The following is a 72,089-nucleotide window of genomic DNA, read 5'->3' as shown; positions in this document are numbered from 1 at the left end:
TCCAGCTTGGGTGCCACGCATGCGGAAAGAATATTAGAGACTTGTCGAGAGATCAAATTTCGCTATTTCGTGTGTCATATATACACGACATATGTATCTTATATAAACGACATAGTTTGCAGGTTCTGATATTGTACGTCGATATCGACGAGAGAAAATGATGAAACAACAGCTACACGAAAAATTACGCACGTATTTACAGGGAGAAACCACAAACAAAATCGTTTGTTAGTACGAGTACGACGTACCAAAAACAGTATTTATAAATAGCTGAAAAAAATATGCATTTGCTTAGTGATTATTACGTCATGATTATTACGTCTTACATATTGTTAACTTTGTAAGAATATATTTTTTGCGGTTTGTAGCCAAATCTGCCTACTTTTCTAGCAACACTTGTTTCCGATCTTCGCATCTTTCCAAACAAACTGAAGTCAAATAAACAATTTTCACGTCTAAGCACTGTGGTCAAACGTTGAGTCGATATAATAATGTTGCACTTTTGCCGGTTGGATAATTACAGAATAAATAGATTCTCGGCAGTTGATGAGCCGTTGTGGTTGTTAGTGTGAGAGACAGAGCGCAAAGTGTGATTACCGTGGGAATACCGTGACGTCATTATCTCAAGCAGAGCAAGTTAAAGCCTTGTTTCTTTATTATAATTTACATCTAACTTTAGCGATTTGACTGCTGTCTAATAAATCTATCATAGCTATAGATATACACATGATTCGAAGACACGTTTGAATTTTTTGGAAAGTCAGATAAATTTTCTTTCAATTGGTAAAATATCTAACTGACAGCATGCATATCAAAGGCTTAATAAACGTTCAAAAACCGTGGGCACTTTATGCCCCTCCCCCAATCAGGGAATCCCTTGAGAGCCCAGTCTGAATACGGTTAAAGGAAAGCACCTTCTCGTGTTGGCGTTTTAGCATAAGCGCAAATGAATTTTGAACCCAATCGTATGGTTCCGAGTGAATGGTGAAAACTCTGTCCGGATAGTGACAAACATTCCACTTTTTTACGAAGAAACTGCAAATTTAGAAGTTCTGCTTTAGTTTTCAGGGTGTGCGTTGGAGCCACGTAGACTACTAGGACAAGTTTCCCGTTATTAAAGGCATACTAAATGAAATTTTCAAACGGGAATTAAGCATTAAAATGCGAAAACTGAACACTCAAGAATACATTTCATAAAAAATTACTGAAAAAAAATTGTTTTCAATGGCGCTGGCAAGACGCAAAGTCCAATGTTTCATTTATTTTTTTATTTTTTTCAAAATGACCAAGAAGTGGAAAAACTGCTCGAGAATTATGTCACCAGCGACTAGCAGTAGCATTATCAAAAGTCTTTTCGTGCGTTGGGTTGGAAAGTTCAGATGTGTTGCGTTCCAAGAATTTTCACATTGATTCAAAGCCTGGACACGTTGAATCCATGTAAAAAATGCTGATTACTCCACGCCTTCTGAATTGCCTAGCTGAAATCGTTTCACATCCGTTTGTGGAATTTGCCTTCAAAAACTTGTTTTTTTATATTTTCATTTTTCATTGATTGAAGGCCTGAATACGTGGAATCTATGTAAAAGAAACTGATTTACTGTTTGAAGAACAAGATCTGCCATTTGAAACTCGCGCAGTAAAAACTCTTGCCCGATCAGCTAATTGCTAGTCGCTAGTGACGTACATTGTATAATTGCACGCTTCGCTGCTCAAGTCCATTCCGGTTTTGAAAGCTCTGACAAAAGCACGCGCGCAATGGTGGTCAGACCGCAATGGGGACATTTTTTTTTCAAAATCGTTTTATGGTAGCATGTTAAACACAAAGAACGTGGAAAATCGCCAAGTCAGCTTTTTGATTTAGTATGACTTTAAGTTGAAAAAGTAAAAAAAATATGAAGAAATTCATTTTGTACTTTCGACTGCTTCCTGTTACGTCTGAAGACACATTAAGCAGTCCTTATAAATTATATCATATCACAATATCATAATTTCAAATATAGGGGAAGCTCGGGTTAGTTGAGCCACTGGGTTAGTTGATCCACCCCCTTTAATTCTTAACCGTATCTGTTACTGGCGTAGACCTTATGGTCTCGCCCTCTGCTAATTCAGCAATTTCACATAGAAGCAGTGACGCTAGAAACCTGAGATGTCTTGACTTTTACTTTTTTTTCTTGCCCCAACTTTTAATCCCGATTATGTTGGTATCGGATAATTGTGAAGTTCACAATAAACCTTTTGTCACAACCAGTTATAAAATGCAAGAAATTTCCTGATATTCAATAGCTTAATTGACAGTTTACTAATAGCGTGCGGTTTCATTTTGTGTCTGTCAGTCATAACACGACGGCGCTAAAATTCTATTCTCTACCCAGGCAGCAAAATCCGTCATTTTTACATTGATTCAACGTCGATTTTGCTGTCTGGATAGGGAGCTGGTCTTTGACGCGATATGAGTCATTCTTTGCTGGCAGACATCAATTAGGAAGGTAATTTATTATTTGCGCAAATTGCTTTGTAGTGCAAAAAGTGCATGGAATACTGTTTGCACAGAAATGGAAAAACAAAATTGATGAAATTCTGTGTTCTATGCAAGAGGACTTTCAAAATAAAATGTCAACTGAGAAATTTGACCAAGAAATCGCGAAAATAGGTCAAAAACCGAGTCTTTATCACCTTTTCTACCTAAAATACACAATCACGAATATATTTTGCGAAATAAATTGATTGAAGTGATAGATAAGGCTTTTGACCAACGGCATACTTTTTCCCGTTGTTATTTCATATAAGCCGACGGAGTAGTTAGCAATAAGAGAGACGTAGACCTGATGGCCTCGGCCAGTAACTCTTGACGCCAAAAGGAAACAGTGACAGATACGGTTAAATGTGGTGAGGTAACCACATTCTATCATCACGTGATCAGTTTGTCATCGCGTGGTCTCCCGTTTGGTTTGAGTTGACGATTGATATTATATGTGGTGCTGAAGTTAAAAAGTTGAGTTTTGACCTTGGAAAGTAGATTTTGAAAATAGAGGTATGTCCAATAATATTTATTTTACTTGGTTAATGAGACAGTTTCATTTAATTTATATGGTAGCTTACCAAACAAGCTACGTTCTAAATAAAAAGCGGCATAGTGTGCCATGAAGTTTTGCTGTAGTTTTAACATTTTCATGGCGGCATAGTTAAGGTGTTAGTTGAGCCACTGCCTTCGGTGTTAGTTGAGCCAGTGTATAAAGGGCATTATAATGCTTACGATACCTCCACACACCTTATATAGATTGCAGCCGTTGGATAAACCTGTTTACGGTGCAATAAATCTCTTTGAACTACATAAAACTCAACAAAAGGTCATAAACGTGGTCAAACTATAATGAAATAGTGTTATTTGGATGCCGTAGCACTATCTTCATTATTTTATCTGCACATTGAGTTACGAGCGACTCTTAGAGCAATTGTTAACCTGTTTTCATACATTGATATTATTACTTTAAATATAAACTAAGGCTTGGAAAAGAAACGTGGTTAAATTTGTGTTTTCAAAAATAATAAATGATGGCTCAACTAACCCTTTCCGTGGTGTTAGTTGAGCCATTTGACTACTAGTTTTTAAACACCTGTGGACCGGGCTGTCGTCGTTCGATAAGGCTTGTACTTCCTACAAATACTGTTTAATATACGCAGAAGGTGAAGCATTGTGAATGAAGAAATAAAATCGACTCATATAAAAAAAATTGCAAAAATGCAAAAAGTGGCTCAACTAACCCGACCTCCTCCTTCCCCTATCATAGAGAGTTTTTTTTTATCAATTTCGTACATAAAAATATATTTATATTTGTGATAACAAATACCTTAAAAGTTTTTGGTTAAAAACACAGGTATGAAAATAATCCTTTCCTGCCGTTGGCTAAAAGAGAAGACATGGAAAGCTTTATAACCAGACTGTGGACGTTGCAAGGCAATGGCAATAATTCTTTTGCTTGGACTTCTGACAGGTAAATCTAGTTCTTAAACAGACCATTAAACCTATTAAAAAAGCAGCGCAACTAACTTATAACATTCAAATAACAAAAGGAAGATTACTGTTCTGCACGTGTTTGTGATAAACTCCAATTAAGTTCATAATTTCAGACTTATAAGCTAGACCAGTAACTTCAGGTGTTTTAGGCAAATTTTTATTCAATGAAAAAATATAAAGATTTTCGAACACTTTAGATTTCCATGAAGCTTTCAGCGAAATTCGAAACAAACAATGCAAATCAACATTACAGTTGAAAACTTCAGTAAATGCACAAAACGGGTAAACAATGGATGCTGGAAAAGATATGTAAATCACCACAAATGTTTCTTATACTTACCCCATCGAGTAAAGTGATGAATAACATTTGCAAACAGAATAGTTATTAGAGGGAAGCCTACGTAATCTATTGTATTTTCTAATTCTTATTTTTTTAATCACCGACTTAAGGGGAAAGAGAGACAAAACGAACGTAAGGCAAGAACGAACATTGTTAGATTTTTAAGAATATTTCAGCTAAAAACAATATTTTTTCCATTTTCTAAAACGATCACCATTTACATTCTACAACACGATGATTTGGTATTATTTGGACTTTGTCGTGCATGAATGACTATTTTAAACCATTAGTTATAAGAGTTGCTGTATAGTTTCTAAATTGCTGCACTTGGCGGCAATGGTTTATGCACGATTGGAGCAAAAGAGATATACAGATATACCATGACATTGACAATAACCTAGTTACCCCATATGGCCAACATAATATACGGTGGTTATGCCACCTTCGTGTGAAGTTTATTGTCATAGTAGGGCTAGTCATTGGCACTTTTCCTGCGTTTTAAAAGTTAGATGATAAACGGGTGTTACCAGAGGCATATTCAACTGGGTGTTACTGTGTTGGGTTATTGAGTTTTGGCATAGGCCCATTGACTTGAAAATGCGATAATTAACTGCGTAAATATTATCCAATAGAATTATATCTTGCTATCTAGCTTTTGTTTTGAAAATACAAGTTTTATGACTTATATAATCTCTTTATAATACCAATTGTGCACATACAGTATTTCAATCAAAATTATAAGCTACAGAAAGCTATTATAAGCTATACACTGTTCGAAGTTTTTGTTTCATCATTAGACTGAACAGATCCATTTTCAACACCAGACTATATTTCTAAAATAGCTTTAATAAATGACTCAATAATGTATAATATCTAAGGCAAACAAAGGAACAAAAACACTTAATTTTGCACCCAAATAAAAAATAAAGTGCACGGAAAAAGGGTGTACATTATGTTTATACCATGTTTGTTTCATCTCAAGCCTGGAGTACAACGGACATCAAAGATAAAAACATTTTTTTTATGAATGAGCAAACAAAAATAATGACATCAGGCTTTTTACTATGGACAAGTATTGTTAGGTACCTAATGTATAGGCTACAGTAAAATTAAACGACGGGATTAACCCGTGATACCTTCTTTATCTGTTCAAGTAGATCACATTGAATTCATATGTCTGACTGCTCCCCTCTTCCCTCCCACCAACTGCTTCGAAATGTACTGATATAGCCCTTTTAAAAATCGACAATTTTAACTCCACTTACTGCGAGATAAAAATATTTTTACCAGCGATACATACTGTATATTGTTTTGTAGTAGGCCCAGCGGCCCATACATTAAGTTAATTTGTAAAGTGGGCTGCTGCATATTGATGGCGGGAATAACAAAGTCGTCTTCACTAGATCTCTAACATGGGAGAACATGATCAAAATAGTGTCTCAATTCAGCGAGGATTTCAAACCAAGTCTCTACCTCGGATATTATTCTGCACATGGAGTCTGCCTTCCTCGAATATTTCCGGATTCTTCTACTGAGCATTCTCGGGGCTTTTCTTTGCTTCTTATAGCATTAAATCTTGTCCTATTTATCTACATGCTTTGTATGTACATTGCAATTTACAGGTGAGAAGTGTACGTGACTTACTGTGCAGTTATTATTTCATTTTTAATCTACTTTTAGTGACGTTCTTTATTACCCGTCATTGAATAAGCTGTTGGTTAGAATAGACCATGCCTAAAAAGGTACCTAGCTAATTGTATTTGACGACGATTAATACAAGAGGCAAAGCTGCTGAACCTTGCTTGTGAAAGTCATGAATATCATTTTTAATTGACCAGATAGAGTGTTCTTGAAAGGGCATTGTCAGGATTTGCAGTATATGCTTTTGATATGCTTGGCAATGTAAAAATATACAGTCCATATTCTCTTACCTGCTTGCATTTAAGCAACACGACATCAGTTGAGAATTAGCTAAGTCATGCCAAAATTCATGCATTAAAATTAAAACAACCTTGCACTAAAGAAAAGCAAAAATAGTTATGAGCTCACTGCATCCAAATTTTCTCTGAAAGGATGATATGAAACAACTGAAAAAAGTAATAGATTTACTGTTCAGCTTAGCACACAACATTGGTTGATAGAGAATTGATTTCTCATGGACAGACAAAGTGCATTAATAATAAAATTTGTATACAGTAATTGTAGGTGTTGAGGCTTTAGACCATCAACACAAGCAGGGTTATTAAAAGGTTCGTTTATGAAGCCAAACGAACTGAAATACCATGACAAAACTGTGGCAGAATTGCTGGTGGTGCGACACTGACGAGTCCAGCCTCATGGGCGAAATAGCGATGTCTATTGGTTGCTTAAAATTAATTGCACTTTAGCATCACCATCAAAAGTAGACGGAGAGCAGGCGTCGCTGCAATTGGCAAACGAGATTCCGCTTTACAACGCAAGATCACCAGAATCATTCTCACGAACTTCTGCTGTTGGATTCCAATTTGCATCATGGCTTTTGTGAGCGCAGGAGGTAAAACCATTTTCTCTATCCTTAAAAGCAACAGCTTTGAAAACGATGCATTGAGATCAGTGAGCTTTCAACACATATTTGAGTGCTCACAGCAGCAAGTATAGGGTTGTTTGAAACAAACATGTAGGCCTAGTGTGTTGATGTGTAATGCTTTGGGTTGGTTTCGTTTTGAAACGAAAAAAAAAACACAAGAAATTTCGCTGTTATCCAATTCGAAACGAAACCGAGAGACTGCAACAGCGCCATAAATCCAATGAATGGCCTAATAGAATTTAAGCTTACAAATTTTCAAACCGAAAATGTTTTTTGCTTAAGGAACAAGCTTTCCTTGCAAGCGCCAAAAGTTCAACCCTGTTAGCAGCAGGCGTCACGTAGCACTCACCATTAAGTAGGTCTAATAACTTGTACTGCAATGGCCATACAAAACGGTCTGCTGCTATTTGGAGAATCCGATTATGAGAAATCACAATTCGAAAACAGCCTTTTCGGAGAAAGCCTTTCACGGAGATTTCTAAAATCTCACATCGGCATCTGCTTATCCAATTAGCTTATCATAGGAATTAGCAGGAATTAGCAGAATTAGCTTATCACAGGAATATCACAGGAATTAGCTTATCGTAGAGGTTAATCTAATAAAGTCTCAGCAAAAAAGTCTCAACTAAGTTTTCAGCGAAAAAATGAAAGTTTTCAAACGGCGTTTCATGATTAACAATGGTGGTGAATCAAATGAAGTCTCAGCGAAAATGCTTTGACTAAAGTTGCTAAATATGCTAGATATTGTTGCTGGATATTGCTATAGCCTATATCCACAAGATATCAGCTACTTTACATCTACCTCACTGAAACAATAAGTTTCTCGTTTGCATGGTTATGAGAAGGTAAACACAAACACCGCTTACCCAAAAGATCCCTACAAATTCTCTAAATAAACAGAAACCGTCGATGGATTTAAGTAATCACCAAATCGATTTTCTCCGAAAAAGGCTCGAATTGGGATTCCTCAAAATCGGCCACTCCGAATCGGATTCTCCGAATTCGATTCTCCAAAACGGGCCATTCCGCCATACAAAACGTTTCATTCAGCCAATGCGTTTACAAAAAAAACAAACATAAAGTTTTATAGCGTCACCAGAAGCTAGTCACTTTGTTTATTTATTTCCAGGTGGCAAATTGACTGAAGAGGCTTATGCTATTGCAGCCATTGTTTTGCTGCCAATAAACAGCGCCTTCAATCCCTTTCTTTACTCTGACTTACCGGAAATAATCTGGAAGAAAGTTTTTGCTGAGACGTGGTGTGGAAAGTGTGTGAAATCAAAATAGTTTAGCATGAAGAAAAGCCTCCCTGCAAACTGTTTAAGAAAGTATGTAAGGCATTAACTTTTTGATCAGCATAACAGTAAGGCAGCATTTAACAAGAATAAAAAAGTTTTGTTCAGAATTGTGTATATTTAGTTTTACCTGAAGGCACTTACACTCGCCAGTTGTATATGCATGGGGAGGGTTTCGGTTTCAAAACCTTCTATTACCCTAGATATCTTAAATTTTATACTTTGTTTTTTGTTTATTTAGGCTGTTTTGAATAAGTTACCTTCTCATTATCTTTGTCACCGCAAGTAGTTCGATTTTTTGTCTAAACTGACGTCATGGAAATTGTAGCCTATTCGTGCAATGATATGCTCAAACAGTAATTTGTAAAAGTGAAATGAGATCTAGTATGGCTGGCATAGCAATTTTTAAATGTTTTATCTTCTTGTTTTCATACGTTTTATTAGGCTACATTAGCATATAGCTGAGTTATTTGAAGTATATGGGCTATCATCAACAAAAATATTCATTTTACTCCTTCAAAAGCATGTGCTTCTCAAAGTCTTTGTTGCAAATATGCAACAAAGGCTTGCATATATGCAATAGTGCGCATATTATATATCTCCATGGCCATACCAGTGTACCTACTGCACTGAGGCTGGAAGGCCGAAACGGTGGGAACTGTCTGCAGTTATGCAATAGTGCATATATGTAGCAAAGGGCTCTGCTGGGGTAAATTGCCGTCTGTTAAGTCGAAATTTTACTGATTCATTTTAATGTCGTGTATGATTATTATATAATGCTCATAATTGTTTCATATGCAGCAAAGAACACAGATGACAACCTTGCAATCCGTCCGTCTACGCATTCGTCACAAGAATTTAGCAGCAGACTTTAAAATGGAAGTGTATGTTTTGCGAAGGCTATCTTTTCTTTAAAACTACAGCACAATGAACTAAATAAGATTGGAATATTTCAGTGAACGTTCTTGTAAAGTAAATTTTTTCGTAATATTTATCCTAAGATTGTTATTGAAGAAATTGTTTTGTGTTTTAAGATGTCGAGCATTTGCAAATGCGAAGCTGCGTTTCCAAGTGAACTAAAGCAATAAACGAATCGAAGGAAAAATACATTGAAATGAACATTCGCGTTATATGTTGTTGTGGATATTTACAGTTGTATCGGTTAAAAGTAAGCATCAAACAAAAAACTATTTTTCTAAAAGTAGCGTTCGTCAATTTGCAAAAAAAAAAACATTCTGTTTGAGTAATATTTTTAAAATTTCATTAGTATTTACAGCTTTTTCTTCAGAGTTGGGTGATCGATTTACTTTCGATACTCAAGAGTATACCTTTTCTATTTCTAAACATTGTCATGATTTTTTAAAGATTATTTGTGAGAAAGGTAAAGGTCAAATCACATCATCTCTTCATCAATGCATAGTAGGCCTACGTTTGCTTGATAAACTCTCTTATGCGTGAAATAAAAAGAAGAAACTTTACGTTTAATTTCGCGAAAATACGGCTATGAAATATGTTTTTGTCTACACGTAACAACATAGCCTTTTTGGAATACTAACACATTTTCACAATTTGTCTTATTTGGAAATTTTTTCATAACTATGATTATGTATGATAGCTCCTGAAACAGCTTGCTGTCAGAGTTTTATTGATTATTTGGTCGTATTTTCTGTCAACCGACACCCTTTGTTGTAAGGACCTGTTGTAATATTGCGTACTTTGATTCAATGTATTTACTGAAGCTAAGTCTTTTTGCTGTCAATTTATCACATCAATCAGTTGTACCCATAGCGTACTCATACTCAACAGATGGTTGGGTACGCCGTGGTTGTACCATATCAGATTTTCATAAACATTTTTTGTAAAACCACTTGCATGATTTAATTTAATGTATCTGTTCATGTCGCTGTTGAACTATCGACTTTATTGCATTCATCATTCAAGCAATATCAACTCTTCACAAACTATCTTTAGCACAATCTCTGAGAAACTTTTGTTCCTCAATGACCAATAGGCAAACTTTCTAATTTTGAAATTGCAATGTGCTGCAAACAACCGAATCTAATTTTAACCCATTTCTTGTCATGCTCTTAAAATGGAACCACATTTCAAAAGCGTATTTGCATCACATTCTTAAAATTCATGAAGTAAAGCAAGTAGGCATAGCAATATACATTTATACAATGAAGTTAAAGCATCTACAGAGAAGGAGCATAGATCCTTTGACAATGGGCAGCCCATGTACTGTAATTCGGGTGTAACTAAGCAAAAGTAATAACGATTGAATAATAAGCAATACAAAAAGAAACCAAAGCAACTATATAATAAAGACATAGCATGATGAACAAAACCATATGTTCTATTTGTTGAGAAAACTAAACTAGGCCTAACTCCTGTTTTGTTTAAGTAGTCATGTTGAGGTCAACAAATTGGTATAAGTGGTTATTGCCTTGCTAGGATTGTAGTTAACAATGAACAAAAAGACAGTAATAAGATCATAACAGAGTGCTCAGTCCATTTTACTTAATGTTTTATTGCGGCCTTGAGAACTTGTTCACTTTTTATCTTTTCCGCTTATTTATAGAGCCCTGTTTCTTGTTCAACCTCTTGAGACTTAGAAAAAGGATAAACCATCTCCTCTGGAGAACATCACAGAAGTCTTCCGAGTTTTTATACATAAACAAAAAATATTTTGAGTCATGATGGGATCCGATTTGCTTATACACGCATGAGTGTTCTGCATGTCATGATAGCGTTTTTCAAGAACATTAGGCTATTTTCATTACAAAGAATGAGAGTTTTTATTTTCTCATTATAGTTTTCTCGAGTTAATTTCAAGATTTTTCGGAGTGTTATTTTCTAGCTTTATTGATCAAGAAAATTATCTGCATTTTTTTGTTATGTTTCAAGTTTCCAAGACTTTTACTCTGTCTTACGATTCTGCTTTTGTAGCAGTTTTGCAATTCTTTCCATCTGTTACTTGGGGTAGCAGCTAAAGAGTTAGACCCTCGACACCAAAGGCTCAATAACAGAGAAAGAATTGCGTCGATAAGTTATAGAACTCTTCTAACTTTATTAACCATATACGGGACGGAAATATATGAAAACACAAAAAACTGCAGTTGGCCTTCAACGTACTAACTCAGGGGTCACCAACCTTTTTTGCATGCGGGCCACTTTGGCACTAAGGAGAGCTGTGGTGGGCCGCACTAATAAAATTTTAGGTAGGTTGATTCTTATGCCAGAAAAGAACGTATTTCGTACCCAGTATGCAGAGTTATATATTGTTAATATTTATCTTAGAATACCGCAGCAACAAATTTAGTCGAACAACGCTACTGCCAGGCCAAGCTACTTTAACAACACTTTTGACTTCTTTAACAATACCGTACCTAATAAATGAGGCCACTTGTTTTGCGCACTTATAGCAAGGCGAGCGGTTTCATCATAATATTCATCGCCAAGCAAGAGTGGTGTCACATCGCTTTACAAAAGATATCTTACAAAACATATCTTGCATTAACAGTTTCAGTAAAAAAGGAATTGTTTGACACATCGCAGTACAGGCAAGAATAGTGACCTGCAAACATATCAGCGAAAAATAGGCTCCAATAACAGGAAAAAAGAAGCCAGGCATCATGAAATAGACGCTTGTGGAAATCACCGAAAAAACGTTTCTATCGTAACTCATGAACAGCGTTCCCTCTGAAAAAGCACTGATTTGTTTTTTCATTCTTTTTGTGAGAGTCTATAAAACCGTCTTTCTTAGATTATTATGAGACAACTGTCACTTGCGGTGCTTATCAGCATTGCAAGAATTGTTGATTAACAACATTTTGCAGTACTGAGATAAATATTTTCATAATACAACCAGAAAAAGTCTTTAAATTTATATACTGTATAATATTTTGCCAGTTTATTATAAATTGAGTTGGCACACCGGCCTATTTTGCCAACAAAAACTTGCATAACGGGAACAGTGCTCGTGAAACACAATAACGGTGAAACGCACACTAATGTTTACATGACATTTACAAACTTAAAATAAGCAACCCTATGCTCACAGACAATTTCGAAAACAGACGTTTGTATCAACCACTGGGACAGTGTGGCTGAACACCGCTTTGGAATAACTTTAAGCAACCCTCACTTAGAACTAAAACAAACGTTTGTATCAACCACTGGGACAGTGTGGCTGGACACCGCTTTGGAATAACTTTAAGCAACCCTCACTTAGAACTAAAACAGACGTTTGTATCAACCACTGGGACAGTGTGGCTGAACACCGCTTTGGAATAACTTTATGCAACCCTCACTTAGAACTAAAACAGACGTTTGTATCAACCACTGGGACAGTGTGGCTGGACACCGCTTTGGAATAACTTTAGGCAACCCTCACTTAGAACTACCATATGATTGGTCGGTCGGTGGAATCGTATGCAAAGCGAAAATAATTATGCTTCCCAGAAGGTATTTTTTGCCTTCATGCTCTTTAACTCCAAAAAAGTATTTTTGGTTATACTTGTACGCTGATACCTTCCGCGGGCCGCACATAACAGCGTGGCGGGCCGCCAGTTGGTGACCCCTGTAGTAACTGATGTGTCGTGTCCTGAAATCGTTTTCAGGCTTTTTGATGACCGTGTGCCCTGTTTAAAAAACATTTAGTAGTGTCTCTATCGTATGTAATTATTTTGGTAATTTGTGCGCATAATATCCGTAACCTGCTTTTGTTGAACCGCTTGTTGGAGTTCAAAAGGGACTTCTACCTTGCAACATAATCTTTATCAAATAAAATTCTAATTGTCTTGATAAAATCAAATTGTAAAAAATCATCGGTGAATAATTCAATTTTTGTTACTGAAACGTGTAGCTTAATCAATTACATTTTGAAGCAGGTGTAATTTGAAAATTTCCGAACAGTGTAATTAACAATTTTAATGGTGTGATATTGTAATGTAATTGAACTGAAAACTATGTCATTGATTCAGCTCTGGCATTCATTGTTGTATTTGTACTACTGAGAGTGTTTGAACCTTTTTTTCGGTCAAAGTCTTGAAGAATTTCGTTCCGTTTTTTATGAAAAGATTTTTATTTCGAACAGCCTTGGTTAGGCTGTAAATCAAGAGCCTAGTGGCCAATTTATGTTGTTTTAGTCAACTGGAAGCCACTTTGGCACAAAAACTAAAAGTAGAGCTGGACAAGACAAAAATATTTCAAAATACAATGAACTTTTGTTTTGTTTCGCATCAAGTCATTTGGTAAAAATTTCTGTTTTAATTAAAGAATCTTTTCTAACAACCAGACACTACCACGGGTAAAACTATGCTGCTGTTATTTCCGTATCATTAGAAAGTACACTCCAAAAACTTTTTTTGATATGTTATAGACTGCAGAGCGTTCAAGAAAATTTGAAAAGCTTGCTCATGGCGGTCTATTAATTTTGCTTATTTTCTACTTATTCTCTCGTGCATGCTGATTCCACAGATATTATGGTTTTAGCAAACTTGTTTGACTGGCGAAAGTAGTATGTGCTGATTATCATGATGAACGAAAATTGAATCAAATGTAAATAAAACTTGATGAGAGTAAAGTGAATTTGTGATCAATATGTTTCTCAAGAAACGCAACGTAGTATTTTTCTAGCTGTAAAAACTGGAAGAACAATGAGAAAGAAGAGGTGTAGGGCCTATTTAACTTTTTTAACATTGATTTTAGTGTATTTCAACATAGTTGTAATTTAACATTATAAATGTAGGCCTAATCCAAAAAGTATTAATGCAGCCTTCAAACAGGTTATAGCCTACTCTGTAATATAAATGTAAAAATCGTCATTAGTTTTGAAGACAGCTTTCCATTTAACACCTGGTGGAGAAAGCAACACTTCACGACAACCTGCGAAAACATTTCTTTGTCTCGAGCCTGCCTCAAAAGTTGGAAGCCTCGGTAAGCATGCATAAAATTGCAGAATGAAGCTTCCGATGAAGCTTTCTCGGTCAAAGGATAAAAATAATCACAATCAAAAGATAGACTTTATGCTGTAACAGAAAGCGAACACTTCAAGAGAACGAAGTAAACGTTGCAAATTGTTGTTATTCCACAACAATTGATGTGTTGTAACACCTTTCATATTTTAATATGCTACCTACTGGCCTACGATTTAAACGGTGTCCGACGTTTTTTTTCGTAAACAGTTGTTCGTAAAACAATTGTTCGTAAAATTAATTCTTCGTAAAACAATTCTTCATAAAGCATTTCTTCGTGCATGCAATTGAGAATTGATGTATACCAAGAAGTGCTTTACGAAGAATTGTTTTAGGGATTTGATTTTACGAACAACTGCTTACGAACAATTGTTTTACGAACAATTTACCTATAACCGATTTAAACTTGTCATGATTTTGACTTATTTTTATTCGTGTTACAAGACGAAGCACAAATCGAACCACTCTTAATCTTTAATGTGACTTGACCAAGAATCGAACCAAGAAACACATTCGAGCAGTTGCGCATGTAGAAAAGTTTCATAGCGAAAGGGGTTTAAAAAAATTGCATGAGACCATATAAAACTATGGTAACCTACATTTAGCCTACTTCACTGCAGAAAATAGTTAGGCCTATGGCAGGTCACATAATATAGGCCTATGATTGCGCTGATGATGAGGGTTACAAGATGAAAAAGTAACATTCATCAAAATTACCCTTTTTCGTTCAGAATTTGTCGGTTAAGAGGACAAGAACAATGCAATCCACTGTTCACAAAGATTGCACGCGACATTTGCTGAATCTTTCCTGTAAAGTGCGACGTTTTTCATGTAAGTTGGCCTACGTTAAGATTGTATCTTGTGGCAATAGGTTATTTTAAATACTCCTCGTAATGGGTTGATTTTACTCTGCAAAAAATTGGGCAAAGGTGATGAAAATCTCTGCAAAGCCTGCGATTATGAAACAAAATTTGAAATTCGCTGAGATTTGTTTAAAACACCTATCTATCTTCGTCGTCGGCGTATGAGCAGGTCTTTCCAGGCTAGATTGGAGGGCAGGAAGGCATCAGCCACTCGACAGTCTCGTCGTCCAGGGTCCTTAGTCCATGTGCACTGTGTGGATGCCGGTGGGTTAGGCAGTGATGAATGACATGGTCTGCGGTCTGTTTTGTGGAACCACACTCGCATTTTGATGGAGGAGTCAAGCCCCACTTTCTGCATGTCCAAACGAAAGCGGCCGACGTCAGTTCGCAGACGGTTAAGCCTGACCCACGCAATTCTTGCGAAAGACATCCCCGGTGGACGGAGATCGGCAATGTAAAGTCACGGAGCGTGGAGGTGTCTTTTTGCCATTCTGTGTTGTGCATGTGGTTCGTCCAGTGTTCTGCACTTAAACCAAGTTCTTCTGCGTTCTTAAGTAGTTGTTGTGCGGCAAGGTGGTCGGGGTCCAGGGCGCGGCGAGCGAGAGAAGTCGTGGCCTCTTTACGATGTAACTCAGCAGGTTAAAAACACCCAAAGTAAAACGCTAATCCTTTAACTGCCAGAGGCTCTTTAAAAAACCAAAGCCCTAAAAAAATACACACTGTTTGCAATCACCATAATACTGGTTTTTGTTTGCCAAACTGTATGGGTCTTACTTTTTTAGAAAGAGGAAGACTTGTATTGTTTAAAAGTTGAAAAAAATTACTAGGTTTGTTTTTGAATTTTTTCTGCAATTGTCAATCATTTACAGAGAATTTTTATTTTTTGTAGGCTACAAAGTGAAGTTTATGTGGTTCTTTCTTCGCACAACGCTTAAACATTGCCCTCACAGCGTTGCGTGGTAAGCTTGACACTTGCCTGACGTCTAGCGGTGACGTTTACCACAGTTTGAAGGTTTTTTTTTTCACATATCTAAACGTAACAAAAAAGTCAAAAAAACACAAAATTTTTGCAGTTTGTTAGAAATTTTAGTCATTTAAGGCATTTAAAAAAAATACACAAAATTTGTAAACATATTGTAAAAGACTGTTGAAAATGCAACAACTTTTATGTTTAATACAGCAGTTCAAAATCAAAGCCTTGCTCAAGCCATGGCCATGCTCAAGCTAAATTCTGAAAAATGCATCGAAAAAGCGTGGCAGTTAAAGGGTTTTAAAGCACTTAACGTATTTACCTCTTTCAGTTGGTTATGCGCATTAATAATATTTTCAAACACAAAGAAACACAAAGTAAAAAGAAAACAAGACTACAAAGCATTTAATATTTGTATAAGATAATATACAACATTTGTAAAAGTTGGTCATTGACTGCAAAACATAATACAGGGTGACCCAAAAAGATGCGTACCCATGTTTTATTCGATAAAAAAATCCATTTTTTAACAAATGTCTTTTCTGTTGCAGGACGTGATAGGTAAACCTATGGCTGATAGTTTGCAACTATAGTTGCCCCAAAAATGTCTTGGACAAATCAGCAGAAGATATTCTCCCTGGAGACCTATTTTGCGATGAAATCATACCTGAGTGTACAGATTCAGTTCCGAAAACGTTTCCATTGTCGCATCTTTCCATCAAAATCAACGATTGTTAGTTGGGTTACGAAGTTCAGAAAGCATGGGACTGTAGCGGACTCTTCTAAAATCACTGCAATGGACGAGTAAGTTTAATCATGTTTACTTGTTTAGACAAGTTGATTTTAACAATATTGCAAAACATGTAATCGAGTCCTCTACGACTCTACATATATCAAATTTTGTAGTGTGTTTTCTTTTTTGTAAGAAGATACTTTTGTCTCAGTGGGGTGGCGCCGCAGCAGATAAGGCACTGGCTTTCCAAAAATACATTTTTTGGCTCCGGCTTAAGCAAGTTGTTGATAAACAATGCTCACCTTTATCCTGGGTGTAATAAATTAGGTGGGCATCGTTGCTTAAGAGAAAGCGGACGAGAGAAAGGAATTGGCCACCCTACTCCTGTTAGTACAGAAGGCCTATAGTGATGAGAACCTTATCATCTCATTCTCCAAAGCTCAATAACTGAGTACGGGACCTTTACTCTTTCTTTTTAATTAAGAACAAAGATTTCACTAGCTGACGAACCATCTACAGTACTGTACCTTCATCTTGAAACATTCCCATACTTATAAAACATTTTAACTACTTGCATTGGTGAAACCTCACAGGTCGCATTAATCAAGCTACCTCTTGTGCGTTAAATCTTTTTCCCGACAAAATATTGCATGTACTATGTGCCATTGAATGAGAACTGACATGAGTCACTTGGGCATGAAGTGCTTCAAGTGCCTCAAGCGCCTCGTTGCTCAAGCGCACGCGTCGAGACCTGAACCATTGCTACTTGTTCTTGTTTTTCGTTTTATTTTATATGCAGAGCGAGTTTTTTTGATGGAGCTATCGAAGCGATTTTTCTTCCATATTACCTTAAAATAAACCGTAGACTACCGTAGTTTGTGCTTTGGCATATCTTTAATTTTTCTTTGTTATATTACAGATAAATCTACCAAGTCTACGAAGTTGGGCACTATGCACATTGCACACATTAACTCCAACTAACTCACTCGGGCTGCATATGGAAACGAAAATATAAATTAACCGAACACAGCTATAAATTAAATTTTTTAAACGTACTTGTTCCATTTGCTTGGTTTGGTCAGAGGAGGAAGAGGAAAGGGCGCCCCAAAACGAGATGGCTCGATACATATATGACACCTGGATGGGAGTGGAAGAGCTGAAGGAGGTTGTGAGAAGTCAAGAGCTGTGGAGGTGGACGACTTATGAAGTGGCCGAGAGTCGAAATCGGTTGAATGGATGATGATGATGACGACACGATGAATCCATTTTTAAGATTTTTTAGGATTTGAAAGTTATAGGCTATAGCCTAGTTTCATTGGCAGATTTGAAAGATACATTACGTTTTTAACCAAAAGTTGCAAATGGTATCGAAGCATTTGAAGCATATTGTTTCCGCACCATGAAAGTATTTTTTTAACCAATCGGTTGCAACTTGCAATGTGTTTCTGCTGCATTGGCAAGTAGCCTAATTAGCCGCTTTTGCGTCACTGGACCCGCGTCAGTGGTTCAAAGCCTCTACAAATATGCGAAACTGAAAGAGATTACCTATCAAATGCTTTTGCAGTCCGAGAATAAATGTTCAAAACCAACCATCCAAGAAAGTGTGCAGTTTTGAAAAGAACTGATAAAATGCACATGTTTAGAGTTTAGGCTATAGTCAAAAGTAGAAATCTCTAAAAACTATAGCCTACATTTTCAGCAACATACTAAATTCAGTTCAGTTTATTTGTTTTGTTGGCAAAATAAACCTTTAACCTGACATGAAAATTAAGGCTTAGGCAATTTTTAGTTTACGAAATTCAAAATTTTATCTTTTGTCCACTAAAGACTAAACGCTTTTTGACAATACATGTTCATTGTCACCGATCTACTTATATTTGCACATTTATGAGTTAGGTTATACACGCACACGAAAAAGGTTTACAACAAATAAAGACCTGCGTCATTCAGCAAGTAAGTCCTACTGTATAGTCACAAAAATGAAAAAAATGGCAAGTTAGGATTTTTATATTACCGATAATGTTATTCCTGAGCATTCATCATGCCAGCATAAGCTTTATAAGGGACGTAAATCTTGTGAGCCAACCAACTTGTTGCATATCGTCCGAGACAGAAGACTGAATTTTTAGTAGATACAAGATTATGAAATAATTCTCTCGTAGAAATAATGAACAACAAAGTATAGCCTACAGGAGGGTCGAGGGCGTCCTTACATTTATTAAATTATTTCTTCAATTTACTGTTTTATTTGAATTACACGAACTCTTTTGAAGACATTCAGTATTTTGCAGCTATAAAATAACAGTCTACTACAAATCTGCAGTTGTGAATTGAGCACATTTTTATTACATTCGCTTAAAATTGTGTAAAAAAAGCATCACAACTAACTATTTTTCGTCTTGCTTTCGATAATTTCACGTTTTAATATGCTGCTAACTCAGTTCTTAATTTTCTGTGATCGTTGGGTTATATAAAACACGGCTGGTTACTGACACAACTCTTAAAAAACGCAAAGTAGCAAAAATTTCCCCTCGCTTATTACGCCCAACCCGCTTAATCCAAAATCGTCTGGTCTCGAAGTGGATTTAAAAAGTGCGGACTACTGTACTGGATTTATGAAGGCATGCAATTCAGCAACATAAATATCATATGGGCGCAAATAGGCTACCACTAACAACAACTTATTTGTACCGCTACTGTTGCCTACTGTACAGTAGGGTGGAGTGAAAATAACTTTTTCGCGAAATTCAAAAACATAGCCCCCTAAAAAGTTGCTTTTGTTCATGAAAAACGCATTTGTGAAAAAAAATTTTTAAAAAAATAATGTCTTGGTGAATCTCAATCCACAAATCAAAGATGGCCGCCAACTTTGCTTGAAAATACAGTAAATTCACCATAACTTTGCCAATACTTGCCCAATTTTTATCATATTTCAACAAGGTTTCCTCGTTTATGTCATAAAACACTAGAAATAGATATGATGACAGGGTGAGCAAATTATGACGTCACCAAATCCAATATGGCCGCCAAATTCAGTTTTTCACATTTCCTTTCCAAGTTACACACTTCTTTTTCGATTTGCTCCAACGTTTGATAGTTATATGGTGTTATCTTGTCTTCTGTCTTGGGTACGATTGTTCCTCTTGATAATAGTAAATACAGATGGAAGCTTTATTTAGTATAGTATTCATCTAGAAATTAAAAATACCTTCAACAATTGCAATAGAGTAGGATAGGACGTTTAGCTGTTAAGCCCGTAGAATTAACGTTTCCAGTTCACGCCACGTGGAGGCAGTCCTACATGTAAACTTTTTAGGGGACAAACCGGGGATGGAAGACGTTTGTCGCCCAAGGGCATTCTGGGAAGTCCAAGGGATATGAATTTCACCCCAGAATGACCTGTTCAATGTAACCTTCACTGAAATTCTAAACTTTGAAATCAGCCTTGCTGTCAAACTTTGGCATTTTGCGCCTGCTCTCTAATCGAGCCCTGATGAAACCATCTCTGTTATTTTTTCCACAAACGGAGCCTGAAGCCTCTGTCACAAGCTTAACATGACGTTCCACAGCCTGGTTATGACAGGGGAACTTTCAACTGTGAGAGGACTCATCGTGAATGGATTTGTTTTGATCATATTAATCAAATCTTCATTGCGAAAGTTCTTGGTGTGGGGAGGTTCAATGATATCTTCGGTCTGCCAGTCAATTATTTCTATATAATTCCTAGCGTGAAGGTTCAAGGTTGGCACTCTAAAAACTTGCACTGTACTGCTGCTTTTGCGTTCTCTGGACTTCAGTATTCGCCTGAGAACCAGTTCTCTGATACTGATGTTGTCGTCTGCCAACATTGCCAGCAGAACGTTTTCAGGATGCGCAAAAAAGGCATTTCTCTGGATAGCATTCATAACAACTTCCTTAAGCTCATCCTCAAGATACCTGGCCTTGTCTACCATGTTGTAGACATGTTTTGCTCCATCTGTACACAAAGATTCCTTTTTAATAGAGAACCACATCGGTGCATACACTTTCAAAATAAAAGTGACAACAGTCTTCAATTGTAAGGACGGTGCTTCTGTTGAAATATACAACCGCAATATGCGATTTGCTAAAGTCAGCCATCTTGCTTGATTAATTGTACCAGGGCATTTGAGTGAAAGGTCCAAGGAGCAACAACCTTTGCTAATAGCCAGACAGATTTCAAACCGATACTTCTGATCGGTGCTTAAGTCTTTGGGCTGCAGTATGTGCTCTAAATCACAAGGTATTTTGTCAAAATTTACCAGTGGTTGACGGTCACAGGTATGAACGGCTTTGCCGATTGGTCCTGCAAATCCATGGGGGCCCGTAGTTGGACCATCTATCTTCTGAAAAAGATACCTGAGAGGAATCTCATTTGCATGCAACAGGCAGATACACCATTGTAATGGTCTACCTAGTGACTCTTCAATTAATCGAATGACTCCCTTCTTTACACCAGTATTGACGACTGTTCCATCAGTACCAATTACAGTGAGTTCATTTGTATCTACTCCCCTTTTTTCTAAATAATCTAACAACTTTGAAGCTATTTCAGCCCCTGTCCCGTTACTTGCACAAACATGCCCGAAGTAAAATGATCCTGGTTCTGCTATAATTGTTATGTGTTCCTCTGATATTATTTTACGGTGAAATTTGCCATCAATCTCTTTTGCATTAAACATTGTCTTATCTTTTCGGCCATCAAAATATAAACCTGTAATCTTTGTGCTGGCTTCACCTGACAAAGCTGTGCGTTTCTTCATCCTTTCCCTGCGAACTTTGCTTCTGTCGATCACCAAGGAGTTGCCGCCTTGAACATCAGCAAGAACAGAACTCGCCATGGCTGCCGCTGTCCTATCTGAGACTCCATATCTGTCACAAGTGGTTGCATTTGTTTGCAAAGATTTGAGGAAGACCTTTCTCTTCTTTGGACAGAAAGCATCTATATATGTACCACTATTGTTAGGACATTCTGTGTCACTGCTACTGTCACTATGATAAACCTGAGATGATGCAGACAACTGAGTTGCACAACTTCTTGGGGTAATTTCACAATGCTTTAACATTATTGTTCTCCTTTTGTTTCTTCGTTCTAGCTTTTGTGTTTCTGCTTTATCAACACTACCAATAATCATTTGCCTAGCATTTCGTTGATCTATCAGAAATTCTTTTTCGACATTAGGCAATTTACACTCTTTCTCACACTTGCAGTTATACTAGGGTTACCATATTTGAAAAAGCAAAATTCCGTACAGTGCATGATTATTTTTATGAGACCATATATATGCGCTACCAGGCGCGGATCCATGGGGGGGGGGGCCCAAGGGGCCCGGGAAAATTTTGTAAAATTTTGTGAAATTTTGTTGTCAACAAATTTTGTGAAAAATTGTGAAATAATTTTGTGAAAAATTGTTGAATGGTTTGATATACTTCTAAACTGCTGATATTAGTCCCACAACAGACTTAACTTATCCCGGGGGGGGAGGAGAATTATTTTTTGTTATTATTAAGGTTGAAATTATCCATCGATTATACAGTTTAATAGCAACATTTGTTCGAGCTGGCTCAGCTGAAACCAACGCTGAGCCAAATGACGTCAGTTGAAACAATCTGAAACCTGAATTGTTTTATAGTTTTTAGTCTTCATCATAATTTCAATCAATTACCGTAAGCTATATGTCTGCAAACATACAAATATCCAATTGGACATGGACACTGCGTAGGCTACAGGGTTGTAAACCAGATTTCAAGTTTACTTTGCATGCTTAGCAATTTTTATTCCAGCAAAATTTATTGATGAACATGGCTGTTTTAATGTCTATTTTTATAGAATATCGTATATGTCGAAGTATCATTGTTCACAGTGGTGTAGCCAGGGGGGGGGGGGGGGGGGGGGGGTTACAAAACCCCTTTGGCACGCGTGTAACGTCACGATATTGAGAATGATGCTTTCAGTCTCTATGTCTCTAAAACAAAGTTTGCCTAATTTTAAGCGAAACTGCATTAAAAGAGCGAGTTTTGCCAATACCAAACATTCAAACATCTCAGCCAGGAATTAGCAATAAGAAAACATAGAGACTTAGCTTTATTACCGAAAAAATGCCGAAGAAAACATAATCTTATCCTTTTGCTATGCCACCGGACAGCACCATTCTACAGGAATATTTATACCCACATTTTTGTTGAAAATGCTCTCAGAATGCACCAAATTCAAAGTAATTTTTCAAAATTTTCTGGGGGAGGACCCCCCAGACCTCCGCCGCTGGGTGTCGCCTTTGGCGAACACGCCGGCGGGCGAAGCCCGCCGGCCGTCAAAACCCCCAAAATTTCTGGCTACGCCACTGATTGTTCATATCTGTTTTATCTTTTTCTTTTTTTTTAATTCATTTTCAAATTTTCTGGCCTGCCCCAAAAAAACACTCCTAGATCCGCGCCTGTGCGCTACCGAAATGCTAAAACTGCAAAAGTTGTACGATACTCATGCTAAAGCGCCAGCTACCGAAATGAAAAGTATTGTCTTCTGTCACGAGCAGAATCTCACACCAGGCAGGGTAAGCACTCTTTAAATATAGCTACGGACCGTCACTGAAAAAAATTTCAAGTTCAAAGTGAAAAATAATAATGAGAATTAGGTTGTGCCGAAAAATTAAGAACAGCAATTACATGCTTAAAACAAATTAAAGACACGCTTGTAAGTCAAGTCACTACAAATTTTCTCTTCCGACGATGCATATTTTTCTGAAGATCTAATTCTCTTCAATAGGGCCTTGTGTGATTTCAAAAATGAGAAAAATTCACTACAGCACATATCTTTGAAATTATATTGAAGAGTCAATATGCCTTTCATAGTCGCAACGCTCAACTTGTTTCTTTCTTTAGTCCACTGACTTTGCATCAATGAAAAGACTCTCTCTACATTGGCATTGTGGGATGTAACAGCAAAGAAAAACTGTACAATCCTTAAAATTTCTGAGTGGCATGTGATGTTCGCAGACTGATCGAAATATTTGCACCATTTCTTATGCGTTTGCAATTTAATAAATTCTTCGTCCTGTAGGTAACTTTCCACAAACAGCTTCAAGTAACAGATTTAGTCAAAGTACTTTGCATCGTCCACATCAACCCCTTTACCAATCAGATATCCAAGGCAAGGCTCTACATCCTTCCAACCTGGTATCTCTTTCAAGGTCATCCATTTGAAACAAGCAAACTCTTCCATTGGTTTCATCCATTTGCACAGGTACTCCAAGCATCTCTCATAGAGGTTTGCAACTTCGGAAAGAAAATTGTTACATTCATCTTCATATCCCTCTTTTCTTTTTTCAACTAAAAGCCTTTTAACTTTCAAGGACATAAAGTTTTCATTCTTCCTTTCCACAAACACCTTATGAACCAGCTCCAAATTTTCTAGCACTTCTGCAATGGAATTGCTTTCTCTCTCAACTACTTGAATACGTCCATGAAACACGGACATTAGTGAGTGCATACGCCAAAGGTATAACTCGCTCATTTCATTTTCAAAGAACCGTTTAATAACTATTGGTGGATGATCCCCCAAAACGCCCATCATAAAATTCCGGACATTTGAGCATTTTTTAAATTCCTCCCGGACGCAAAATTTAACCCTAAATTCCGGACATGTCCGGAATTTTCCGGACGGTATGGCAACCCTAAGTTATACAAGTTAGCACACTTGCAAGACGAAACGTCAAATAGATGGTCAGCTTTCTCCTTGAACTTGCAAAGTCTTTCTTTGTAACTATCTTTGTCTTTATCTCGCTTATAGTTCTTCAGAATAAGCCTGTATTCCTTGTAGATTGAGTCCATCATTTGTTCCATCCTAAGATACGCCACAATAGGGATTGATGCCTTGTGCCACAAGTCTGCTACCTTGTTTAGTACTACTCCTGATATTTCTTTATGTGGGCGATTCGTCCTCAATTCATTCTTCATTCTCTGCTGAGTGAAACTGTAGAATTTTATTACATCTTGATACGTCGGAAGCATATTCTCTGGCACCTCAGCTGATGCACCAAGGATAACACAGAATGCATTTTTCCTTAATACTGCCATATTAACTGACTAAACCTAAACCGTAAGCAACTCAATCTTAAACAGAATAACGTGCACTTGAATTAGTAAAGCATATTCTGGAAAAAAAAACTTTGTGACGTCATAATATCACATTATGTTGCAATAATAATATATTCTGGAATTGGAGCAAATTGAAAAAGAAGTGTGTACCTTGGATAGGAAATGTGAAAAACTGAATTTGGCGGCCATATTGGATTTGGTGACGTCATAATTTGCTCACCCTGTCATCATATGTATTTCTAGTGTTTTATGACAGAAACGAGGAAACCTTGTTGAAATATGATGAAAATTGGGCAAGTATTGGCAAAGTTATGGTGAATTTACTGTATTTTCAAGCAAAGTTGGCGGCCATCTTTGATTTGTGGATTGAGATTCACCAAGACATTATTTTTTTTTTTTTTTCCACAAATGCGTTTTTCATGAACAAAAGCAACTTTTTAGGGGGCTATGTTTTTGAATTTCGCGAAAAAATTATTTTCACTCCACCCTACTGTACAGTACGTAGCTTACAAGGACATCCTAAGAAAATTACAGTTGTCTGAAATAAAACTTAGCAGTTCCCATATACTCACCTTTAACACTGCCTATTATTTCAAATTAAGTCGCTTGTAATTAATTCTCACCTAGCATATAGCTTGATGTTACTTTAAAATACAATCACATTAATGGGAACTAGACTCATTTGTTACTTAGTAACTCCTTACAAATGCCTTGGTGGCCGTTGTGCAAAATTATATGTAATTTGTAAATTACATGAATTGCTGTACTACCTATTACACCATCTCAGTGGCCGAGGGGTTTCGCTTTCGGTTGTAATGCAGGTAGGTCTGAGATCAATTCCAGGTCGGCTCATATCAAAGACTTTAAAAATAGAACCAATTGTGTTCTTTCTTTACATAATGCAGTGTGGATAGGTCGGGTAGTAATGTGATGATGTCATAAATCTTATATAAAATAAAATAAAATGAGCTCTGTCGCTAAAAGACCTTGGTTTTGGTTGGTTTGGTTGATTTTGGTTTTTCAATCTTTATCCTCAGACTGACAAAGCTTTGACACGTTATTCCTGGTAGCACTGCATACTGGCAGAGGCTTTTGATGCAGGGCCAGTTACCGAGATTAGCAGTGAAGTTTCCGATTGTTGAAATGTTGTTGCCAGAAAATTATTTCATCCACTAGGTGCTGCTAAATTCATAGCTGAAATTAATATACTGTACTGTATTTGTTTTGATGCAAAATTATTTTTGTTTGCGTTTTTTTTCGAATTCAATTTTTTTCACGAATTCTGTTTCGACAAACAAAAAAAATGTTTTAAGCAGCCCTCCATTGAATGATTGATATGGTTGCGGTTTGAGATTTTCGCTTGTTGCTTAATTCACTTTACTCTCATCAAATTTTATTTACATTTGATTCCATTTTTTTTCATCATGTTGATTAATACATGCTACTTTCGGTAGTCATACAAGTTTGCTAAAATCATGGTATCCATGAAAACAAGGATGCACGAGAGAATAGGTAAAAACCAAGCATGACACATGAAGAAAAGCAAAATACATGAACTTCCAATCATTAATCTTTTCAATGTAATCATTCTCTTAAAAACTCTTCGGTCTGTAGCATATCAAAGCGTTTTGGTAGAATGAAATTCTTTACAACTTTTTTCTAAAAGGAAAGTTCGAACACATATAGTCGTAACAAAATTGATTTGGTCACTCTTCAGTTATGTCGTCATATAATACAAACACAACATTGAAAACACATCAGCATTTCACATGATTATTTAGGGAATCGCACAGTCTAATTAAATTAGTAGTACGCTGAAGTTGAAGAAAATGACTGCTGGAGTGAGATTTTTTTCAATATTGTTTTAGTGTACCATGGCCACCTGGAGATGCGGCTTGATTTGTCACATTTTGCAGATTTTGATTACAGCTACTGCTAGTGCTTGACTGACATTTTTTCAGATGTTTTTACTTTTTGCGGTTTCCGAATGACAAAAAACTTTTTTGTTGCCTTGGGGAAGCAGTAGCAAATGAGAAAAAGTAAGTTGAAAAACGCAAAATCAGACTGTTATTGAAAATTAACAGTCTGACTAAAATTTACAAAATCAAATTTTCTTTGTTTTTCAACATGTGAGGATGTTAAAACCTATTGTGTCATCTGGGGAAAAGAATAAAGAAAGCGTAAAAATCTAAATTTTAGAAAAATTTATTTAAACGTTTGCCCAAAGTTAGAAAAACCTGGAAATTTCTGCAAAATGTGACAAATCAGGCCGTATCTTTAGGTGGCTATGAGTGTACGTAGATACCATAAGCTACTGTAGGCTACAAAATGTTAAGACAAAGTACACTATCATCAGAAAATCTGAAAACATTTTCATTACCCAGCACATCAGGTGGTATTTTGTAGGATAACTGGATAACTGTATAGTCTATGTCTTTTTTGCAGATATCTTCCAGTATACGGTTTATTACATAAGAAGAAGAGTTAACATCAAAAACGATTAAGGCAATAAAATCGAACTTAAGTAAAGACATAGCACGAGAAAATAGTCTACAATGAGTCAAAGAATGCAACATTGCAACAAGCCCTCGCAAGAAAAGGTGTCACTTGTCGAAAATTAAATCAACTGACAATATGAAAACCAAAGATCAAAGTTAATAAAACATCTGACAAAAAACAGTTATTTTACATTAGAATCGTTGCTCCGCATTGTGAAAATATTTTTCGATATAGAACAATATTGAAATGCATCGTGTATCCAAAGGATAATAGCCTACTGTTGTAGCCTACTATTAAAGGCAACTTGAATTTCTTGGTCACGTCATCAGAAACGAAGAGATTGAAGATCTGTGTCTACAAGCGGTCGCCTTCTCGGGAGATGTGCTCGTGGCACACAACGAATGACATTTTTACCTAATTTTCAACGACATAAATCAATCAGCCAACCAATACACTTTGGGGTACTGCACGACATAGGGAACGCTGGAACAAATTACAACCTGAGCATGTGGTTCATCGGCTATGATATTATAGTAGTAGTATGTAGGCAGTAAAATATTTCACAACTCTTCTCTCGTCCACATTCCGGAGAAAATAACGTTAATTTTTTTTATTTTCACCCCCAAAAGAAGTTATTAAGTATAGAAAAAAAATATTAGCCTAAATCACTCAACAAAATAATGAAGTGATGAGTTGAGCGTATGCATTTCATCTAAACTACCTTCAACAAAACGCAATTTCACAGCAGCTTTACAAATGAAAAAGGTGCCTGCATGCAGCAATAGTCCATTCATCATTTCACTCTTACAACAAAAAGCTTTAAGTTCTAAAAACGGTACAAACAACTAATGCTTTTTTTCATTGACGTACGGTAAGCAAGGACGGTTAGCAAGGACGCATTGAACAGACGTCTACTTACACCCAATCATAGCTGCAAGTTTTTGTTTTGATTTCAGTTCAACTAGAAACGGATCTTTGCATTTGTCAATGCTCAGCATCTCAAAACACAAGACGCTTCCTCAATAACCTACACAGTTTGAACATTACGACAACAATAAATTGTCAATATCGTTTACTGGATTCTTCTAATCACTGATGTAAGTAGTTCTGAAAAGGACAGTTTTTACAAAAGGTACTGCTTCGATTTTAGAGCCTGCTGAATTCTTGTGTCGAAGGTGTAGATGGACGGGTTGCAAGGTTATCATCTGTGACTTTTGCTGTAAATAAACACGTTTATCAGATTCATGACATATTGCTCGGGTAGCGCATTAAATTAAATCAGTAGCATTTAAATTTAACGCGCATTAACTCAAAGATTAAACCACAATTTTTGTAATTCAAGGTATAATATCGTCACTGGAGTATAGCTATCCCAGATATATACTACTATATACCCAGATATACAGATATATACCAGATGTATATACTGGAGTATAGTTATCAACATCTGCGGCATGCAACTGTGGTGCAGAGGAACAGACAGCAGATCACATCCTCTACCACTGCCCGACGTTTACTCCTCCAAGGGAAGTTGGCCTGTCAACGCTGGAGGACTCTACAATCAAGTGGCTGCTTGAAGAATGCCCGCCGACATTTGACCCCAATGAAATGTAGTCCAAAAAACAACCTCTCATACGAAAGAAGAAGCTATCCCAGAAAGCAAAATCCGTCATTTTTACATTGATTCAACGCCAGCAGACGTCCAATCAATTTTAAAATGACAAATTTTTCTGTGTGGATAAGGTTTCCTGCCCTCACAAACCATGCCAAGTTGCATTCCCTAGATCAGTGCTACTCAAACTGTGGAACGCGTAACGGTGCTGGTACGTAAGCACTCCTGGAACGCAATTAATTTGAAAATAGTATATTGAGTAAGTTATTGCTTTGATCCGAATGTGTGTTTCACCATGCTCATATTGCTCAAGTTGTGTTTCTCGGCATAATTTCAGTACTTTCTTATGCTGTTAAAGTGATATAGACTATAACAGGGATGGCAAACCACTCGCCCGCGAATCACAAAAATTGTGTTATCCCTATGAAATTGCTTCATCCCTATGAAACGCTGCTATACTGCTATGCTCATCAAAACAAAAATACTTTGCGTACTTCTGTGTGCAGTTTGCATGGACACATGTCGTCTTGTTGAGCCAGTGAACTGTCTTGATTCAACCCACCTTCCACACGACGACTCAGCAAAAACTTTTTTCCAAATCAAATCAGGCAAGTCAGAGTAAAGAAAAGGATTAAAGGCGCTGTTTATTGGCAACAAAATGATAGCTGAAACAGCATAAGCCTCTTCAGACAATGTGCCACCTGAAAATAAAAAAATGGCTTTGTTGTTAAGCAAAACAAGTGTGTTATTTTGTATATTTTTTCAGAACACATTGTAAAAATAAAACTTTTTGTATGGCTATTATTTTGTACCGATGTGAGCGATGCCGGATTGAAAATTTAGAAACGAGAAAACAATAAAGCCAATCTGTGTGCAATCTTCGTGTCCACCTTCAGGCATGCCTTAAGTATCTTCAAAAAACACAGGCTGTGTGTCCTTGAGCGGTGTCGAAACAGTGTCTTTTCGAGTGCGTATTGAAGCTTTTCCCACTCGGCCATGCATTGCAGCCGACTTTCGCTATTCTAAAATCGTCGTACCAAAAACGTTTTCAAAGCTGCTGCTTTTAGAAATAGAAATAATGTTTTTACCTCCTGCGCTCACAAAACCCATGATGCAAATTGGAATCCAACAGCAAAAGTTCGTGAGAATGATTCTGGTGATCTTGCGTTGAAAAGCGGAATCGCTTTTGCTAGTTACAGTCGCTCCTGCTCTTTGGCTATTTCGGATGGTGATGCTAAAGTGTATATTTATAAATAATTTCGAGAATAACAATGTTTCAGTTTTGTCATGGTTTTTCATTTCCTTAAGTTTTATAGAAATAACTTGGGAACTTTGATGACCGACTTGTGTTACTGGTAGCCTCTACATATAGAAGCACGCAAAAATGCCTGAAATCCGCCCCGATAGCTCACTTGGTTAGCCCGTGACTTCTGGAACGTAAAAGCTTCAAGATCAAGCGGCGCTGGTTCGACTCTCGGGGTATGCGCTTGAGTAACGCACGTTAAGGATTGCTCTCCATTCAGCGGCATCTAATGGATGAAATAATTTCCCAGCAACAAGACTTCAACAATCGGAAACTCCAGTCTGTCAATCTCTGTGACCGGGTCTGCGTCAGTAATTCAAAGCCTCTACAAGTGTGCGAAACTGCCAGGATTAAGCTCTGCAAGAAGCTTTCCCAGTCCGAGAATAAAGATTCAATCAATCAAATAAGTTTCCAAAGTACCTTTCTATGTCCTTGAAGAAACATTCTTCTGACACTCAATGTAGTGTGAGACAATAGAGAGCTTGTACCTCTAAAGCAGGGGTTTTTAAACTGGGGTCCATGAACCCCCAAGGAGTACGCAGACTAGTTTTAGGTGGTCCATGAAGGCCCAATGGAAATATTAGGGTATAATTTCAAAAATGAAATAAATTTTTCAAAAGAAAAGATATTAAGTTCAAACAACGCTGATGATTTCTAGTTTGGCATTTCCAGATAATTGTTATGTTATTGTACTGTTTTTTTGTTACGTACGATTATTACGTCTCTTTCCACATTGTTATTTTTGCCGCTATTTGAACATTGCAAAATTTTATCAGTTGCTGCTAGGCTAGACGTGCTCTACCACTTTCTCTGCACACAGACATGTGCAGACATTTGGAAGCATTGCAAAACTCTTTCAGAGGTTAGGCTACTGCTTAGCCGCAGAAGATGTTAAAAATACAGCATAGATGTTTTACCCTTTCCTCGTTGAACTGGAATCTATCAGTGGTGAGGACCTAACAAAAGAGTTCATTAAACTATAAGGGCAGTGAAATCATTGAGAATGTCTTTCAATTCGAAAAGTATTGGCGATTTTTGGAGTTCGTTGACGCAAGCACATCCTCTTTTGGTAAAGAGAGCAATGGCTGGTATAATCCTTTTTGCGACTCCATATTTATATATTTATGTGAGTCAGGATCATCTTTATGGTAACTATCAAAACAAACAGTCGAAACCGATTGAATGCAAAGGATGACATGCGTGTTGCCCTATCAAAGACGACGATCGCCAAGTATTCAGATCGCCAAGTATTCAGATCCCCATCCGAAAACCAGTTGGGACATGGCCTCTCTAGACTTGCCTCATCAAGGCGTAACCGTTTGCTCACTGGTGTTGGACGCTATATGGTGCAGACATGTTGCGCTGGGGCTTGGCAGAGAGTGCTGCTTGTGAGTGTGGCGAAATGCAGACGGCAGCCCACATTATCAAGGATTGCCTGCTATATAGACCACCCCATGGTATGGAAAGCCTAATTTCCATCGATGACACCAGGCAGTGGCTAACCAACGGATGCCCTGACATATAGCGACAATACGAGAGAAGACGAAGAAACAATGTCATGTTCTTGTTGAAGACAATCAGCAGCATCCTTCACATTAATGAAATTAAATCAAAGATATTGAAGAACAATCTGCATTCGATATTTCTTAAATTTAATAAAACATAAATTTGTTACCAATTCATTTTAATTTTATTGCGTTATGTCCAATTCATGCTGAGCAAAAAAGTTTCTCTGACTAGGCCACAAAGGGGCTCCACGCAAACGAAGTTTTTTAAGGGGTCCGCGTTAAAAAAAGTTTAAGAACCCCTGCTCTGAAGAAACCCCATTAGTCAATCTTAATTGTTCTCCAGATGCTTTGTATTCTTCAATTTGTCAAGAATTTGATGAGTTAAGGTTATTTATGGTTTCGGCTCTTCTTTACAGAACTATTGTTTTTGTCCAATAAGTAGCCTAAATTTGGCTTTGTGAGATTTTTCGCTCAAATGCAAGGTCGGAAAGAGAGCAAGGGCTGTTTACGATATTTTTATTGTAGGATACATTGATAATAATTTCGATTTGAAACACATTGCAAGTCAACTTACTGCGTTTGACTTCATACCGCAGTATGGCAACACAAAATTTTAATAGCCCCAACAGCCAACACATTAATACCCCTACAAGGTTATCACTGGGCAACATGAAAATGTTATTGAAAAGCTTATTCTTTGGATTTCGACAATTTACATTTTAGAAACACTCCCGAGCTGGTCAATAAAAGTTCATGATATGTGGTTGACCACAAGCAACAGCGCTACTTCCTTCATTGATCTTTGTTAAAGCATAAGTTTTGAGGTATACGATTTTTAGGTGTAATCCAGAAACTTAATAATGGGAAGTTGGTTATACAGTATAGTCTACAAGGCCATGAATAGGCTAAATGCTATTTGGACTGTAAAGTTAGCTAAGCTTCTTACCTGTAAATTGCAGTGTAAGCGCATAACATGTAGATAAATGCCAGAAAGTTTATTATGATAAGAAACAAAGAAAATCCCCATGAACGATCAGTTGAAGAATCCGGAAATATTCGAGGAAGACAGACTCCGTGTGCGGAATAATATCCGAAGTAAAGGCTTGGTTTGGAATTTTCGTTCAATTGAGAAACCGTATCGATCATGTTCTTCCATGTTAGAGATCTGGTGAAGATTACTTTGTTATTACCTGACTATGAACTTCCGCAGCCTACTTTACAGGTTGCCTGGCTGGTCAAAAACTTCTTCTGTCTCCAAGCAGTTAGGGCTTAGATTATCGAAGAAATCATTACATCTCAAAACAGTTGGGTAAAAAACATTAGAAACAAAAACCAAAACATTTCTTGTTTTGAATTGCTTTAAATATTTGTTCAAGATCAAGTGATAATTAGACACCCTTGTTGCTAAAACTGTATACATCGATGATATGGCACAATTTAAGATATTTTGAGATATTTTCTGTAACTGTAAGCAAGTCTATTCAGTCGAACTTTAAAATAGTAACACCAAACACTGCACAGTATCTTACACTTGGCTCCATCATATTCATGATTAATTTTATTTGCAAAGTGACAAAGCGCTATCATACCGTAGTAGGCGAGCCTGTCACAGACCTTCTATTTTTAGTCAACAAAACTATTAATAACAAAATATAGGTTTAAACTATTTTAAAATCAATATAGGCTACTTAGAACATAATTATGCCAAACCGAGTAAATTTACAGCTGCTTAATCTATAGGTCTGGAATTGTAAACTTAGTAGGAGTTAGGTATAAACATGGCAACCTAAAGTATATCGACCGTTATGGGTGTAAAATATTACAAGTATGTAGATAACGGTGACCTACATTTGCGCTGCATTGATGTTAAAGTTATGCCTTTTTTCAATAGTTTTCATTGTCTGCTTGATTCACCTGTCAGTATTCCAAGCAAAGAAATCGTTGTTGCCATTGCCTTGCAACGCCCACAGTCTGGTTGTAAAGTCTTCCATTTCTTTCCTTTCAACTAACGCCAGGAAAGGATTGTCTTCATACCTGTTTTCCAACAAGACACTTTGTGAGTAAAGTTGTCCTTTGTCGCAAATACGGTATAAGCATATTTCTATGCTATAGGTTTTCTGAACGACTTAACATTAGGGCAGCCTGAGCTTACTTTACAAAAAAGTCGTTCATAGTATGAACGACTTTTTTGGCAACTTTCATACTGGCAAGAAACGTCAACATAAGCTCTTTAACCTTTTTCTCGTCGAGGAACCTCTAGTTCACTTTCGCGTTTGTCGGGGAACCGCACTAATAAAACTTCAAATTAAAACAATAACGTTCTTGTTAAAAGCATAACAAAGAACAAGTGACGCAACAACTATCGATGTTTCTGCACGGTAATCTAAAAATTTAGCATGACGCAGCAATATACTGAAGCAAAAAAATGATATTCCTAGAAAAATTAGGAACCGTCATGGAACCATATGGAACCCTTTAAACCAGGAGTTCTTCAACTGGGGTACGTGAACCCCCAAGGGGTACGCGGACTAGTTCTATGGGGTCCATGAAGGCCCAATGGAAATCTTAGTGTGTAATTTGAAAAATGGAATAAATTTTTCAAAAGTAAAAAGATTAAGATCAAATAACTATCCTATCTGCCCTATCAAACACGAATCCACAATTTCATGTTCTTGTTGAAGACAAATAGCAGCATTTTTCACATTAATGAAATTAAATCAAAGATATTGAAAAACAATCTGCATTCGATATTTTTTAAATTTAATAAAACATAAATTTTGTTACCAATTCATTTAAATTTTATTGCGTTATGTCCAATTCATGCTGATCAAAAAAGTTTCTCGAACTAGGCCACAAAGGCGGTCCACGCAAACCAATTTTTTTAAGGGGTCCGCGTTAAAAAATGTTTAAGAACCCCTGCTTTAAACTCATTGAACCTCACTGCATGGGTTCCGCTGAACCCTTGTTGAAGAGTACTGATATAGACTAATTACTGTAAGTCATAGGTACTTCAGCCTTCCGTAAGAAAACAACCCAACCAGACGTCGCCAAGTATGTACACATGGATACCTAGACATAGAGCTACAGCTACCATGTTCAGGTAGCCATAATATGTGCATTATGTAGAACAACCAGTTAGCTTGCTCATTCTGGATAGTTATCAGAAGGTGGCTTCAACAATGAAGATTCTTTTTGAAACGAACAAAACCAAAAAGTGGATTTCATCACTTGTCTCGGGCTGACATTTTGCAAGACAGCTTACTGATCGAAATATGTCACGTAGGCACTGCCACATCCTTCAAAGGTAAGGTAACGAAATCGCGTCAGTAAATCTATGTTTTGGTGAGGCCTATGTCAAAGTGAGTCAATATCAACGAAACAAAACAGGAAGCACGTTTCATTGGTCATGCACGCTTCAAGCAGGAAGACCATTAAAAATAGGATTACCGTAGACTCATCTTGAAACGGTTAGGAGATATTAGCTTATTGTCAAAAGCACACCAACGTTCAGTGTACTGTTGGTTCAAGATGTTATGCAGTTTCAAACTTTTTGCCGTTTTGTTTTACATGAATTAGTTTTTGCGTTCGAATTCTAAATTCCACCGCTTTGTTGGTCTACTGTTTGCAATAGCTGTGAGTGTGACAACTTTCCCGTCAAGATTATATGTGTTGAACTTACCAGACTTCAGAGACAAAGTAGTTGGTCTGAGATTCTGACAATGGTGCCAATGCAAGTATGAAGGCAGCAAACCAAGCAAAAAATATGGCTGCAAAGATATATCGTCTTTGCGAAACCGTGTTCATTGGCCTAAAAGTATGAAAAAATTAAACTTATATCATTTCCAAAATACAAAAGAAAATATATTGCAGGCCATGGATGATGCTGTTATAAAATTAGAAACTACGAAAAATTTAAAGGTTAAACCTACCTTGCAACAAGAAACAAACGCATAGTAGCCATGATGGTCAGCAAAAATACTGAACATTGTACGCTTATCAGAGCAATGGCCCCTATTCCTGAACAAGTCCTGCTGGCTCTCCACTGAATATCCCTTCGGCAATATATTTCACTGTAGGCGCTGTTGGCTACCCCAAGGCTAATCAGATAAATCTAAGAAAATCGGTTGATTGAATGAATAAAGAAAAAGAGAATAATACTTTCTACAAACAAATAGGCTAAGCTGCAAACATGATAGCCATAAAAAACTACTGAACTTAAAACTTTATGATCTAAAATAAAAATTAATCAAGCCACAGATTTGAATAACATTTCTATCCAAGCGCAAAAGCTTTACAACTAGAATTTCATTTATTCTTGAAATTTTACTTTTATGAACATGTAGGTGCATCCAAGTGAAATCTTACCCCAAGAAATAAATCCGCCAGAGCCAAGTTCGTGACCAAAATTCGATGGTTGTAAGCAATAGGAGATAAGGAATCTTTATTTGAGTAGAGTTGGCGAGTATTGTGAAGTATGACTCCGATATTTCCAAACGTAGCAAATATGCCTGTGCGAATGCAATCAAAGTGTGAAAGATACTTTTGTATTAACCAGATAAAAAAATGATACGTAGAAACATTCAACAAAGCATCAGCGTAAAATCACATTATCGGAAAGCTTAGTAGCCTATAGCGTTAACTGGGTTGCTAGCAATAATTGTTACTTGCTCAATTAAAACTTGCTTAATCGTGGTTGTTTTGGGTAATGTCGGCTTGTGAGATACAGATGCTGCGTCCAACAACCATTTGTTTGACTGCTTTGGCTCTATGCCGCTCAATCAAAAACTATGCGAACCCTATGTGGAGTTTTCAAGACACAAAAAAGGTCAATCTCATATGCTGGACTGGCTCCCTAGTGAGTTGGACAAAAGTTCACGCTATAAGACATGGTGTTATAAACCCAATATATCAACATCAACTTACTCAATACTGATATCATATCATTATAGATTTGGTCGCGCCCGGGACGATAAAGATACTACTGGCTATAATAGTCAATACGCCAGTACGTCAACGAACGGCTAAAGTGGCAATCAACTATACTGTATACATTTCGTCTAGAACAGGGTTTTTAAACGTGCCGCACTGTTTGGCCACATACACATAGCAAGCTTGGTCCAGGGGCCACAACTGGAAATATTGTATCTATTGTTCACAATGGTTCTTATTATGTATTATGACGCATGTGGGAATCGCACTGAGATGCTCAGTGAAAGGATGTTCACTCCTTGTTCACACACAAAACGCGAGTAAGCCATTCAACCGCAAAACAGCAGCGGATTTTTTGTCTGGTTTTTCGACTTCATGAGCTACTACAGACAAAATGTAACTACAAGAGATGTAGCCTATGGTAAAGATTTGTTTGCTTGATTTTACACTGGTTGAACTTGTGGGGTTACCTATCAAAAATAATGCTTATTAAATGTTGTAAACTGGAGACATAGCGGAAATTGTCTAAAAGGTCACACATTATAAACTCCACCCCTTTCCGCCGGCCAAAAATTTTAAGCTCTTGGGCCACACCCCTGATCTAAAATCGTCTCCGTTTGGCATAGCGAGAGAACACTCTGGTGGACGAACAGGCTTTATTTATACCAGTTAATGTTTTGATCAAAATACTTGATACATATTTCAACGTTTGAACACTGATACTGTTTGATAAGTGAAACTATGTTGTCGTTTGCTGCTAAACTTGTCACAATCCACACATCAACCGTTCGAAGTAAGCAAATTAGTTTTTTTTATATCGATTCAACGTTTCTTGACAACTAGTCAATGTAAAAATGGAATCGTTTCAAAAGCTGACAAATATCCCAGCTTGCAAAATTCGTTCTTTTTGAACAATACGAATTTTTGTGAGGTGGGAGACAGCAAGAAAAACCGCAAAGATTGAAACCTTAAGATAATTTATCAACTTTCAGTTTCCGGGAGGCAACTTTCCAAAAGGAACCATAAAAAATACCCTTTGAGCAACAAAGGAAAACGTAATTCCTAGATGAATTAAGTCATCGGTTTGCCATCGGCTGCTTTGGCGCAGAGGGTTAGGGCGGTGGTAGTCATTGCATTGACGTGGGTTTGATTCCCACCACTGCTATTGCTCTGTTTCCTTCCGTAATTACCAAACAAAGTTCAGAGGGGATTTTTTAATGGTACCTTTTGGAAAGTTGCTTCCGGGAGAGGATAGTAAATCGCAACAGCTGCTCGTATAAAATGATATAAAAGCAAAACAAAGTTGTTATTTTTAAAATACCTTTAAAAAAATCATTGTTTGTCTGTTACACAAAAACAAGAAATTTTGATTTCACAAGTTTTATAATCATAGAGAAATTTTCTCACTCTTGTAAACAAATGGCGATGATATTTGCAATAACAGAGTTGTAAGCGTTTGAATTTAGTGCTAAATAAAGACCTATGAGTCTTCAGTCAAAATGGGAACCTGGACATGATTGGGTTAACATAATTTCACTTTAGACGTTGTTTTACTGCAATATATGATGTATTGTACTCTATAGGTTAGCTGGTGATGAGTTACATAAATTTTATTAACTAATTGTTTAGTTTTTACCAATAATCCAAACAAAAACTTGAAGCACGTAAGAACTGATAAGAAACGAATCAGATGAAATTGGGCTCTTGGAGCAATTCTGGCATTCATCTTCACCATCTTGGCAATCTTGGATACCGTTGCATACCTAAACAAAACGGAGAAAGAAATTAATAAATATTTTTTCCAGAATTTACAGCTGAAGAGTAAAGACAACAACATAACACGAAGACCCAATCATCCAATAGCCAGTTTCAATTAAAATTCGTTTGATTAAGCTTGGATGAAGTTTATAAATTTTACGCTTCAACCCAAAAGTTCACTAATTGATTTTATTAAACACTGTTGTTGCTTCGATCTCATTAACGTTACAGCAGCAAGTATCGAAACCTTGCCGGTGGAGTGAGGTGACACTCCACTAACCGCTACGCCACTCCTTGCCCATTGCGATTGCAGCCTTTTAAGAGTTAAGTGAGACTACCAGTGACAACACCGAGAATCGAACCCAGGTCGGTGGAGTGAGGTGTCACTCCACTAACCGCTACGCCACTCCTTGCCCATTGAAGAGTTAAGCGAGACTACCCGTGACAACACCGAGAATCGAACCCAGGTCGGTGGAGTGAGGTGCCATTCCACTAACCGCTACGCCACTCCTTGCCCATTGCGATTGCAGCCTTTTAAGAGTTAAGTGAGACTACCCGTGACATCACCGAGAATCGAACCCAGGTCGGTGGACTGAGGTGCCACTCCACTAACCGCTACGCCACTCCTTGCCCATTGGAGATTGCAGTCTTCTAAGCGTTAAGTGCGACTACACGTGACAACACCGAGAATCGAACCCAAGTCGGTGGAGTGAAGTGCCACTCCACTAACCGCTACGCCACTCTTTGCCCATTGCGATTGCAGCCGTTTAAGAGTTAAGTGAGACTACACGTGACAACACCGAGAATCGAACCCAAGTTGGTGTAGTGAGGTGCCACTCCACTAACCGCTACGCCACTCTTTGCCCATTGCGATTGCAACCTTTTAAGAGTTAAGTGAGACTACCCGTGACAACACAGAGAATCGAACCCAGGTCGGTGGAGTGAGGTGCCACTCCACTAACCGTTACGCCACTCCTTGCCCATTGCGATTGCAACCTTTTAGGTGGAGTGAGGTGCCACTCCACTAACCGTGGAGTGAGGTGGTAGGTGGTAGGAGGAGGTAGGTGCAGGTAGGTGGAGTGAGGTGCCACTCCACTAACCGCTAAGCCACTCCTTGCCCATTGCGATTGCAGCCTTTTAAGAGCTAAGTGAGACTACCCGTGTGACAACACCGAGAATTGAACCCAGGTCTGTGGAATGAGATGCCAGGAGTGAGGTGGAGTGAGGTGCAACTCCACTAACCGCTACGCCCTCCTTGCCCATTGGAGATTGCAGCTTTTTAAGCGTTTACTCGTGACAACACCGAGAATCGAACCCAGATCGGTGGAGTGAGGTGCCACTCCACTAACCGCTACGCCACTCCTTGCCCATTGGGGATTGCAGCCATTTAAGCGTTAAGTGAGACTACCCGTGACAACACCGAGAATCGAACCCAGGTCAACACCGAGGTGAGGTGCAACTCCACTAACCGCTACGCCACTCCTTGCCCATTGGAGATTGCAGCTTTTTAAGCGTTTACTCGTGACAACACCGAGAATCGAACCCAGGTTAGTGGAGTGAGTTGCCACTCCACTAACCGCTACGACACTCCTTGCCCATTGGAGATTGCAACCTTTTAAGAGTTAAGTGAGGCTACCCGTGACATCACCGAGAATCGAACCCAGGTAGGTGGAGTGAGGTGCCACTCCACTAACCGCTAAGCCACTCCTTGCCCATTGCGATTGCAGCCTTTTAAGAGCTAAGTGAGACTACCCGTGTGACAACACCGAGAATTGAACCCAGGTCTGTGGAATGAGATGCCACTCCACTAACCGCTACGCCACTCCTTGCCCATTGCGATTGCAACCTTGAGTTAAGTGAGATTACCCGTGACAACACCGAGAATCGAACCCAGGTTGGTGGAGTGAGGTGCCACTCCACTCACCGCTACGCCACTCCTTGCCCATTGGAGATTGCAGCCTTTTAAGCGTTAAGTGAGACTACCCGTGACAACACCGAGAATCGAACCCAAGTTGGTGTAGTGAGGTGCAACTCCACTAACCGCTACGCCCTCCTTGCCCATTGGAGATTGCAGCTTTTTAAGCGTTTACTCGTGACAACACCGAGAATCGAACCCAGGTCGGTGGAATGAGTTGCCACTCCACTAACCGCTACGCCACTCCTTGCCCATTGGAGATTGCAGCCATTTAAGCGTTAAGTGAGACTACCCGTGACAACACCGAGAATCGAACCCAGGTCCGTGGAGTGAGGTGTAAATCCACTAACCGCTACGCCACTCTTTGCACAACGCAATTGCAACCCTTTAAGAGTTAAGTGAGACTACCCGTGTCAACACCGAGAATCGAACCCAGGTTGGTGGAGTGAGGTGCCACTCCACTAACCGCTACGCCACTCTTTGGCCATTGCGATTGCAACCTTTTAAGAGTTAAGTGAGACTACCCGTGACAACACCGAGAATCGAACCCAGGTCAGTGGAGTGAGGTTCCACTCCAAGAACCGCTACGCCACTCCTTGCCCATTGCGATTGCAGCCTTTGAGTTAAGTGAGACTACCCGTGACAACACCGAGAATCGAACCCAGGTCGGTGGAGTGAGGTGCCACTCCACTAACCGCTACGCCACTCCTTGCCCATTGCGATTGCAACCTTTTAAGAGTTAAGTGAGATTACCCGTGTGACAACACCGAGAATCGAACCCAGGTCCGTGGAGTGAGGTGCCACTCTACTAACCGCTACGCCACTCCTTGCCCATTGCGATTGCAGCCTTTTAAACGTTAAGTGAGACTACCCGTGTGACAACACCGAGAATCGAACCCAGGTTGGTGGAGTGAGGTGCTACTCCACTAACCGTTACGCCACTCCTTGCCCATTGGAGATTGCAGCTTTTTAAGCGATTACTCGTGACAACACCGAGAATCGAACCCAGGTTGGTGGAGTGAGGTGCAACTCCACTAACCGCTACGCCCTCCTTGCCCATTGGAGATTGCAGCTTTTTAAGCGTTTACTCGTGACAACACCGAGAATCGAACCCAGGTAGGTGGAGTGAGGTGCCACTCCACTAACCGCTAAGCCACTTTTTGCCCATTGCGATTGCAGCCTTTTAAGAGCTAAGTGAGACTACCCGTGTGACAACACCGAGAATTGAACCCAGGTCTGTGGAATGAGGTGCCACTCCACTAACCGCTACGCCACTCCTTGCCCATTGCGATTGCAACCTTTTAAGAGTTAAGTGAGATTACCCGTGACAACACCGAGAATCGAACCCAGGTTGGTGGAGTGAGGTGCCACTCCACTAACCGCTACGCCACTCCTTGCCCATTGGAGATTGCAGCCTTTTAAGCGTTAAGTGAGACTACCCGTGACAACACCGAGAATCGAACCCAAGTTGGTGGAGTGAGGTGCCACTCCACTAACCGCTACGCCACTCCTTGCCCATTGGAGATTGCAGCCTTTTAAGCGTTAAGTGAGACTACCCGTGACAACACCGAGAATCGAACCCAGGTTAGTGGAGTGAGTTGCCACTCCACTAACCGCTACGCCACTCATTGCCCATTGCGATTGCAGCCTTTTGAGAGTTAAGTGAGACTACACGTGACAACACCGAGAATCGAACCCAGGTTGGTGGAGTGAGATGCCACTCCACTATCCGCTACGCCACTCTTTTCCCAATGCGATTGCAGCCTTTTAAGAGCTGAGTGAAACTACCCGTGTGACAACACCGAGAATCGAACCCAGGTCGGTGGAGTGAGGTGCTATTCCACTAATCGCTACGCCACTTCTTGCCCATTGCGATTGCAGCCGTTTAAGAGCTAAGTGAGACTACCCATGTGACAACACCGAGAATCGAACCCAGGTCAGTGGAGTGAGGTGGCACTCCACTAACCGCTACACCACTCCTTGCCCATTGCGATTGCAGCCTTTTAAGCGTTAAGACTACAGACTACCTGTGACATCACCGAGAATCGAACCCGAGAATCGAACCCAAGGAGTGGCGTACAGGTTCCACTCCACCAACCGCTACGCCACTCCTTGCCCATTGCGTTTGCAGCCGTTTAAGCGTTAAGTGAGACTACCTGTAACAACACCGAGAATCGAACCCAGGTCGCTGGAGTGAGGTGCCACTCCACTAACCGCTACACCACTCCTTGCCCATTGCGATTGCAGCCGTTTAAGAGTTAATTGAGACTACCCGTGACAACACCGAGAATCGAACCTAGGTCAGTGGAGTGAGGTGCCACTCCCCCAACCGCTACGCCACTCCTTGCCCATTGCGATTGCAGCCTTTTAAGAGCTGAGTGAGACCACCCGTGTGACAACACCGAGAATCGAACTCAGGTCAGTGGAGTGAGGTGCCACTCCACTTAACCGCTACGCCACTCCTTGCCCATTGCGATTGCAGCCTTTTAAGAGTTAAGTGAGACTACCCGTGACATCACCGAGAATCGAACCCAGGTCGGTGGAGTGAGGTGCCACTCCACTAACCGCGACGCCACTCTTTGCCCATTGCGATTGCAGCTATTTAAGAGTTAAGTGAGACTACCCGTGACAACACCGAGAATCGAACCCAGGTCGGTGGAGTGAGGTGCCACTCCACTAACCGCGACGCCACTCTTTGCCCATTGCAATTGCAGCCTTTTAAGAGTTAAGTGAGACTACCCGTGACAACACCGAGAATCGAACCCAGGTCAGTGGAGTGAGGTTCCACTCCACTAACCGCTACGCCACTCCTTGCCCATTGCGATTGCAACCTTTTAAGAGTTAATTGAAACTACCCGTGACAACACCGAGAATCGAACCCAGGTCGGTGGAGTGAGGTTCCACTCCACCAACCGCTACACCACTCCTTGCCCATTGCGATTGCAGCCTTTTAAGCGTTAAGTAAGACTACCCGTGACAACACCGAGAATCGAACCCAGGTCGCTGGAGTGAGGTGCCACTCCACTAACCGCTACACCACTCCTTGCCCATTGCGATTGCAGCCTTTTAAAAGTTACGTAAGACTACCGTGACAACACCGAGAATCGAACCCAGGTCGGTAGAGTGAGGTGCCACTCCACTAACCGCTACGCCACTCATTGCCCATTGCGATTGCAGCCTTTTAAGTGTTTATCCGTGACAACACCGAGAATTGAACCCAGGTCGGTGGAGTGAGGTGCTACTCCACTAACCGCTACGCCATTCCTTGCCCATTGCGACCTTTTAAGAGTTAAGTGAGACTACCCGTGACAACACCGAGAATCGAACCCAGGTCGCTGGAGTGAGGTGCCACTCCACTAACCGCTACACCACTCCTTGCCCATTGCGATTGCAGCTATTTAAGAGTTAAGTGAGACTACCCGTGACATCACCGAGCATCGAACCCAGGTCGGTGGAGTGAGGTGCCACTCCACTAACCGCTACGCCACTCATTGCCCATTGCGATTGCAGCCTTTTGAGTGTTTATCCGTGACAACACTGAGAATCGAACCCAGGTCGGTGGAGTGAGGTGCTACTCCACTAACCGCTACGCCACTCCTTGCCCATTGCGATTGCAGCCGTTTAAGAGCTAAGTGAGACTACCCGTGTGACAACACCGAGAATCGAACCCAGGTCAGTGGAGTGAGGTGCCACTCCACTAACCGCTACGCCACTCCTTGCCCATTGCGATTGCAGCCTTTTAAGCGTTAAGACTACAGACTACCTGTGACATCACCGAGAATCGAACCCGAGAATCGAACCCAAGGAGTGGCGTAGAGGTTCCACTCCACCAACCGCTACGCCACTCCTTGCCCATTGCGATTGCAGCCGTTTAAGCGTTAAGTGAGACTACCTGTAACAACACCGAGAATCGAACCCAGGTCGCTGGAGTGAGGTGCCACTCCACTAACCGCTACACCACTCCTTGCCCATTGCGATTGCAGCCTTTTAAGAGTTAAGTAAGACTACCCATGACAACACCGAGAATCGAACCCAGGTCGGTGGAGTGAGGTGCCACTCCACCAACCGCTACGCCACTCCTTGCCCATTGCGATTGCAGCTATTTAAGAGTTAAGTGAGACTACCCGTGACATCACCGAGCATCGAACCCAGGTCGGTGGAGTGAGGTGCCACTCCACTAACCGCTACGCCACTCATTGCCCATTGCGATTGCAGCCTTTTAAGTGTTTATCCGTGACAACACCGAGAATTGAACCCAGGTCGGTGGAGTGAGGTGCTACTCCACTAACCGCCACGCCACTCCTTGCCCATTGCGATTGCAGCCGTTTAAGAGTTAAGTGAGACTATCCGTGTGACAACACCGAGAATCGAACCCAGGTCGGTGGAGTGAGGTGCCACTCCACTAACCGCTACGCCACTCCTTGCCCATTTCGACCTTTTAAGAGTTAAGTGAGACTACCCGTGACAACACCGAGAATCGAACCCAGGTCGCTGGAGTGAGGTGCCACTCCACTAACCGCTACGCCACTCTTTGCCAATTGCGATTGCAACCTTTTAAGAGTTAATTGAGACTACCCGTGACAACACCGAGAATCGAACCCAGGTCAGTGGAGTGAGGTTCCACTCCACCAACCGCTACGCCACTCCTTGCCCATTGCGATTGCAGCCTTTTAAGAGTTAAGTGAGACTACCCGTGACAACACCTAGAATCGAACCCAGGTCGGTGGAGTGAGGTGCCACTCCACTAACCGCTACGCCACTCCTTGCCCATTGGAGATTGCAGTCTATTAAGCGTTTACTCGTGACAACGCCGAGAATCGAGCCCAGGTCGCTGGAGTGAGGTGCCACTCCACTAACCGCTACGCCACTCCTTGCCCATTGCGATTGCAGCCTTTTAAGAGTTACTTCACAGTGTAGATTCAAACGATCTGTCATAGCCTGATGCTGCGGGTTCTTCTTGGCAATATCAAATTACACTAGCTTTCGGAACACAGTTCCCTAGTCATGTGCTATGACGAATGGTGTTGAAGTCAGTGAGTGGTTTTTTAAAGTGGCTCTTTGTTTTAGCTTGAGGCTGCCGGCTGTTGAGTTTCTGTGCTGTTAGGCGTTATTGCTGTGAGGTTTTGTTGGATCAGTTGATTAGTAGATTAGGTGACGTAGTTCTTCTCTTTCGGCGCGGTTGTTGATTTTAGGATTTTGTTTGCTAATGAATATGGCCTCTTTGAAACGTAATTGTACCGCGCCATTTTCTTTTTTAAAAGTTAAGTGAGACTACACGTGACAACACCGAGAATCGAACCCAGGTCGGTGGAGTGAGGTGCCACTCCACTAACCGCTACGCCACTCCTTGCCTATTGCGATTGCAGCCTTTTAAGAGTTATGTGAGACTACCCGTGACATCACCGAGAATCAAACCCAGGTCGGTGGAGTGAGATGCCACTCCACTAACCGCTACGCCACTCCTAGCCCATTGCGATTGCAGCCTTTTAAGAGTTAATTGAGACTACCCGTAACATCACCGAGAATCAAACCCAGGTCGGTGGAGTGAGGTGCTACTCCACTAATCGCTACTCCACTCCTCGCACATTGCGATTGCAGCCTTTTAAGAGTTAATTGAGACTTAAATGGTGGCTTACAAGGCTATAGTCTTCTTCTTAAATATTGTAATTGATTGGATATTTGTTGTGGCTCAGAAAACGAGCATTCTACTGTCGTTGAAGAGTAAAGTAGCTGCTCATGCAATTATTTTACGCCATTTTTCTTTTCAATTAAGCCACTTTATTTTTCCATGTGCTCGGCATCAAACAATTCAGCGCCCAGTGCGAGTTCATGCATTGGCAGTTAAAAACGTTAAAGAAAAAAGCGTAATGCAAAGAAACAAGAGTAAGCTAAGTGTGAGACCACAGACCTTAAGTTTAAACTTTTGTTTAGTTTAATAATGCTAGTACTGTAAAGTATAAGTTACCTCACCTTGTATTGGGGCAAGTAGAGCGGCATAGTACCGGGTTCGCAATAAAAATGAGTTTTACTGGTACAATTCATCTCATCGCTTTCGTCGAAACAGTCTGAGACGTTATTGCATTTGGCTGACTCAGGAATGTGAATTGGAAGCCTAGTTGCTCCTTTGTCTTCGCAGTAAAATCTTGCGTAATAAACAAAAAAAAGATTGACAAATGCAATAGAGAAATAAACAATATTTGTGAAAAGAATGAACAAAAAATATTCAATTGACTCTTTACTCTTTAGCCTATCGCCTAATGCTGCAATTTTGCAACAAATTGCACCGCTAACTATTCTGTGTTGTTTACTTCGTATGTGATAGATACAAACATTATTCTGTGTGAACTGTAGGCTACCTGTACTACAAGTTGAGAAAAAAAAAAATTAAAACTTGATTTTTTCTTGGGCGCTATGGAGACGATAACAGCTAACTAATTATTACAGTATTTTATTTTTAAATCCGTTATATGACAGCGTTTGCACTAGTAGTGTGCTACCGTATCATTGGTAGATGTCGAAGCTGAGTAAAAATAAAAAAATCAGTTCAACGCCCTTCGGAAAGTAAAATCTTATCCAAACATGTGTGCCTTCGTTATTCATAGAATGAAACAGATTTTGCAGTAAAGTATGCTTGCGTTATTCCTTTGAAGGGCTTAGAGTTTACATAATTTTTATGTTTACCTGTTTGGACAATTCAATTCGTCATCAGATTTTGGGGGGTCGGTAGGATTGCAGTCTGGCATTTGGTCGCAAACTTCTTTCCCAATCAAAGCCTTTTTTGAGACATTACAACTGAAAAAAAAAGGTTTTTTAGAAAAATCGTTTTTAATTTTTTCGATGCCACAATATCATTAAAGATGTACCTAAAGGAAGACAATAAAGATTTCAAAATTTTTCTTCGCTACCAAAGTAGATATTTACTAGATAAGGTGCGCATTATGCAATGCCAAGCACTTATGAACACGCAATGCAATACTACCGTATTGTTTTTTTTATCTTTTTTCTTGAGGTAAAATAAATAAAATCAAGAGCGAAAAAGATCAAAATATATGGCATCTTGATTTTGCAATAACATAGCCCTATCCTTTTCCCTTGTGTACGAAACTAAAATAGTCACTATTTTCAACTAGTTAGCATTTACTAGCCTCTATGACGTTCCATACTAATTTGCTTGCATTATAAAGCAACTTACGTGAATGCACAAGCATGCCGAACATTGTAGCAATAATCAGGTAAAGGCGATGGACAAAGTGTCGCGTTGCATTCGTCTTCCGAACTTTCACAGTTTGCTATTCCGTCACATGCGGTTGTATACCGGGGGCGGTTGACGTCGAATACTGGAGATATGATATTGGACGGATCATAAATTACATTTACAACCTTTTTCTGTTTTGTAGAGTTATTTTGAAAAGATGGTGGAGGCCACAGTCGTTTTCGAACATACTTGAAATGGGAGACAAAGAAAAGTAACTGGACGTTGAAATGAAGACTTAAAGTAAATGTTAAGAATGATCATGGTAATAAACATTAACAAAATATTATAGGATTAAGTTAGCAGTGCACGCACTGTGAAGGGATGCGATACCTCTTCCGCGGGAGAGCGTGGATGCTGAATCATTAAGTTAGGATTATAGTTATAAAATGGAGTAAGAACCTGCATAAAATGCCGTAAGAACTTGTAGCCTATTTATTATCCGGCCTTCAACCAACATTCTGAATCGTTGGCGACTGTTACGTTTTAGGCATTTTAGGAGGGGTGCCAGAATTAGTGATTTTAAGGTGATCTCAACAAGGAAAAAGGTTATAACCTACCGATTTAAGTGATCATGATATTATACTGTATACATTACTTTGTAGTGGAACTAACAGCAACATTGAAGAGCTGATTACGAACATTTCTTCAGTCACATTTTGGACAAAACTGAGTTATTGCTTGTTTTGAAGTCCTTTTGCAGTCCCAAGTTACCTACTAAAATTTTTCAGATGACAGTTGTAGATAGCCTACTTAAGTTCTCTATAGCAAACTGGCATCGTTCAAAAGTCAAACTTATGCAAGAAAAGTACTGAAATCTATTTTTTGTTTAATTTCTCAAAACCAGCCAGTAATCCAGATACCATTTTAGGTAGGCTATATGCTTAACTGCTACGAGACAACACACAGAAATATGCAACAAAAGCAGAACATCTTTCTCCTGCTGGTTTTAAGAAACACATCAAACAATTCAACTGCAGGTATATCAAAACCTACATTTTTACAACTTGGGTAATTTTCTGTTACCTTAATTTTTAATTCAGAGTCAAGTAGTTGACAAAGTAGGCTACTTTTATATTATGTGTTTGACTACTAGTAACAGTGGGAAGTTGGAGGTAGAGTATGCGTCGCAAAAATTGTTTGGGCATGAGTATCCGGATTTGGCAAGAGATATTTTCAAACCCCCAAAAACAAGTCTTCCCCATACACATATAATGTCAAACGTTGATAACACGACAATTAAGTGTGGCAAACGTGTGACCTTTGAAAGCCAAATGTATTGAAGGCATGCAGTTGAACAGAGAGACTCGCACGATTTTAAGCTAAACTAAAAAGCGTTGTTATTGTTTTAAATCAAAAAGCTTCGTTGGCTGCATGGCAGAGTGATGAGAGCCTGGGACGGCATTCGAAAGGACGCTGGTTTGAGACCACTCAAGAGCATGCGACTGTGTATTTGGCAAAATACACCAATAAAAAGCGTTCGCTAATGGCTTATCTTCAGTGCGTTTTTGCGGTGTTCCATCACTGCTCTAGACATGGGTGAAAAAGATACGAGAGCATAGGCCATCGAAAGCTTTTTGGCAGTCAATACAAGGCTGAGTCTCCACTAAACCAGGGAGCAATTGCAATTCGATGACCATTACGGTGTAGTCTCCACGCTAGCTATTAATACTCTCCAATTAATTATGTGTTTTTCGGCAGCTGATTGTAGCAAGAAGTGACAGCAATAGACACGGTCTTTCGCCCATGAGGCTGGGCTCCTTACTATTGCACCACTTATTCGGTGGCATGAATGAAAATGTCTAATGCCTTGACAGATAGACAAAGTGCAAATAAAGGAAAAAAACTTATCGTGTCATCAACAAATAGTTTAAATGGTGAGGACTTTGCACACACATTTCCCAAACCTTTATAGCTTTTTCGAGACATCTTATAAATGCATCCTATGTCATACGTCATCTCATACAAAATGCATAAACAGTGAGTAACCTGCTAGGTAGAAAATAAATTTGCAATGAAACCAAGATTGAGATAATTTTACGTTAATCTCTTCTATAAAAACTGACTTATTTGTGAAGAATTAAACATCCGTGGATCAGTAGAACCGGGGTCTTGATAATAAAATGCATGACACTGGAACAACTCGCTATCACATGATTCCTCGTCCGATCCATCACCACAATCTTGGTAATCTATAAAAACAGAAATGTAAAGACTTTCACAATTAAAATATGCTTTCTGCAAGGAGGCTACAGTCTAAACGAAGTTGATAATTCACAAATGTAGATACAAACGACCTGTTTTAGCCTGATGCTGCGTGTTCGCTGTGATAGTAAAGCAGTTTGCACTAGCTTTCAGAACACAGTTCCCTATAGTCATGTACTATGACAAATGAAATCGAAACTCAATCTATTGTATAACCTTCAACTGAGCCACGAAATCCTGGTTTCAACAAAAACGAAACTCAATCTATCGTGAAGTTGATAATACCGTACTATGCTATGTTTGTGCTACAGTCAAACTTCGATACTATGCCACCCTTCGGGACCAAGAGAAAGTGGCATAGTAGCGAGGGTGGCATAGTAGCGAGAGTTTGTAAAAACAGCCTTGTGATGTGACCATGTAATGCCACGTTGTGTTGTACGATTATAATTGTACGAGGAAATCCAATCTGAGCCGGATGATGTTAATCTGCTCGAGATCTAGGAAGCGCTGCCTGCTGAGGAAAAGATGCGCGAGAACAAAGAGATTGAGCTGTCTGACTTTCTTGAAACTGATGAGTGATGAGCGCCTCGAGACTGGTGGATCTTTCACACCAGATGTGATTGCGAAGGAGATGTTGCGCAGCGAGGAGCCGGTTGAAAGCGAAGATGATGAGATAACTGTTGAGGAGGAAATCGTTTCTTTCGAGGCCCAGCGGGCATGAAGCACTGTCTGGAAGTTCATGCAGCAGCAGAGAAGCGGGAAGCCCAGTGTAATGCGATCGGCTAGCTAGACGACGAGGTGTACGAAATTCACCGAAAGAACATGCCCCAGCTGACGATTCCTCATAGTTTTGGGCTGAGCTACAGTAGATAACTTGAGAGAATACATTACATGCACATACATATACTTTTGCCGTTTTACCAACCGTTTAATCGTTTCGTTCGTACCCTTAATTATTTCGTTAATACAGTAATACTGTACTCTAATGTGGCATAGTAGCGAGGGTAAGGGGTGGCATAGTAAATATATTTTCTATTGAATTTAGCTGGTGACGATCAAAAGTGGTATAGTAGCGAGGGTGGCATAATAGCAAGGTGGCATAGTATCGAAGTTTGACTGTATATCAATCGTATAGCGCTTCTGAAGTTGATGCATTTGAAATTTGTATCACGTAATATCATGAAATGTTTGTAGGTTAGGTTGTGTATAAGTGATCTCATGTGCAACATTATAAACCAGAGCACCAAATAGTAACTTAAATAGTAAATAAAATGTATGTGTGTTGAGATGTAACAAATTGGTGAGACGTTTTACTGGGTGTGATTGTCATGAAAAAATGGCATTAATATACCTATATAGTATGTGGACGATGATTTTCAAGTGAATTTCCTAATTACACCAAATTTCTTTCACAAACTGTGCTACCGGTACATAATTTGACTATTTTAATGAGCAACAGATGTTTGAGAAGCACAATTGTTTGTGTCATGCAATCATAATGGTGATGCATACATATGGTGCAGTGTTCACCGGTATCTACAGTGCAATACACATTACAAACGCGAGAAAAATCATGAAAAGAATAGTCTACGTTCTTTTACAGAAAGCTAACAAAATAAACTGCATACTACAAACCTAATCATTGCTCATTGTAAATGCATGTAGCCTAATAACCAGAAGCCTTGGTGGCAAAATTAGAAGTTTCAGTTTAATCTTTAACTTGCGCTGATTGAAATGAAGCAACTCTGATCACAATTTCTGCTCATTTAAATCAGCTAAATGGAATCTGTTTTTCACCACAACGATCATCATGCTACTATACTTTCTCTGGTGAGATAAGTTTAAGCTAAGAAAAAAATGCCACTCTTTATGTGTTTCAAAACCACACTTACTGTCACACCGTTGATCCATCGGTATATACGTTAACCCATCGGAGCAGTTAAAGTTTCCCGCGGCATTTGCAACGCAATTCAACTCATCTTCATGGAAAGGGCAATCGTACGTTTCATCACACACGTTCGTCTTATTGATACATGTAGCAGGGGCGCTTGAATCATCTTTCTTGCAAAGTATCTCACCACTTTTACAAACTCCTTCACCTTGAACAACAGCAATTTTCAGCAAATTATGAAATTAGTTCTTATTTCCTAAACTCAAGTTTTGTAGCCAAACTTCTAGTGTGGTCTGCTCCATGTATGTATTATTGCCTAAGACTTATGAAAACAATAACTCTGCCTCCGTTTTCCACACAGGTCAGGACTCAGAACCCAGACAGCCACTTTATCTGGTCCAGATATTTCCTAGATCGAGTACAAATCTGCCCAAATCTTTACCGGATTTGGACCAAATAAGTGGCTGAAAAGACAGTTTTGAAGTTAAAAACTTTACCTCTAGACCAGGGGTGGGCAAAGTTGTTCAAAGAAAGAGCCGCTTGCGGATTAACCATAAACACCGGCGGGCGCAAAATCAGTTGACACAAAATAACAAAACAGCAATAAAAACAATGATTGTTTATCAATATCAGTTTTGTACTTGACTCGCTAATCTCTGAAAATTTGGACGATAAGTTGTTAATGCTGTTCGAATTAATTCTTCCAAGCGTTCACTTGTCAAGGTTGCAGGATATTTTTATTTTGCAAAGTTATAAATTCTTATGAAAAATAAATAAATTCTGGTGCTACTTCTAAGCTTCAACTAATCGCTGCTTAGCGGCTTTATGAAACTTCCTACTGTTGCTGACTGAAGCAAAATGTGCCAGGAAAGGCACAATGTTGCTTTAGCCACGTCACAATTCCATTGTTTAACAATGGGCTACAGTAATAGAGAGACTCCTTTTTGATCTTTGTATTGTACGGTATTGGGTGCAAATTAGATTTTGAAGAAAGTGTAAGTCACGAATTTTAATTTTTACCAACCGATTTTGCTTGCTTAGTTGACAGCGCAAGATAACATATTTATATAGTATAATCTTAATTTTTTTGTAATAGGCCTATTACGATTCAATACAAGAGCCACAAAATTTATGTTGACGAGCCGCATGTGGCTCGCGAGCCGCAGTTTGCCCACCGTTGCCTAGACTCTGGAGCAGTGGTTTTCAACCTTTTTGGTGGAACGGAACCCAATGAAACATTCCAAAAGCTCGAGGAACCCCTGTTCAATAATTTAATTGCCTGATGCAAAAAACATCGTTTGATTAATGAGAACTCCTTGAAGCGAAGAAAACATGTCGACAAAATTTGGCGGGAAAGCAGAAAGTTAAAGGTAATCGCACCACAAGAAAACAACGAAAATTCGGGATCGCAGCGAACATGAGTGTAGCAAACTTATTAATATTTGATTATATTTAAACAATATGTGCATAATAATAAAATCGACGCTCGGATTTGAATGTAAACTTGCGGAACCCGTAGACTTACTGGCGGAACCTTAGGGTTCCGCCAGTAAGGTCAGAACCCAGGGTTCTTACCAGTAAGGTAAGAACCCTGGTTGAAAACCACTGCTCTAGAGAATATTAAATTAAACATTAGAAAATGCATGTACTACCTTTTCTTATCTGTTTGCAAATATTAGGTATGTTTTGATCTTCTGGGATATCTGGACACAAGCACTCGTCAGATAGATCTTTGCAATGGAACACGTTGTCACAGCGTTTTTTGTTTGGAATTACCAGTGATCCATCAAGGCAACGAAAACAGCGGTCGTTGATAAAAGCTGAAAATAAAAGTATAAAATTAATCAACTTCGACGCCTTTTCAAGAAATACATACCACAAATCATTTTAAAAACAGGTTGTGATAACTAAATAAATAAACTCAAAATAATAACGCAATACAGCGTAGTGGTAACGTCCTTGCTGCTTTATGAAATTACCTTTGGTAGATAACATTTTGCGATATTCTAGCAAGGTTTTCTTTTTTTTTTTGCGAAGCAGCTTCACAACCTGAGTTTTTTTCAATTCTCGACTTTATGAGCAAAGAAACAAAAAGATCACGCGGTACTGGTTTGATTCTCGGAGTGTGAGTTTCAGCAACGGATTTCAAGAACTGCTCTCTATTTAGTGGCACTTAATGGATAGAACAATTTGCTGACCACAACACTTCGACCATAAGCGGAAAACGTTACTCTTTCAGTCTCGGTAATTGGGTCTCGAACTTTCTATACATAGCTGGCCAAACAACATAAATCAGCCATTGAACAAAGATATTAAAGTCACTGGTTTGAAATGCTTATTTTAAATCATCAGGTATTTTGCTACACAAATCTCACAAATCTTTTAAGCGGTGTCAAACTAATGCGCATATGAACTTTGTGTAGATTTCGTAATCATTGCGTCACTTAAGTGGACGACCAATAAGCCACAGTATTCTTGCTTCTTCGTTTGAACCCTTTTTATCACCAGACTAATAGGCCCTGTATTTTTACACCCCCAAGCTAGATATTATGAAAAATGAGACGAGAAGCTGTTAACTAAAGCATTAAACTTATATTAACCACACGTAAGCTCCAGTGGCATGGCTGCAATAAAACAGGAATATTACTAATGCTTTTATGGAAGAAAGGCATGCAGCAAATATCTATGGTTTTTGGAACTTTCCCACGTAAACAATTCAGGTTATTTGCATTTGACCTAATTCTTATTAAGAGCTTCCAGTCAGCCATGATAAGAAGATAAGCCACCAAGAAATGCAACTAGGCTGCTTGTATGTGCATCATACAGGAATTCATAGAATCCCTGCGTTCTATGCATCCCTGGCATCATATTTTAAGAATCAAAATGAAACAAAATGAAACAGATGTGTAATTCTCAAATCATAAAATACTGTAGTTTTAGAGAATCGTGTTCTATTCAGTGCTCTAAAACTTTTGAAGCACAGTTCAACAGTTTTTAATGGCAATAGCCTAATAGGTATAATTGTTTTTGTTTGTTTGTTTGTTTATCTTTATCCTGCATTGCGGGAAAGCGGACTTGAGCGCTATGCATCGGTGTACGCCTTCCGACATACACCTGACCCACGCTGCAGCCGACGACAATGTCTGTTTCCGGTTGTCTACTCTACTTATGACTTAAATTTGGTACTACCCATTACTCGAAATCGATCACTGGGTAGAGGCAATTATCGTAAAGTTTCTTGCCCAGAGAAACAACAGCAAGTGCGGGTGGCTGGAGTCGAACATGCAGGCTCTCGACTACGAGCCCAACGCGCTAACCACTCGGCCACGGCTGCCAAGTGGTTAGCGCGTTGGTAACCTTCGAGGTAACCAGATAATTACTTCGAGGTAACCAGCAGTGGCTTTAGTTACCATTAATATGCAGAAAGTTCACTGAAAAAAAAACGCTAAGGGGCCTGCGTCAGTGCCTCAAATAAGTCTCTGCGCTATGGTCTTTAAAAGTAGGTCTATAAGAATTTGTTGAGATATGCTCCCAAAGAAACTTACGTGGTCCAAAGGGAAAGATTTTCACAATGAATAAATTCAATCATGGGTGGTCGCATTTTCTACTTAAAATCATTATAACTTTTCAGAAAAGTTGGTTGCATTTTGAAGGTATACTTTTGAAATAAATTTTGTTATGAACATGTATTAGAATGTTGCTTTAAAAATACATTAAGCGCTTTCGAATGACAAACGTATAAAAAGGCATAAACGAGATTCACACCAAACATACAAAACTGTCTTCAGTATACAAAAAGGTCGCACGAAAAATGGCGCAAGTTTGTTTCCTTTCACCATTTACACCAGGAATACAATACGTTTTAGTCTTCTTTCATACAATAACTTAAATACCAAATGATAATGCGCAATACGGTTGATATTGCGCAATACGGTTGATAATACGCAATACGGTGATTATGGGTAGCCTATGACTCAATAATTATGCTTTTATTGTGTAGGATTTTGAAAGCATAACATTGCACTAAGTCGCAACAATGAGTTGACAAAAAAAAATATCAATAATAATCTGTTACAATGCGTAACAACAAACCGAGAAAGCTAAAAAAAACTCAAGTAGTAGCCAGTGGCATAGCACGTCAGGATTTTCTGTTGGGGGGCGTTCATTGTTTTGTAGATTACTCTCGTTTGCTCATAATATCCAGCATGAGACAATGCCATGCCTTATTGGCAATGCGTCAGATCAAGCTTTTTTCCAGTCAGTTTCTAATGTTGATAGATTTTTTGCGCTATGCAGGAATGCACATGGACGTTTTTGGAGCTATCAAGGAAGCCATTTTGTCTGATCAAATGCAAATTTAGAAAAAGTCATATTGATTGATGGTTTCAGCACTATATTTTGCAAGATGTTTCACAGTACAGTAGATAGATCTAAATAGGGGCGTAGCCAGCACAAGATTTCAGGGGAGGGAGAAAATCAGTATTATTGCACTGTCAGTGACCCCAGCAACGAGTTGGCGAAGACGGAGCACCCGGATAGGAGTCTGATGGGCCTTCCCCAGAAAATTCTGAAAACAATACCTAAAAATTACGCATTTTGAGATTACTTTTGGCCTAAATCAATAATAAAACTCTGCCAAACGATGCTGTAACACAGGAAGCAATTTCCCTTTTTGCCTCCCTGACTACGCCCTTGAATCTAAAATTGATAGCTGTTGTATGTCGCAAAACTTTTTAATTGTTTTATAAACTTATATTAGTTCTTTATCATCACATGTTATCTGTATGATTTACTTAAGTTATTTCTAAAATGTCTTTTAAAGATCGAGCTGATGGGTAATCCAGTATCTGGTAATGACGTCATTTGTGCTCTGATGCGTCACGAGACAAAATAAGACCGAATTTCACTGAAATGCGTTCTCAAGTAAAAGAAATACAAAACTTTTCAGCCCTGTTGGTTTAGTGGTTGCGCGACTGACTCAAGATCAAGCGGCGCTGCTTCGATTAATTATCGGCGTGTGCGCTTGAGCAACGCATTTCAGAAATGCTCTCCATTCCACACCATTTAGTAGATAAAATAATTCCCTGGTAACAACACTTCAACAATAAGCGGAAACTCTACCGTGTCAATCTCGATGACTGGGCCGTGATTTTCTTTTTTCACGAACTTTTGTCTCATTTGCATATTTCTGTAAGTGTAGCCATTACTGGTTACCGCGCAGCACGCGTAACTGTTTTTACCGATTTTCGCCCTCACAGCAGCCGATTTTCGCCCTCCAGGTCCAAATCTAAACATTGAACTTGAAAAAAACGTAGCCTGACACCTAGTCTAGTCAAGCTTGAAAAAGTTGAGAAAAGAAATTGATTCTGGTGACTAGTCCAAAATTAAGATTAGATTTTCCGAATTGATTAAGAATTAACCCTAACCCTGAGAATTAAACCTAACCTTACTTTTTTTGAAAAGTTTTTGTGCACCGCAATAATTCACGTAAACGAAAAAAGATTAACCTCGATTGGCGTCGAACCGATGTCCTCACGAACATTAGGCAAAAGACGAAACCAATGAACCAAACACGCCAACGAAAAATGTTTGCATTCACACGGTATAAACAAAAACTCTATGCGAAGTAACGAAAAGTTTGTGGGAAAAAAATTTTGCGACCGGGCCTGCATCAGTGGTCCAAACTATGTACAAGTATGCAAAACTGCTAGAATTAAGCTCTCAAAGAAGCTTTCCCATTCCGAGGATAAAGATTAAATCAATCAAAATAAGCATATCAAAAAATACATTAATATTACCATTAGAACTAAACCAAAAATATTTCTACATTTTTTAAAACTTTTGACATAAAATTTAAACAGTTAATTTTATAATGAAATTTGACAAATGGCAATACTGTGCTAAAATTGCAAAGTGGCCACTGGCCAGGTTTGAAAACTCCAAATTTATAGGGCCAGTTTTATTGGGAAAATACTTTACAGCGTATAGCTACTCAAGCAGCTCAGGTATAAACCAACTAGCGATTCACATAGAACAGTTAGTTATTGGACAATGGATGGGTACTGGGCCATGATTGCAGATTTTATTATGTTTTGAGAAGATTTAGAATTTTTTTCGAATGCTGCTATCCCAATCCAGCCAAAACGTTAATTTAAACAAATTTTTAAGAGAAAGTCATGACCCAGTGCCCTCCATTTTATATGCCACTAGTAAGAGCTTAGTTTGGCTCTAGCGTATGCTATGCTTTGATAAACTGATATGGGCAAAAATCAAAATTGATGATAAAACTTTAGTGTTGTACTAACTAGTTGTGTTTGATTCCGTGGAATTGCAGAAGCATTCGTCTATTCCATTGTCGCAGTCTGATATCCCATCACATAAGAATTCCGTCGGGAGCATACAAGAAGATGTATGGCGTAATTTGGTTACTGGACATTGGAAACCTGATACACCAGGGCTAGGAAAGCAACATCAGATAATTTCCATTGCTGTTGTTTTTGCACAAACACTGGCTTGTTGCAATATTTTGATTGGCATTAAGAAGCAGGCAACGGGATGTTAGGTTCTGTCGAGCTTGACAAGAAACCAAATTGAGATCTTATCGATCTATCAATGACACCACATTATCTATCAATGTCCTGTATACCGACCACAAGATAGACATGTGGACCTAACAACGCTCGATGAATACACAATCCATTGGCTGCTGCGCCTGGATGTAACAACGTAATCTGTGGCGGCCTCAAACGCAAGAAGAAGATCGAAAATAGTTTAATAGAAATGGTCTGACACAGCTAACAAATCAGTGCTCTTTACATCGATTTAAACTCTTCAGACGTTATAGCATAAATACCCTTGGTATTGCCATATGCATGTGTGAGCCGTTATTATTATTGTTTTTACCTGGGTGTTATCTCATCCTCTCCCAAGGGGCAATCCCGTGAACCATCGCAAAAGTGACTTCGTGGAATACAAACTTCAGGATCAGTATCGTACGTTTTCTTACAACGTATTGTTGTGTTGCAATCGCATTCATCCCAACCTATAAGTTCATGCAACATGGCGATGTGAAAAAAAAAACAGAGCAGCCCGTAAAAACATTACTACTTATTATTTCTGTGGGAAAAATAAACTTTGTCAAAGTAAATTTTCAAAAAGGAAAAACTATTTAGGTTAGCAATCCGACGTTTCAGCTTAAGAAACATGCAAATGAGGTCATTCAGAAGATATGGAGTTACTGAAAAACTAAAACTTTTCTTCTAAAATTATTCTGTTTCGAGTGAAAGTTTCAATGGCTTTGAGGCAGCAATGAACATTGTTCAAACTTCACCAATTTTACACAATGGGCTTGACCTCTTTTATGCAATATTCATAACAAAATTTCACAACAATTTTCTTCGTGAAATCAGAAATTAGTTCTATCGTGGGTTGAAAGCTAGGAACAGGTCTGGTACCCATCAGTGGTGTACGTTTCTGTAGTTAAATGAGTCAGTACTGCTGTTTCGCATTCATCAAAATTCAATCAAATGCATTCATCAATGATTTAAAACAAAAGACTAACCGATCCAAACGCGTAATGAAAGAATTTAAAAATGAGTTGAAAGGAGGAAAAATTTAATCAACGTGACCAGACTTTGCTAAGTGAATTGATAGACGTACACAAATACAGTAATAAATTGCTACTAAATTGTTCCGAAAAATGGTCACAGAAAATCAATAAAATGCCTCGTAGGCTACAAATCGTAGACTCTTAGCCAAAGCTATGATTTAGGCTGGAAAAAAGTTAAGACCTCAACAAACAAACGTAACTTACAATAAAGGCAAAAAAATAAAAATTTACAAAACACTTTAATTGTTGAGCGCTTCTAGTTATCTTACCGAACAGGCAGTCCAAAACGCCGTCGCATTTATGTTCATTCGGTAACAAGCAAAATTGGAAATGAGTGTCATTAATATGCTTGGTAGGGCATTTGAAACCGTCGTCGTCAGTGTGAATAGTTTTGTTATGGATTATTTCATCTTTACCGTCGCTGCAGAAACAAATGCTGTTATTGACTACAAAATGATTACGGCAGACGAAAGAAAATTTTCATGCGAAGCGGCTGTGAGGAAACTTATTCGACAGGTTTTGGCAACATTGAGTTAAAACAGCCTTCTGCATTGGTACATGTCAAGGATGGCTAAACTGCAACTCTTGGGGGCTTGTTCATACGCTCAGTGAACTTCTAAGAAATTCGTTGGTCAATTTAGTTGTTGAGCAGCTTGGGCAATTAACAGAAATTACGATTTATCATAAATAGCTTTCTGCGTATATTGCATCGCTCTGCGTTTGAGCAACGCATTTCAAGAATTGCTCTCCGCAGCGGCATTCAGTGCATCTAGTGCAGAGGCCATCAAACTACGGCCCGCGGGCCGGAACCGGCCCGCAAACTGATTTCATCTGCCCGCCACGTGCTGCGGAAATAACAGCTGCACTGCTGCACTACAACTGTTTAAGGAAAAAAGTTATCAAACTTTTTGTACATTTTTCCACCAGGCAGCCTACATGTTGGTGTTCTGTTTTTATCATTAGGCCACCACAAATGGAGACAGCCTAGGCCAAATTTGGAAAGATGTAATGCTTTTTCAAGAGCACGATGCCCTGTAGTGTATCACAGCAGGGGATAGCTTTTCCAGCAACCTTTCGATTTTCATCACAACTTTGCTATTCCACCACTGACTTTGTTGTTTATTGTGCTCAATTCCAGTCAATGGAGATTCTAAATAGTTGCATATTCTTTCACAATTTGCATCTGGCCGCAGCTGTTAATTTCGCAGCAATCCGGCCCTCAGACAAAAAAGTTTGGTGACCCCTGATCTAGTGGGTGGAATAATTCACAGACAACAACACTTCAACAAGCTGAAATTTCACTCTGGATTGCAAATCGTAATTTTATTATCGCCAAACAAATTAAAAGTGGACTTACATTGCGTAGTTTACATTGTAAACTGTACAGTGTACAACAAGTGGTGGCATAGAAAAATTGATTTCTTAAATGGGGTCGCACAATAAAAAGATATAAAATTCTATACAGTATTCTTCATTGCAAATTAATTAGAATTTTTGATTCGTGCGACTCATTAAAATTGAATTTTTTTGCTATGCGTCTCAAACTTACAGCAGATTCGACCACATCTTGTAGGCTAAATGAGGTTTTTGTCCACACCCAAGTTGGATCAATCACCATTGTACTTGAAAGTAATTAATTGGCCTACACATTTTCATGTAGTTGTAATTTTTGTTGTTGTGTAATTGCAATTTCAAAGAATTTGGTCCAATTTACAATTACATTTGGTAAGTTGCAGGCATGATATCAGTACGTTTGTTGAGCCGATACTTGGGTGCTCAAAAGGGACCTCTCTACATTGCAACATAATCTTTGTGAACTGCAATTCTAATCGTTTTAGATAAAATTAAACCGTCAAAGATCATCAATAAACATAAATGTTGAAACGTTTGATAATTGTAATTGAAAAGTGTAATTAATTACATTTGAAAGTAATTGTAATTTGAAAATTTCGGAACAATGTGTTTGTAATGTAGGCTACTGTAGTTAAACACTTTGATGGTGTAATTGTAGCCTACATGTGATTGAACTAACAAACATGTAATTGTTCCAACTCCGTTCCACACCCAGGAAGATGTCCATAATGTACATTGCAGCGCATGTGGTGTGGAAAAAAGCAACTGACCGTTTGTGTCAACCTTTTCCACATACTGTACTTGTACAAACAGAAAACTGTAACTTATTTTCCGTTTTCCATTCCGTATACTTCGTATAGTCTGTAGGGCCTTTATAGTTGCGCTGGTACGACCGTATATATCAGAACAGTAAAAACAATTGAAGAAAACTTGTCCAAATATTTGTTGAACGTTTAAGGGTATGTATTGATAAGACAGCATTCTACGACAGGCTGTTCAAAATCTAATAAACTTGACCGAATGTTCATAATTATGTAGTTTTTCAAATAAATAGTTCACAAAAAGCTAACACACTTTTTCAGTTAGGCTAAATCATTGGGATGCAACATGGGTTTAAAAACTAACAAATTATATTGTTAATTAGAACATAGCTTCTCTTTGTAAACACATATATCGGACGTGGTTAGTTACCTGCAGTGACTTTCAAAGTCGCAAAAGTTGTTCCGGTGGATACGCTCTCCGGACGAGCAAATGAAGGGCTCAGATGTAAAGCATTTTTCTGCAAACGCAAAATTGTTATTTTACAAATGAGTTTTATCTATCCACGACCTCTTCTGATTAGCAGTTCTGCCTGACGGACAGTTGTTGTGGTGCAAATGAATAAATGTGGTGTGCAGGGTTGCAGAGTTATACCTGAGCAAAGAGCATTGAAGCAAATTGTGTCCATCTCAAGGCAAGTATATAGTAGAAAATTAGTATCTTTTACGTAACTTTTGCGTTCAAAAATCGGTATCTACATCAGAACTATACTGTATAGCCAATAAACATCTTCTAGTTCTTTTTGCCACAAAGGCACGACCTGAAGTTGCGCCTCTGGTGGCAAGAAAGCTTAAGTTTGTTCAACCGCATGTTTATGCTTGTGAGCACCTGCTCAGTGGCTGAGTGGTATCGCCTTCGGCTATGCTGCTGGACTGCTGGTAGATCTTAGATCGATTCCTGGTCGGGTCATACCAAAGATTTTAAAAACAGTAGCGATTGGATTCTTTCTTGCATAACGCAGTGAGGACAAATCGGGTAATGATAAGCTAAATCTAATACAAAATTAAAACTGAGCCCTGTCGCTAAAAGATCTTTGCAATTGTAGGGCGGTAATAAATGAACTATAACATCATTATTTTGATGCTTGTGAGCACAAAGGCCAAGCCTAGACAGCTTAACGTGGCCCATTGAACAATCTTCTTCGTGCTACCGAGTTTACCAGGTGAATGTTACATTTCTTGCCAAGCGAGGCAAAGAAAAAAAAGGACAGAGAATCGAACACTTATCCTTATAATTATGATCCCAATATCAATTGATTTGTAGACCATGATATAGCTGCGTGTGCAAAGTCACAGACTCCACGCACAAATTAATAAGTGGCGACGATGCTGACCCCCCAGACCGTACTCTAGTGTCGGGGGGTCACCGCCGTCTAAAGCCCGACTCATTTTAGTCTGACAAACGAGTTCTGGAATTTGCTGATGTCATGAAAATTAATATGAATAATAAAAAACTAATATGAAAATAGTGCTATAGAAGTCAGATATTCAACAGATCACATCCCCACACAACAGGGCGTATTAATCGGCTTTCGTACCCCCGGGTGAGAGATCATTGTCGTCTAAGGACCTAGCTATTTTTAGTCCGTCCAGCACTTTATAGATATTTGAAATCAAAAAAGTAAACTCTTATACAAGTTCAATATTTAATAGCTCACGTCGTATCATGAAATTTTGTATTGTCAGTCTTCATTATGACGTTGTAACTCCATATATTCAATTATTTGGTATGACCAATGCAAACCAATAAAACCAGTAAATTCATGTTATTTTGTTAGAGCTCAAAAAAAATAAGGCTGCACTTTTGCACTCTTGAAAAATGTATTTCAATCCTGGGTAGAATAGGACTTTTACATTATAAAGACCTCGTGCATTGCCGAATATGCTGCATATTGACAGCTAGCACTGTCGACAAGGGTAATGAAAGGTATATTTTTGATTATAGAAGCTTGAAATCTTTTTAGGAACCTGCAACTAAAGAAAACTCCACAACGCCGCATTTCAAAACAAACCTGTTATTTCGAAGTAGTGCTTTTTCATCTATTCAAGGGTTTTATTTTGTTTTTTTTGTTAAAGCAAATATGGCGTTAATTAATAATTCATTCTTAATTAATAATTTTAAAAATAATTCCTTATTTTCTTTGACTTTAGTTTTGTTCAAAAGTGTTGCATTTTGCATAGATTGAAACCAGGCCTTTTCATTAGTGCCGAGCTACGATTATCGTTTGAAAACGACCCTGTCAACAACATCCTGCTAAAACCAGTCACAAAAAGAAAAATGACTGTTTGATAAAAAAGATCAAAGCATTGCAAGATGCACTATCATGTTTCTGAAAAGACGAAATTCAAAACCACGTTTTTTCTGCAGTAATTAAATTGCCCGACCGAATCTTTACAATATCGCATTCACAAAGCACATAAGTAGCCTAGCTGATATTTTTCAATTGCATGACGAACATTGTCATGCAAGAAACGAGATTCAAAATTTTGTTTACAGGTGACAGAATACAGCAAGCCATCACCAGTATGCTATTATTTGATTAATTATCTCTGTTATTGGATACTTGCTTTAAGTTTACTGGCCAATGCAATCGCCACTGAGGCAATAAATATTCGCCACGACATTACAGGAAAACTTTTTACAAGTAAAGCAAGTTTTTGTTGAAGATCCAAATACAAGTTCATCTGAACCTGATTGCTATTAAGTCAAAACATTTTCTTTATTACTTTTGCTTTTAGGCACAATGCTTGGAAAGAGCTGCATTTAAAAAAGGAAAAGGTTGCATTATAAAATTGCTGGAAATAACTCAAAAATATCTTGCTGTATCGGTCTTGTTCATTTTGGAAACCGTTTGAAGCTGTAAAGAAAAGTTGCTAAAGCTTGCCTTATGCAAATTACAGATGGTTGTTCTATGTTTAATCATTTTCAAGTCGTTAAAAGATCTTAGCTGTTGTAGAGCGACAATTAATTAAAACCATAAAGTTATCATTTTCAAACACTTGCAAAGACAAGGATGTTCAGCCAGTGAGCTACGTCATCAAGAGTAGACCATGACAAGCATTATTAACGAATCTGTAAGAATATTTGCTCTTTCCTTCGTGCTGTCAAGACAACCTTGCACGAATCAAATCCTTTTGTTTCCTGTCATGGTTTTGATCAAAAGAAATTACAAATGATTAATTGACATTCGAAAGCGTGTTTGCTTGCCAATACATCATCAGTCAAATAACTTGCTTTCAGATTTAAATCACAGTTTTTGTTTCTTGCCTTCATAGGTAACGTTTGTTAAACAATTTTTAGAATTTAAAGCCAAAATATATTGAATATCACTAAAAGGTGAAACTTTCGTTAAATTTATAACTATTTCCTATTTCCAACTTTACTGTTTTTCAATAGCCTATGTTGACGAAATTAAAATTCACTCATTTGCATCGAACTGCAAATAATGACAACTGGGGTTGAACTTTAAAGGCACAATGAAAGGACGACATTTTCAATCATGTTTTTATCAAATGCAACCCTGTGCCCACTCTACATAATTATTGTCTTTTTTGTCCAGAGAAAGAAAATTACAAGCTAACTTATGGACAAAAAATTATGTAGTATTTTAAAAGGTCAATTTTTGGTGTAATTTCAACTCAAGTTACTAAAATGAAGCAAAATACTGAAACAAATTAAATATTTGTCTACAAGTTGACACCTTGAGAGACTTGTAAAAATGCTTCATGCATTGTTATCAGCCTGTGCATAATATCACACGTTTTATAAGCTTTTAGTTTTAAACAGGTAAATTCAGATAAGAACTTCAAATCCATTGATCCACTTACCTGGGTCGGTAGTGGTACTTTGTGTTGATAAGGTCGCAGACAACATGAACAAAAACAAACTATATTTTATTAAAATCATTGCCTTTGTTAAACGTCCAAGCCTATACTCTGCACACATTTACGCCACGAAGTGTTAATAAACAGCTAGTTCAACACAGTGGCGGATCGAAGCTACTTTGTTCATCGTGAATTTACAAGAATGGATTAATACGGACCAACTCATCGAGTTTTATTAAAATCTAGTCTAAGGCAACTTATTGCATCCGTCCCTGGTGCAATATGCAACAACACGATATTGCGCAAGATTATCAGTAACAAACCAACATTTCCGTGTCACTTTTGTCTGTCTCCTACCAGATCCTTCCCAGACAGTAAAAAACGACGGATTTTGCTGTCTGGGTCCATAACCTTATCGTTTTGTATTTATTCCCAGACAGCAAGATTCGTTATTTTTGCATTGATTCAACGTGTGCAGACGTTGAATCAATGCAAAAATAACAATTTGTTGTTTGAGTTTAGTTTTGGTTTTGCTTATATTTTGTATATTATATGTTGGTGTGACTAACCCAAACCAACAAAGCTAGTCCATCTATGCTACCAAATAAATAATAAAGTACCGTAATACATAAATCAGCATATCTTAGTTCCTTTTATCAACTTTGTATGTGTCTTCTTATACAAGAAGCACTTTGATTAGAAAACCGCAAAGTTCATTGGTGCTTCTTGTAAACGTTTATTAAATTAGCAGTGATATATATAATTTTCTTGGTTCGTTCCAATTAAGCAATTTGCTAGTAGACATCTTACTGTTGTTGCATTGCGCATGGGTTTTGGAGGTTAAACGTCCCCATTGAGCTTGATGTTTGCAATTTTTGTATTGTTCATGGCTTATCATGGCTTTATTTAAATGCGCCATCTTCTATATTTCTTAGTTTTTATGTAAATCAAGTTTTGTGAACACGTATTGGTGTTACAGCAATTATAGCCAAGAAACTATCAGCGATGAAACAAAAAAGTGAAAAATTGAGTAGCTGGCATCGAAATTTCAAAATATTTCGCTTGCTTTTGTTGTTTGTGAGTTCAGCACGGCTGCTTGAAGCTAAACAGCTTGAATAACCGGTCGGTTGTTTGCTGATAGCTAGCCTGTTTTTTAGTAGGCGACAGTTTCCACCGTTTGATTGGACATCTCCTAGGTCCTTGCGTGAACAACTTTAATGTTACGTTGAAACATTTTTAAAACAATCTTTTGTTTCATTTTGACGGAAAATTCTTTTATTATCTTTGATTTTGAGATCTCAGCAATTTGGTTCGTTATGCGCTGAAAAAGAAAATGAAATGCCAATGCATGAGAATCGTAGGTTACATGGTAAATAGCGTCAAGACAAAAATGCGTGGGATTGTTTAAAAAATGTTTATTTTCAGATAAACTGACTGCTTTCACTCAGGGGTGTTTCAAACAAGACACAACCTATTTCAAAACTCTGTTTTGTTTGTTAAATAATTAATTGCAAGGTTTGTAGAGATTTTTATCATCTTTAACCCATCTTTTTTTATCGCAAAGTAAAAGCGAATCACTGCAACGAACGACCATTTCAAATTGTTTTTTGCTACAAAATGCAATCTTGACGTAACTCTAATGAAAAACGTCTTCGTACTTCACAGGAAACACCGGCCAAATTCTGAATCGACAGTGGATTGCATTCACAATTTGCATCGCATATTCGCATTAACTAGCAAATTGTTAACAAAACAAAAAACGTACGCTAATGTTCGTCAAGCTTTCTCGACCATTTTGTAGTCCTATATTCATCAGCACAATGACAAGTGTACGTTTAGTGACCTGTCATGGGCTCACTTTCGTTTCAGCCGTGAACTAAATGTAGGCTACGATTTGAATGGTCTCATGATTTTTTTTTCAACCCCTCCCAGGTAAAAATTCCTGCGTACGCCACTGGTGTGTGACAGTACGAATTGTGATTTATTGCATACCACAAATGGAAAATCACCACGCTAAGTTAACTTATAATAGTTATAAGACATTATGTTTAATGTACATTCACTGCACTAAATCTAAGGGTGGGATGGTGCAGTCGTTCAGGCCTTCGCTTTCCAATCATGCAATCCTGGTTCGACTCCAGGCTTAAGCTAGTTGTAGAAAACATCGCTCCCCTCTACCCAGGGTATAATGAATTAGGTGGGCGTAGTTACTGAAGAAAAGGCGGCCAGACAAAAGAACTCGCCACCCTGCTCTCGTTAGAACTGAATGCTTAGTATAATGAGAATCTTATCTTCTCCCCGGATGCTTGGATTCAAGTATGGAAATCACCATTGCACTGAAGAGACCTAAAGGTCAAAACAGTGATAACCTGTCTGCAGTTAAAGAATATATTTGCGTATTTGTATTTGTGACAATGATACTGACCTCCTTTCCTGCAGTTATTTGTTCATTATGTATTTAAATTGTAATATCTAAAATTAAACAACCTCACTATCTAACTTTCCCTCTACTCCCAGCAGCAGCATCGGTTTGACACTTATGGCTCGGCTGCGCGTGAAGATAGACACGAACAAAGCCATATTAACCTCCTCCGGCCGGGGCCAAAAGGGCAAGATGGTAGTCCACGGTCCTGGACACAAAGTTTGACCCCTTTACTTTCCCGTCCATTCACTTTTGAGCTTCAGTTGCCAAACATAAATTCGAGATCAACGCAAAGCTCACTGATGCTATGCAGTAATGATTAAATATTTATTCTTTTCCCTGATATACTTCACTGCAACTGCCTTTTTTCTGTATGCAACACGTCACCTCATCACCAACGGGCAAAGAGCCATGAAAAATACAAGCTATAGTCTGCTAAAGCGCCCAGCTCAAATCAAAAAGAAATATCCAAAATTTCGCAGCCATTCCAAGGCTGCATTTAAATCTGCGCTGCGGCAAAGCATTTGCAACTTTCATCAGCTATTTCTCGGCAGCCGATTGTAGCCTTATTTAACCCCTAAACAGTAATTACGGGCCTGGGAGGCCCGGTGAGAGAGAAAATTCTTTTAATTTTTTTTTTTTGGTTTTTAGAGCTGTTGCTCCAGAAATGCATAAAATAGAGTCGTTTGCAAAACTTAAAACCGGAGTGTAAGGATTAATAAGTAAAAAAAAATTGTTGGCTAAAAACAAAAGTACACCTCAAACTGTAATTTATAGGGCCTCGGAGGCCGGTTGTAGTTTAGAATAAACTTTAGAATTATAATCAATGTAAGTTACATTGCATTTGTACAGTGGATCTCAATAAGGTAGGTGCTATTTGTTAGTTTATTTTTGAATTTAAAAGAAGTTTAAAAATGGCCGACAGAAATGTGTTTCAAATACTTTAAGCTGAGCTTAATCAACAAAATACCAGTGATACTGACAACAGTGACAGCGAAAAATCATCAGGAAATGAATATGTGCCCCCTGATTCGGAGGAAGATATATTCTGATTCACACAACAACGCAGAAACCGTTCTAAAGGACACTATGGTTTCTGTGGTGTTTCAAGCATAAGTGTAGCCTATAGTCCAAGGGTTGGCAACCCTTTTCGCACTGCGGACCAGTTTACGGCAGGCATTATTTGGCGGACCGGCCATCAATAAAACGCAAATGTTTGATCCATAAAAATATATTAGGCCTACAATCATTTAATCATTGTAACATCCTTATGAACATCGGTCTTGCGTAGCGTGAAGTATCAACCTAAGATTGGTGACCTCGCCATCTCTGAGCTATGTCGTTGTTTTCTGCAGCGGCTGTTTGGAGAGTTTCACTCTCCCAACCTGAGTATATAGCTCCAATTGGGGTTTCAGGGTGGGATTGGGAAATGCTTTGGATGTCGGGGGGAAGGACTCTAGAGTGTGGAGCCATTTATCTTGGGTTAGGGTTGTGTTTGTCCATCATTCACATTTTGTTTTTTTTATTTTGTTTCCGTATTGTACATAGATAGTAGTGGACAAAACGTTAAATTTCAATAACATATATTGGGCTGCAGATTCACTGCTTTATATCCCATGCAAAATACATTTACTGTTTAGTTTTACAAAGATTTAAAACTGTCAGCATTGAAGCATTTGAACATCAACATATTTCGGAGGGCAAAATAAAAATTTTAGGGGGGCAGTTCCTTCCTTGGGCAACTCTGTTGCTACAACTGTGTATTATAGGCAAGTTGGGCAAGTAACATCTGAACTGGCTATCACTGACCTTGGCATCTCACAATTCAGCAAATTCAGTTTAGCAAGCGATGACCAAGCAAGTCCGAACTGAGCAAGTAAGTCTCATTTGCTGACTTGGTAGGCCTAACTAAACTGTACTTGCTAAATTAAAGCCCTTGTTGAGTTGTCTCGTCTGACGATCATTGTACAGTGTAACCCACACATTGATGGTTATCTCAGCTATGATACCTGAAAAATGATTTATGATTTTGGCGCAAGAAGCTTATTCTTAGCGTTCATCTCATCTTCATTCGTAGCGTTCAACCGACTTTAGGTTCAACCATCTCCTGGTTTAACCATAGCGATACTATACAGTAGGTCGCCTTGGGCTGAACTATAGTACGAGTAGGTTATACCCTACATTTACTTACAATTTCAATCAGATGGCACAAACGTCTAATATACACAAAGATGTGCTGGTCAAAACACTAGACATGCTACAACTCAGTAAGTACATTTCAGCTACCAAGCCAGCAAATGCTATTTTCAACTAGTATCGAACTTGCTTGGTAATCGTTTGTTAAACTTAATTTGCTGACTTGTGCCGTGCCAAGTTTTGGCTTGCTCAGTTATTACTTGCTCTTGCTCAGTTTCATCATTTGCCAAACTTCCGCCACTTGTTGAAATGTCGCTAGCTCAGTTGTCATTTGCTCGGTTCACAACTGCTGACTTGTAGCCTGGGAGACTCCAAAAATGTTGGCACACAAAGTTATTAACAAACATTTTTATAAATTTAACATTTATTATGCAGGCTACTATTTCATTCGTTCCAGGAACCGGTATTCAGATATTACTAAGTTATTCGATTAACCTTATCTGTAGCGACACGTGTTTTATGAGGACGTCCCACTCTGTTAGTGAAATATTTCACAGAAGGAAATATGCTAGAAATGTAAAATTTCCTGACTTTTAGTTTTTGTTCTTTGTGCATTTTCTGAACCTAATCTGGTCATTTTGCTACCTTCCTGCCCTTCACAATAAGCATTTCGTCTCACTTGAATAGAGATTTTCGTGCAATGGTAGTTATGTGAAGGTTAGTGCAATATAAATGGTAGTGCAATTCTTTTGAAATGTAGAAACGTTCAAAAATGCCTTATATTAATGAGCACAAGTAATTTTTTGTTTAGTTTAGCTATAATTCAAAAATTTCAATTTTGAAGCTATTTTTGGGAAATTATAATAAAAACCGACTTTCCGATGTTTTTTCATCTCAAACAGTTTATTTCAATAAATTTGTTGAATAAAAATTTAATCTCTATATGCACAATACACATGGCTATTACCTTGTAAAATATTTTGGTTCTGTGATTTTCACAGCTCCGGTTATTAGCGATTAATTAGCACTGGGCTAAGATAGCCCGTGACGTTGATTGATTGATTGAATCTTTATCCTCGGACTGGGAAAGCTTCTTGCAGAGCTTTATCCTGGCAGTTTCGCATACTTAGAGAGGCTTTGAATCACTGACGCAGGCCCGGTGACTGAGATTAAAATAATGGTAGCCTACGAGCTGTTTTCGTGCTTTCCGCATACGCACATTCATAAATATGAGCTTATTCGCGTACTTTTATACTAAAATCGCTTCAATATCTCTGTATTGCATCCTATACGTTTCAAAATGTGCATTTTTGTGTAGAGACAATGTTTTGCGTGGGTTCTCAATTGAGAAAACGTAGCCTACTCCTTTGGAGTAAAGTAACGAGCTCCTATAAGCAGTAAAGTCATTTTTCAAAAAGGTTTGTTGAAGCAGTGAGCAAAAACAAAAAAAGTGTAGGATAGTGCTATTATCAGCATAACTCAAAAACATAAGATAGCGATTGGCACAAATGGCTTCAGGTTGATTTCAAAACACTTTAGGCTAACATTTTAATCTAAACAATGGAAGAAAGAAATTGATTTCGCTTTTAAAAGCTCAGCTCAGCTTTACTTTAAGCTTACCCCCCCCGGACAGGAAAATAACCAACTTTTATGATTTAATTTAGGGTGGTTTTAACACAAAATTTTTAATGTAGAGCATAAAATTACCACTTTGGGCCCCTAATTTGCGTGCAATGCACTCAATTACCTTTCCAGGCCCTTTTGTTACATTACGCCCCCCCCCCCCCCCCCCCCCCAGGACTAAAGAATAACAACTTTTATGCTTGAATTTATTCGTTTCGGATGGTTTTAGCCTAAATTTTTTGCGAGTAAACTATAAATTCACAATTTTGCCCTCCCAACAATCACAGGCCTGGGCCTTCAAGGGTACGCCGTACCCTCCGTACCCCCTTCTCATAGGCCTTGCACTCAATAGGCTGCTCGTCTTTTCGAAAAGTGGCTTTCAAAAGTCAAAGTTTTAAAATGGCTAGCCAATTAACGTTGAAAACCGAAATCGTGATTTTTCCAACAGAATAAAATTCAGTCTTGGTCAACCATTTTCGCAATGACATCTAGCTTTTGGAATTATGCCAAACGTCACATTTGCTTGCAAAACTGAACGAATTTAATTTGTCACTCCTAG

At 38.6% G+C, this 72,089-nt stretch overlaps 2 protein-coding genes across 2 annotated transcripts; one reads left to right on the top strand and one right to left on the bottom strand.

The window, feature by feature from the left end:
* The first annotated feature begins 3,919 nt into the window (after positions 1 to 3,919).
* Positions 3,920 to 10,005, top strand: LOC145781209 (G-protein coupled receptor GRL101-like). Its single transcript, XM_082592989.1, has 5 exons — positions 3,920 to 3,992; positions 5,759 to 5,977; positions 6,743 to 6,888; positions 8,051 to 8,249; positions 9,018 to 10,005. The coding sequence occupies exons 2-4, from the start codon at positions 5,778 to 5,780 to the stop codon at positions 8,206 to 8,208; spliced, it is 504 nt and encodes a 167-aa protein (XP_082449115.1). The 5' UTR covers positions 3,920 to 3,992; positions 5,759 to 5,777; the 3' UTR covers positions 8,209 to 8,249; positions 9,018 to 10,005.
* Positions 10,006 to 28,457: 18,452 nt separating this feature from the next.
* LOC145780575 (uncharacterized) lies at positions 28,458 to 67,929 on the bottom strand. The gene is made up of 20 exons (XM_082592201.1): positions 67,837 to 67,929; positions 61,898 to 61,985; positions 58,648 to 58,786; positions 58,050 to 58,201; positions 53,397 to 53,564; positions 51,754 to 51,952; positions 50,412 to 50,713; positions 49,715 to 49,840; positions 47,589 to 47,733; positions 47,078 to 47,188; positions 46,367 to 46,538; positions 38,360 to 38,486; positions 36,160 to 36,302; positions 35,724 to 35,905; positions 35,474 to 35,602; positions 33,709 to 33,828; positions 32,741 to 32,959; positions 30,072 to 30,217; positions 29,478 to 29,684; positions 28,458 to 28,588 (listed from the first exon to the last, which is right to left on the bottom strand). Exons 1-20 carry the CDS (start codon positions 67,927 to 67,929, stop codon positions 28,518 to 28,520), a joined length of 3,039 nt encoding a protein of 1,012 aa, XP_082448327.1. The 3' UTR covers positions 28,458 to 28,517.
* Positions 67,930 to 72,089: the final 4,160 nt, after the last annotated feature.

Source organism: Aplidium turbinatum, chromosome 12, assembly GCF_918807975.1.
Source record: "Aplidium turbinatum chromosome 12, kaAplTurb1.1, whole genome shotgun sequence".
Classification (NCBI taxonomy): Eukaryota; Metazoa; Chordata; class Ascidiacea; order Aplousobranchia; family Polyclinidae; genus Aplidium; species Aplidium turbinatum.
This window is presented reverse-complemented; position numbering and strand designations above follow the sequence as displayed.

Bases quoted from the DNA above. Each gene is read 5' to 3' on its own strand.
- LOC145781209 (XM_082592989.1), top strand. From the start codon at position 5,778: ATGATCAAAATAGTGTCTCAATTCAGCGAGGATTTCAAACCAAGTCTC. The intron at 5,978-6,742 runs GTGAGAAGTGTA...ATTGCACTTTAG, and splicing joins ATGTACATTGCAATTTACAG to CATCACCATCAAAAGTAGAC. The intron at 6,889-8,050 runs GTAAAACCATTT...ATTTATTTCCAG, and splicing joins GGCTTTTGTGAGCGCAGGAG to GTGGCAAATTGACTGAAGAG.
- LOC145780575 (XM_082592201.1), bottom strand. From the start codon at position 67,929: ATGGCTTTGTTCGTGTCTATCTTCACGCGCAGCCGAGCCATAAGTGTC. The intron at 53,565-58,049 runs GTTAGTACAACA...TTTTATTTTCAG, and splicing joins CACGGAATCAAACACAACTA to CTTTTATCAACGACCGCTGT. The intron at 33,829-35,473 runs GTAAGTTCAACA...GTTGGAAAACAG, and splicing joins TACTTTGTCTCTGAAGTCTG to GTATGAAGACAATCCTTTCC.